This window comes from Euprymna scolopes, chromosome 13 (genome assembly GCF_053919585.1).
Source record: "Euprymna scolopes isolate OS-2025 chromosome 13, ASM5391958v1, whole genome shotgun sequence".
NCBI classification, from domain to species: domain Eukaryota; kingdom Metazoa; phylum Mollusca; class Cephalopoda; order Sepiida; family Sepiolidae; genus Euprymna; species Euprymna scolopes.
This window is the reverse complement of record NC_136494.1, coordinates 118,098,867-118,170,955: the sequence shown is the minus strand read 5'-3', so window position 1 is coordinate 118,170,955 and position 72,089 is coordinate 118,098,867. Positions and strand designations below refer to the sequence as shown.

Here is a 72,089-nt window from a genome sequence, read left to right as displayed (position 1 = left end):
TCAAATTATCGCCCCATTAGCCTCCTCCCACTTTTCGCCAAAATATTTGAGACCTTAATTAACCATGCTCTAGTCCGGCACCTTACAGATGATAAACTTCTGACTGACAAACAATATGGATTTAGACAAGCCCTTCCACAGCTGACATCCTCACTGTAATCTCTGAACGTATATACCATTCACTGGACAAAGCGGGGGAGGGCAGAGCGGTAGCTCTAGATATATCTTAGGCTTTTGACAGGGTATAGCACAAGGGTCTCCTCAGGAAAATTAAATCATACGGTATCACTGGTAGAATACTTAGCATAATTGAATCCTTCTTAGATAAGAGAAAAATCCAGGTTGTCCTCGACGGGCAAACATCTAAACAGTGTGATATAAATGCGGGAGTGCCTCAGGGGTCTATTCTTGGACCTCTATTGTTCCTGATATTTATTAATGACCTCCCCGACAAAACTGCCTCTGAGATGGGTATATATGCTGATGACACTACCCTCTATAACATGCATGACAGGAAAACAAATGAACACATATCTAAAGAAATGGCAAAAACACTTAAGGATGACCTCCAATCTGTAGTGGAATGGGGACATAAATGGATGGTCACATTCAATGCTGCCAAGACTAAACTGGTTTCCTTCAATAACTACAAAAAACCTTCTCTGCCACCAATAGCAATGGCCAGTGACTCCCTGTCTGAGAGTACATCTTTCAAACTGCTTGGCCTAACGTTCACAGGAAACATGAGCTGGAACAATTATATTGAAAACATTGCCAGGGCCGCTGCAAAAAAGGTAGGCTCTCTCTACCGTTCTAGAAAACTACTGACACCTGAAATAATCCTGTATCTCTATAAGGTCACCATTCGCCCATGTATGGAGTATTGTTGTCACACCTGGGCTGGTGCGTCTACTACTAGTCTCTCGCTCCTAGACAAGGTTCAAAAACGAGTCGCCAATCTGATAGGCCCTGAACTGGCATCTAAGTTTCAGCCTCTGTCCCATCGACGAAACGTTGCATCCCTCTGTTGTTCTACAAGTATTTTAATGGTGAATGCTCTAACGAACTGCAGACACATGTGCCCCCACGACGCAGACACCCTCGACAAACCCGACAGGCAGCTAAATCCCACCCCCACACAGTAGAGATCTCTAGATGTAAAAGATCTTTCTACTCCAGTAGTTTCTTCCCCAGAATCGCTAGACTCTGGAATTCCATTCCAGGATCCTGCTTCCCTAACTGTACTGACATGCAGAAGTTCAACGTTAACCGACATCTTTCTGCCCAAATCCCTACATAGTGCCCCAATAGTTGCTGACCCTGATAGTAGCCCTCTACACCAAAGTGACAATGTGCCTTGTTTGGGGTGAAAATGTAATAAAAAAAAACAATAACACTAAAACTGAATAAAGTTAGAAGAGCATAACTTGTTGTTTCGTGCGCATTACATCTTGTTTCTCAGTCAAAACCATCATCCGCACCTTAAATAATGTATTTGTTAAAAAATAATGCATGGATAGCAGGTGCGATAACGTGTCCGCATCAAACGCCAACCAAAGGTGGTAACAACGTTCTTGTGATTCAAGCGATAACGTCACTTACAATGTTTGCCATCGGACAGAGTATCAAAACAAAAACAACGAATGTTGGTCTTTGCAATTTCATATTTTCTTGTGGAAACGCGTTTAACTTGATCGTTGCTGACATCACGCGCTTAAACTATTCTCGTTTGATGCTACATAAATATGAAAAATGCGATGAAGTAAAAAGTAATTCATAACATTGATTAAATACATTATACTTGATATATAATATAGAACATTTCAACTGTTTACATGCAAACGTGTCCAGCGAACGTTGAGGGGTATTAATATGTGGCGTATTTACATGTGCGCGAGATGATAAAACTTTTACGTGAGCCTTTAAGTGTTTCTTTCTTGTCGCTTCTCTCATCCAAAAACATCGAGGTCAAGCAAACATTCTTGTGGCCCTCGAGCTGCATCGAATTGATTCTTGTAGAACTGTGACTATTTCCTCGTTTTTATAATGGTTTTATGGTTACGTCGACGTTACGGTTTGGCGTTTTAAACAACGTTTATTGGTTGTAAAATAGTGAGGCGATACGTTATCTGAGGAAACTATAGTTGGTGTCGAAAGTTAAGAAGAGAGCGTGTTCTAACGAAGTGAAGAAAGAAAGAAGATAGCTTTAAAGGTGTGAGTTCCATATAGAACTGAATAATATGAAATATGCATCAAATGCGCTTGAAACCAAATCACAACGTAATATCAAAAAATAAACAAATATTTTACTTGTTTGAAATTTATAACAAATATATTTCGGAGCTATACTCCATCCTCAGTATGTTATTTTCTTCTTTTTCCCCCTTTTTTTCATTTACTTCTTCCTCGTCATGTTGCTACGTTGGAGAAAGAAAAGAAAAGTCTGTTTGTAAAGAGCCGTGCATTGTATCTGAGCCGTTGTATTTTGAAATGTTGCAACAGTTCGTAGGTAACACGAGTATAACGCCAAGGTTGTAAATTCCATATAGAAACGTTGATTTTATTTGAAGAAAATAAAATACGCACCAAGTGCGCTTGAAACCAAATCACAACGTAATATTAGGAAATAGCTCCGAAATATATCTGCTATAAATTTCAAACAAGTAAAATATTTGTTTATTTTCTAATATTACGTTGTGAATTAGTTTCTGGCGCACTTGATGCGTATTTTATTTTCTTCAAATTAAATCAACGTTTCTATATGGAACTTACACCCTTGACGTTATTCTCGCGTTACCTACGCGCTGTTCGAACATTTCAAAATACAACCGCTCAGAAGATAGCTATTCACACAAATCGTTTTTTGACGTGTGTTCGAATCATATTTCAATTTAAATCACAGCAAACATATTGAGATAGCAAATATCATTAAAGAGCACTGTTTAATAACTGTTTAAACACTTTCTGAAAGCTGCTTTCATACTGCTTTAAAACTGTTTTAATATTCGTATTATTTGAATTCGGTAAATGTAACCTCCAACCTTCGTCAAATGTATGTTGTCGAACTCGGGAATATTTGTCACAAGATGAGAACAGTAGTCCGAAGAATCCAAATATGAATAACCAATCCTCATCTCAAAAATTCAGAATTTTTTAAATATTGTTTAAAAACAGTAACAATTATTTTCAGATAATTTTCTAAATTTAATAAATAATTTAATCCGATTGATTTAATTCTCTTGTCCAGGCTCTAACGTCATGTGTTCACGTACGAGGAGCGTGCAATCAGTAATGCTCCTGGCTCACTTCCTGTTGTCTGATCTAGCTGAAATTTTGCATGTGCTATGATGTATATCTCTACGGGTTATGAGGCAAATTACAGCTCTGAACTAATTGTGGTTTCTGTTTTAGAGTTGTTTGAACTGAGTCAGGTGTGGAATGGAGCCTGTTGAATGTCGAGCAGTGATCCGGTTTTTGTATTTGAAAGGACCCACACCACATGAGACTTTTGATGAAATGAAAGAAACTTATAGTGATAATGCCCCATAATATGACCTTGTAAAACACTGGCATCGTGAATTCAAACATGGCCGAAAGTCTGTGGAAACATCTCCGAGACATGGTCGCTCCCCTTCTGCCATTGATGAAGCATTTGTCCGTCAAGTTGAGGCTGCCATTTTGGAAGATCGGCGCATTACTATTCGCTAAATAGCCCAAGATGTCAAAATTAGTACAGGATCTGTGGAAACTATCATTCATGACCATTTTCATAGGCATAAGGTGCCTGCCAGATGGATTCCCAGGTTGCTAACAACATTCCAGAAGCGAGAACGCGTCAAGTGCTCGAGGATGAATTTGGAGATGGGCCAAGAAGAGTAGTCAAAGTTTTTCAAAAGACTGATTACACAGGATGAAACCTGAGTCCATCACTATGATTCAGAGATCAAAGCCCAGTCAATGCAGTGGAAGCACTTGGACTCACCACCTCCAAAGAAGACACGGTTACAGCCCTCCGCTGGCAAGGTCATGCTCACAGTCTTCTGGGACCAGAACGGAGTAGTGATGACAGATTTCCTGGCAAAAGGTACCACAATTACAGGAGACTATTATGCTTAACTTTGGAGGAAATTAGGGGAAGCTATCAAAATCAAGAGGCGGGGCAAGATCAGCAAGGTACCCTCCTCCTGCAGGACAACACTCCGGTCCACAACTCGCATGTCGCCAGATCAGAAGCACGGGCGTGTGGTTATGAAATCCTCCCCATTCTCCCTACTCTCCTGACCTTGCACCCTCTGAGTTTCACCTCTTCCCAGCCATGAAGTTGTTTTTGAAAGGAAGGCGTTTCCCAGATGATGCAGCCTTGATTTCTGAAGTCACGTTGTGGTTGGAGGACCAACCTGGGGGGGTTCTACAAAAACAGTCTCCAGAGCTGCATCAAATGATGGGAGAACTGCATAACTCTGGGTGCTTCCTATGTAGAGAAAGTCTAATAACTGTGTCAAGTTTCGTTGCTCTACTGCTATGGGAAGTGGGTCAGGGGCATTACTTATTGCACGCCCCTCGTAATTAGACATAGAGAATGAGAAATAATAATGCTGTTCGCATTAAAATCTGAAAATACATTCTTAATTCATGAAAGATAGGATGAACAATTTAAAGAATAAATGAAATAAAATAATCCGACGTAAAGTGATTAAACATAATGTCAAGATATGAAACATTTTATTCGTATGTCAATTTGGTTTTGGGACAAGCAAGTGTCAATGCATATCGGATATCACGAAAGGTGAACTTTGTAAACAAAGTTACGAGTTTCGTGTGTTGATTTTGTTATGTTATTCCGGTCCTATTTGATAACTAAAGAAAAAAAGGAAAGTGTGACAACAATCACGATCAGACTGAGGAATACTCAAGTAAATAAACAGGTGGCCAGTTTGACATTACTACCAGTCTACCTGTAAAAGCGTTATTCGTGTATGTTCGTGTTTTTTTGTATGAAAGCATATTACAGCTGAACATACACCCACACACTCACACACATTACTTAAGTACAAATATATTGATAGAATGCAGTAAAAGCCGATAGATTCAACGTGCTCAATACGTGAGTAGAGCTTCTATGAATAAAATTATATATGCACTAACAGACCACCCAACATGACCCGGTCGTAAAATATACATAAATATTATATTTTAATTCATGCAGATATCTTATTTATTATTATAGTCCAATTGTCTATTAATCATTATCAAATATATAATAATGATTTTAAAACTTAGAAAAAATATGAATCGGACATCATTTGCTAGAATCGAAGCCAAAACATTTAGCAATCTAGGTTTATTCAGTATTTATCTAATTGGAGTCCTTATCGTCTGGACTACTTATATATGGATGTGAAAGGTTAAAATTAAGCGGCTTCCGGCTGTTAATGCTTTATTTTGTGCATTCGCAAAAGTAACAGCACGAGTAAGGTTTTATTCGACTTATCTTGCGAGTTCAAATGTTTGTTTTCAATTTTGATTTATATAACAGTAGATATTATGAAATTGCAATCCCATGTAAAAGGTTTTCTGGGGGGGTAGGTAGAGAGAAAACTGTGGATAAAAAAACTACAATGTAACAGAAATGTGTAAGGAAAAATTCAAGATGGCGCCCGACTCTCTCTTTAACACGGTAAGTTCAGGAAAAGATGTTATAAATGTTGCAGCAATTCAATAATCTTTTTACACCGGTTCTGCACGGATTTCAACAACGGTAAAATATCCTCACACGGCACAAGAAGCAACAGCCACACGATTCCCCAGCCAACTCAATCGTCACTGCCCCACGTCTTTCCCCTCACCCGCTTTTATCGTCGTTCTAGGCCGGCTAAATTTGCATATTCCGAGAATTCGTGTGACTTTGCGAGACATCATACTTTACAAAAGACGGCGGCCGCCATCTTGGTCTTTCTTTTCTATTTTTGGTCGGTAACGCTGAGCTGGTCTTGAGGTAAGTTTTTTCCCCTCATCCGTCTCTCCCACGTACCCACACAACACGCAAACACGCGGGCGCTTATCTCCTGGATGCACGTTACATACAACATGGATAAAACTAGAAAATATGCATCAAACTGACTAAAACAAGCAGGGCGTCTAACCTGTTGCATCCAAAATAATTTCCAATAAGGCACTAACACATCCCACAAATACAGAACACGACATATACAATAAAGCCGCTCCAAATTTGCGTGACATGACACAAGGTAACATCTATACCAGACAATGCCCAAGAAAACGTTACTACTTTCTCCATCTAACACTTCTCAGTGCCATCACTCGCAAAATCCCCCAAACCTTGAAACACATTTACCACAAAAAAATTATAATCTTATACATAACATAAAAAGACTTATAAATTTTAAACAAAAATCTAATCCTCAAACACGTACAAATATTGAGAACACCGGTTATATTGCGCTGTTCATTCAACTTGCAAAAACATACAAAACCAACAACGTCACAACAAGCCTTTCATTACATCAGCTTTAATTACGAGTCGATTTCGAACTACAATATACTCGCCTTTTAAATAAGTAATTAAATTATTCATTAACACCCGTTCAATAATTAAGGTTAATTAATTAGTGAAAATTTAATAGCGTGTAACAAAATTGCGCCTACGGACGGATTCGCCAATAATCAAATTAATCCAAGAATTCTTAAGAATCTAAATCAAATTCAATGAAAATCTATCATATTTTAATGTTAAAATAGATTTTCTCGATATTACACTCTCCTGAAAAATCTTTAAACTACTCTAAATAAACTGAAATTTGTAGAATAGTTATTAATGAATAAGTAAGAAGAGATATCTTACTTTCCACGAAGGTCTCACATCCTGTTTTCACCCAATCTACACGATGCAAGTAAAACTTACTATAGCCCAATTTAAGATCAGTTACGCCAAATAGTCGCTTTCCGAAATTCATAATTATGTATTAATTACATTTGGAATGAACCCTATGCACACAGATATATAAATACATGCACGTACTTAACTTCATATAAATAAATTAGATTAATTTCGTAAGAAACAGGAAGGAAGATCGCTTGATTAATTAAAAGAGTAAAATATGTATTTCTTAAACTAAGCGATTAACATAAATTCCTTAGCTGCGATTTCGGAAATCCTTACGGATTTCCTTTCGGGCAAATTTATTGATGTCAAATTTGACATGAAAAGATCAACATGAAAAGGAAATCCGTATTTCCGAAATCTTAGGTAACGAATTTCTCTCTCTCTCTCTCTCTCTCTCTCTCTCTCTCTCTCTCTCTCTCTCTCTCTCTCTCTCTCGCTATATATATATATATATATATATATATATATATATATATATATATATATATATGCATTCACGTGTAATCACCTTTTTCTTCACCATATTCCCTCTGCTTCACTTTTTTTATCAAGTAAGACCTTTGACTTACTTATAGTTTCATCAAATACTTTTGTATGCAAAATCCGATCCCACATTTTGCTAATTCCTACCCTCTGATGAGAAGGAAAGTATTTCTTCGAAACTCGGCGGATTAAGGACTATCCACTTATCAAGTGTTTCATTTTCAGATTAAATATGTTTTTAACACTTTTTCAAAGTGTTTTTTAACATGTTTTATTAACTGTTCTTATATATATATATATATATATATATATATATATATATATATATATATATATATGAATGAGAATGTGTGTGTGGACACTTCTCAACCAATATACTCAATGAATATTTGATCTACAGACTTGAAATTTGATATATAGGGTATTTAGAATTTAGATTTTGTTGGGAAACTGTTTAATTAGTTTCACTCGAAAAAAAACGGCAAATAAGAAGTCAAAAGGTAAAAATCGGTACGTGGGGATGATCGGATTTTTATCTGTTTGGCAATTGATTTTTACAAATGCGCATGCGTGAATCGTTCCCATGAGATATTACTTATGTTAAGAATGAAAAGTTTTGTAACTACCTTTCCATGATCGTGTCAACTTGGACTAATTGTTATCGTACTTGATTCACTGTCTTAAGGTTTTGGTCTCGATCTCAGCTCATGTGTGTGTGTGTGTGTGTGTGTGTGTGTGTGTGTGTGTGTGTGTGTTTTGCTTACAAGGCGTGAACTGTTAAAAAATCATAGTATTCGCATGCACATGTCTCAGTTTCCTTCCGTTTCATTTTTTATTTTATACATACACACACATATATATATATTACACACACACACACACACACACACACACACATATATATATATATATATATATATATATAACTATTTCATTTATTCACATAAATTTACTATACGAAAGTATAGATTTATGCGTAAACTTTAAGTATTTACTTCAAAAGTGCTCAATACGTAGGTAGAGCTAGTTAGTAATTTATAAAATAAAGCCTAACGAATCCTATAGTTGGATAAGCCTGACGAATCCTATAGTTGGATGAAACGCAGAATATTCAGTGTAGCTTAATCGCCATATATATTTTATAAATTACTATATATATATATATATATATATATATATATATATATATATATATATATATAAAGAATTTAATGTTACGTTTAATACCTGCGGTATTTCTGTAATGAATTCGCCATCAATCTAATATATAAATGGCTATATGTTCGTCTGTCGGTCTGTCTGTCGGTCTGTCTGTTTATCTCCATAGTTCCAAGCTCTTACTCCTTCGAAACTAAAAGTGGCAGAGCGGCACTGGGGGCTTCAAATGATTGGAATTTTTACGGGCCGTTCTATTATGGGTTTTAGCCGAATAAAAATAGTTTTAAGGGGTAAAAATGGGTAAAAAATTTTAAAAGCGTTAAACATTTTGTAAGTTCATCTTAGTTTATTTTTAATTTTCAGTTTTTAATCACTTTATATACGTGTCATGTTGGTACAGTGGTAACGTCACTAGCTTTGAATGTTACAGTTTCGATTCTAACTGATCGCATCTAGATACTTTTTTTTACTTTTGAAATCACGACTCTATAATAATATATACCAACTCTGGACAAATTAAAATATATTTAAGTGTATTTTACGCCCAGGCAAAGTCGGTCCACCCTATTGCTAGTCTAATATATAAAATACTATATATCTGTCTGTCTCCATATTTTCAAACTCTATCTCCTCCGAAACTAAAAGTTGCAGAGCGGCGCTAGGGGCCTCAAATGATTGGATTTTTATGGACCGTTCTTTTATGGGTCTTTAGCCAGTTAAAATAGTTGTTAGGAAGTCAAAAATGGGTTAAAACTTTTTTAAATTGTAATACATTTTATACATTGATTCTAGTTTATTCTTAATCTGTTCAGATGCCCATTACATTCGTACAGTGGTAATATCACTAGCTTTGAATACTGCGGTATTGGTTTCGATTCTAGCTGATGGCCACTGAATATCTTATATTGTACTTTTGAAATAAAGCCTTTTTTCATGAAAGTATTACATTGCTGTTTATGTGGAAAGTGTGTTCATTTTAGAGGCGACGAACTGAAAATTAAAATAAATCACAGAAAAATACTTTTTAATGATACGATTATGTTTTTTATTTCAAAGGTTAATTTTTTTTATCTTTTGATAATTAAATTTCAAGCATATTGACCGGCGGTTCGCGTATATCTGGCGTAATCTAGAGGACCAACTTTTACACTCTACGCATTGTATTTCAGTAATAACCCGTTTAATTTTTGTCTTCCAAGTGGTCAGTTGTGTCTGGTTTATCAGACACGTTTATCAAATTAGGAACGCTGGAGTTAGGAGGCTACCGAAAGTAGTTTGCTGATGACATAACGCTTAATTCATGGCATGCAGGCAAATCGAATACCCACACATCTAAAGCAATGACTGAACTTTAGAAAATGACCTCCAGTGTCTAGTAGTGTAGATGGTTACACTCAATGCTCAAAATACCAAACTCTTTTCTTTTAATAAATATTTAAAAAAAAAACATTTATAAGCACTGGTTGCCATGCTTGATAACATCCTCATCGACAGTAACATGTACAAATTCCTTAGTCTAACATTTGTATGAAACATAAATTGGAATAAATACATAAAAGATACTGCCAATTCTGCTGTGAATAACTAGACAAAAAAAAAACAACTTCTAACACTTACCAGTATCTTATATGCCTATAAAACAACGAATGAATAATGGATATTATTATTGACACATCTGGGTTAATACACCAACATTTAATCTATTTTTCTTGGACAGAGTGCAAGAAAGAGTCTCTAACGTAATAGATTCCATGCTGTCTACCAAGTCCCGACCATTCTCTCATCGCCGCAATATTGCATCCCCGTGTTTGTTTTACAATTTTATTCTTTGAAGTTATGTGCTCCAAAGAACATATTACAGTTGTACACGGACAAATCCAACTAACAGTCAAATTCAACTCTTCAATATAGATGTCTCTCGATGCCGAAGAATGTTCTATTCAAATGGGTTCTCTCTTCGGATCACTATTCTGTGGAATTTCTTCTATGTTTCCTCGTTTCTTATTCTCCAACTATATCAATATGAAAAAAAAGTGAACAAATACGTTGCTGAATTACTCCCCATTTAGGAAGTCTATGAAAGTAGCTATTTACGTCTATGTCACTAGACGCCTTGGATATATATATATATATATATATATATATATATATATATATATATATATATATATATATATATATATATATATATATACTAGCATGGGTGCCCGGCGTTGCCCAGGTGTTTGGAGGTGTATGCCGAGCCAAAAAAAACAGGGCAATTTTTTAAACTTTGACCCTTATTTTGACCCCTTAATATTTATTGTTTTGGGCTCAAATCAAGTTATTAAGTTAGATCCATGTCCAAGGAACCTATATCTAAAATTTCAAGTGTTTAAGCCCAAAATTGTCGGAGAAGTTTGGTAGAGTTTTCAAAGGTCAAATCATTGAACTTTGACCCCTTAACAGCCAAATTTCTGGCCGAAAACCAATCACATCGATTTTCCCAAATCTCAGTACCCTGCATAAAATATTTCGAGTTTGTAGACTAAAAATTGACAGAGTTATTGCGTAAGGAAATGTACACAGACAGACACACAGACACAGAAGACACACAGACACGTTCACTTTTATATATATATATATATATATGTATATATATATACATATATATATATATATATATATATATATATATATATATATATCCAACACCTCTGCCTTGATGGAGGGGTGACTAAACTTGCTGCTATCGTTTCAAATAATCTGAAATAACAGCAAGAGAAGGTTTGATTTCAAATATTTCTCATATGTTATATCTCTCCTCTTTTGGGAAATTGGGTACGAGTCTGCTCTTGCTTTTATTTCAAATCTTTTGAAACCATAGCACCAAGTTTTACTACCCCCCCCCTCCATTAGGGCCAGAGGTTTTGGGAAAATATCAGATAATTTGTAATTCATATGCAAAACTAAGAAAACAAATAACTATAATTGAAACATTGTAAAGGTGCGTATGTTTGTTAATACCCGAAAAAATACTCGCTTTCAACACACTGGAAACCCCATAGAAAACATTTTTTAAGGTAACCCGCAATAAACAAAACCTCTAAAAAAAAAAAAAATAACAGACCCCCACTAAAGAGGTAACCATAAAGTAGGTGCTCATGTTACGTTAAATAAATATAGAAAAGTGATCCTCCACTTTTTGAAACTATAATTTTTTCAGGTCTTGGAAATTACTTGTTTCCTGGAATTAAAAACGTTATTTTCGTTTTCAGCACCCTCGAAACCCTTTAATAATGAACTTTTTTAAAGGTTTTTGGAGGGTGAAAAGATACTGCACCTTTGCCGAAACATTCTATGGTTGTAAAAGTTCCAAAAATAGGCTCTGGATGATAGACTATTCGCTTAATATGCGGCCTTAAAGGGTCATTTTACATAGCCCACTAAACAATTCAGGTCATTATTTTCCCAACACGCCTTCATTTGTTAAATTCTGATCAATAGTCGCTGAGTTTTGGAGCTTATAAAATTGTCAAAAGAAGGTGGTATATATATATATATATATATATATATATATATATATATATATATATATATATATACAACTGGATATATCTATACCTGTAGCTAAATTGAATATTGAAATGCTCCTATTTTGGTTCTATGGGGCGAAGCTATATGAAAAATTTCAGGGTTTTTTAAGATTATAATACTATTCTATGGTTACAATTTTATGACAATTGGTATAAAAGAACCTATTTTCAAACTAATAAAATATGCCCAAATTTGCGTAAATTTGTGTATGTAATGTCCTGGCAGGCTAGCTTCAATTTTGCCTTGGGATGAATTTTGTCCAGGTTTTTTGGTCGGTTGCCTCCCCTGTGGCCTTGCCAGGCCACTAATATATATATATATATATATATATATATATATATATATATATATATATATATATATATATATATATATAAATATATATTAGGGATAAGACGAGGGAGCAACGATGCCAGCACACGTAAGTAACAAATAAAGTAAAACGCAAATCAAATTAACGCTGTCTTCGTTAGTTTAGAACAAATTGCTTTGCAATCTGTTTCTTGATTATTTATTATTTTAAACGTATTTACTGTAATAGAATGAAGCGTATTTAATCTTAACGCACACCCTTGTTTTTGCATGAGCAATTATTTGCGCAGTACAATTAATTTACAGATCTTTCGAAACGTAAAGCCTCATATTTTGTAACTCAAAAAGTTGAAGAGCTTCCAAGACGAGAGTAGTATAACTCAAACAAGCGACGTTGTGTGTTGTTTTGATATATAGCCACCATCATTCTCAATGTGCTTTTGATAACGATGGACGATGTGCATTTTTCACTTTTTACTTTTTTTAATTTGAAAATTTGAAGACCTACAAAAATGGGAGTGCTACATTAAAAAAAAGCGACTTTTTGTGCTCCAGTTTTTATTTTTCTACACAGTCAGCATCATTCGCAATGCACTTTTACCAGGCATTCAATGACGCATTTCTGCTTTTGACGCACGTCCACCATAGTGGTTTCTTTCATAGAGTCTCACACTGTCAGTATCTGCAACACAGAATGAAACTTTCAGATCATAAATACATAAGTCCAGTTATCATAGTAATGCAATTGGTAAACTCCTTTTGATCCATTCGTGCAGAATAAAAAATAGGAAGCATTACATTTGGGACGCCCCTTGTATTTATACGTTTTAACATTCAGGTCTGACTTTTGAATTTCACCCATTAATAAAACGCACATTCCATCGTCTTGTTGACATGTAAATAAAGAACTACAGCAAATGAATCTCTAAACCGAACATGAAATTGCTACGGCGCCACTTTATCAAATATCCTCTTTCCTCACACAGATGTTGTTGAAGAAGTATGATGGGCGTGACTATCAATTTTGAGTAGTCCATATATACTTGCCTCCGCATTGTAGCGTGGCCGTTACAAGTAAAAAAAAAATGAAAGAAAGAAATAAAAATCCGAGTCGGCATTTTTCTTTTTGATAAAACATTTTTATTACATTATTTCCGACACCACTTAGAAAGTCTCTCGCTGCCACAGGTCCATCTTGGCACGCTTTTCTCTTTCTTCGGACCGCATGTCGGTCACAGCCGCCCTATTCTCGTCTTTACATGTACACGTTGATTTTCTCCAACCTCTACTTTCTTTCTGCTCGAGCACGTGGTGTATTTTTTCTCCTTTTTTCTTTCTTCCTCTCGTGCACATTTCCTAATTTTAATATCCGCTTTTTTCGGATACTGCTGCTGATAATTTCTTCGCAGGCCAGCCATCCTTTGCGTCTGATGACCACGCGCTCATATGCACAATATCACACCATGAGGGTAGAATTCGATGCATGTTCGTTTTCTTTTTAATGTGGATAATATCAAATTGTCCAAAATGGTATTTTGGAATCGACTAAACACATACTGTATAAATCTAATCGACGATGCAACACAATACTGCTTGATCCTACCACTTTACGAAATAGTCCCTATTTAGTTATCTCCTCGCAAAGATAAAGTTATACACAAGTTCCGTTTTTAGTGCAGGGGAAATGCAGCTCTCCAAAAAAGGGCACTTTATATTAGGCTAAAAAAAATTAAGTTGCCTTAGTCGAGAAGGATTTCTCGTTCACTGACTGAAGATAAATTGGTAAGCAAAATCCAAAATATACCAGCCTTTCTCTCATGCTCTTATATTGTATCGAATTCTTTTTAAAATTACACTTAAGCTCCATATTCCATGTTCCAGATCGAGAGATACGGTGTGTGATTCATTACAAAGTCCTTATCGTGCCGATACCTTCTCAGATGGAATCCCTTGCTATTAGAGACAGAGTTGCTCAACAACCTATCCAGATTAAATAAGGATATACAAATAATAACAGTATAAACTACATTCTTGAATTAATTATATATTTCTCACGATTCGAGGAAGATAATATAAAATTAAAATGAAGACGCCATTACGACTTTAAATAATGTATATGATCACTAGGGCTAGGACAACAGCATATTCTTTTCGTTGTTTTGAATTATATGCTTTTATATAGAGTGGTGTGGTTCCCGGTTGATTAACTGTGTCTATGTCGGATATATACTCGAGAGTCAAAAAATGAAAAGAATATTCTGTTGTCTTTAATGATCATATTGAGAACTTGAATTCCTACTAGACATTGCCCCCAAATATGTATAGGGAGTTGTCATGACAACTTGACATGAAAATATTTATCCCTGCAAGTAAATCCTGACTTAATATTCAAAATTGCATAGTATTCGCGACCCATATAAGATCTCTTCTGTATTGCTAGCCAACACCGGTTTTTACGAGGAATGGTGCACCTTTTCCAAGTGATGTTACCACGACACAAAACTGGATACTTCACTAGACAAGGGAATTCTCATCCTGGAATCAAGTAATATCAGGAGACCACAAGAAAACTATACTATAACCTATCAAAAAATGGTCAACTGGAAAGAGGAAAATTATGTTCTAACTTCTTTACTAACTGTTTAAGAGGAAAATGATATTTTTTAATGGAATATGTGAACATCTATGTATCTCATATAGAGGTTAAGTGTTAGCCCCTCGAAATGAACCTCTTGATTTCTGAGAACTTCGACTGGAGTAAAATGAAGTAAAAGTGAGAAACTCTTTTAAGATAACATGATTTAGCGGAAGTAGGTAAATTAAACAGAACATCAGATGCGAATTACCTCGTCCGTATGTGTGCTTAGTGTTAGGAGTAAAATGATTCTATATAGTAGGCATGAAATTTAAAATCATGTACAAAAAGAAAAAAACACTAAATTTTCAAATAAAGTGCGGTTCAAACAAAAAATAATCGGTGTGCTATTCAGAAACATCGAGTATTCGAATTAATCGACAGAGGAAACATGAAACTCCGCAGAACGATTCATTTTACGTACATTTACATACAGCGAATAACGAACTGACGACATGTGGAAATACAAGTTCTAACAAACCAAATATTATCATTGGGCCCTTTATTCAAACAATTTTATATAAAAAATGGACAATGCAAAAAGATTTAAAAATACACAAGCAGACGTACTAAAGTAAGAGAGTGTATAAATATACCAGCTAGAAGATGTACGCGTAGATGCCACTTGACAGATCAAAACCATATTTGGGAGCATAAATCCTTATTCATAACATTAAATAGAAAAGTGAAAATAGTCTATGACAAAACACGCAGACGAGCAGATATACAGACGTCAATACCATTAAAACCTGATATTATCATATTAAATAAGCATGAAAGAATTACTCTTATTAACGACTAGCCTGGGTATTTTGAGGTGTGTGTTGAGCAAAAAAAAAAATAAAAATAAAAGTGGTAGTAAGCACGCAGGCTCGAACCCGTACCGTGAAGGAGGAAAGAATGTAAATAAAAACGTGACATCTTTCCTGTTCCGTCCATCGCCAAACCGAAAGTGGCGAAGGCTAGTCAATCCAAATGAGGGGATGACTTTCGAAAATATCGGTGAAAAAGGTGACTCCTCCTTGTAGAAAAGTGCCCAGTGGAGGATGAAGGAATTTATGTTTTTAGTCAATTTTTCGATATTTGTCGTCCGAATGGTCGGGCTTCAAAAGAATACGAGTCGCCTGATGATCCATCGCCTCTGTCCAAAGTTTTAGAAATACTATGATACAAATATTTCAAAAACAATCGGATCACTAAAAAAATAAACACTACGCTGACTGTGGTAAATTTAAACAGATATAGACACATTCCCAGGAAGACTAGGCTGTAGCGAAGTCCCGATATAAGAGCTAGAAATCAAACATCAATACTTTTAAAACACATTGAATATCTATATAATTCGTCAAGAAATGAAATATTAGCTACAAGAAGGAGACCCTTGACCCCTTTGAATTGATTAAAAAAAAACTCGTATATATATATATATATATATATATATATATATATATATATATATATATATATATATATATATATAAGCGGATATTATTAGAATGTCCTCTTTTAATGTGCACGTTTTACGATTAATTTTTTCTTTTAATTTTGTTCGCTCCCAAACAAGGCGTATTGGTATGGCGACGTAATGGGTTATTTATTTATTTTTTTACATAGGCATAACATCTTATCAAGGCTCAGAGACCACTGGAGGATAAGGGTTAAGAGTGTACAGTAGTCAGTTAGACAATAATCGTTAGTAATGGAACTTCGGTAAATTTGTTAACTTGGAACGGCTCCTCAAGAACTTGTTTACGTTGGACTTGAAGACAACCATATTGTAGTCAGCTGGAAAGCAGTAAAATGGAAGACAGGTCCATAGGCGTGCAGTTCAAGAAAGAAGCGTTGTTCATGGAATCTACGTTTATGTTTAGGCACAGATAAAGAATGGGGGGAATTATTGATAGTGTTTTCAGCTAGACGAGTGTTTCTTGTGAAAGTTTGTATTACATATAAATTTCTGCAAGAAAAGAATTCTCAGAGCAAGTGATCCGAGGAATGAATCTATTAGAGTAGAATGTTTACTTGCATCTGCCGAGCTCCGCACCGAAAGATGGGGATTTAGATGCTAGAAAGATTGATCAGAGGTATTTAGATTAAGGACGCACAAATACATTAAGTGAATCGGAGCACAGTCAGTAGAAGTGCTTGTAAACGAAGTATAAGGATGCCACATTGCTGCATTAGGACAGTGGTTAGGAAGTCGAAATTGAAGAAACTCGTTGTTGGAGCACGAAGATGGAAGTAGGACCATTAAAACGAGCGACGTTGTGTTACAGAATTATATTTCTACATAGTCACCACCATTCTCAATGCACTTTTGCCAGCGACGAACGATTACTGTGCATTAGCGAGCAGTAAAAATCCATGCATTTTAGCGTTTTACACGAACGAAACTTTTATTTGAAACTAAGTGACAGGCAGACTCTCTGGTGATAATATTTGGACGCATCTAAAATAAGATACGTCCGATCAATCTAAGCGTTTAGTGCTGAATCTGCTATTTTAAACTGGAGTGTGACAGATGTATCGACCGACGGACATAGTCGCTCATAGATTGGGCGCGTGTAAAAAAACAAAACTGAAGAGAGAAAATATGAGAACCAATTACTAGCAAGAATCACGTTGAAAACAAAAAGGAAGCCATTAAAATGGCGCGCATTTATCATTCGAGTCATTATCCTGACAGAATACGCGTCTGTGTGCATTTGATGGCGGATGGATGCGAAAAGGGGTGTTTTGTTTTTAGAGTGGAATAAATAGAGCAAAGACAAAGGGAAGGATGAAAGGTAGGACAAAAGGACAGAACAGGCATTTACAGATAAAGGTACGAAGAAAAGAAAAAAGGCATCATTTTAACTGTGTCGAATGCAGGCCAGCCCAAAGGGTCACAACAATGTATGGTACTGGTAGGTAAATTTCATATAGTCTTTTGCTATGGTAGTCAATCAACTTAATTGAATTGAAAAAATAGTATAACATAGAACAAAATTAGCAAGTTACACCACCAGCTGATAGAAACAAATTTAACACCACACAGCATATGACGCCACTAAAAGCTATGCCTTTTCTAATGTGGTCTAGAACTCGTCGACATCCACCTCCATAACAGTCACGAGGGGAAAACAAATGAACACATATCTAAGGAACTGGCAAAAACACTATAAGAATACCTCCAATCTCTAGTGGAATGGGGACAAAAATGGATGCTCACATTCAATGCTGCCAAGACTAAGCTTGTTTCCTTCAATAATTACAAGAAACCTTTTCAATCACTAATAGCTATGACTAAAGATATATTACCTGAAAGTGCTTCTTTTAACCTCTTCGGCCTAATGTTCACAGTGAAAATGAGTTGGAACAGATACTTTGAGGGCATTGCCAAGGCTGTTGCCAAGTGGGATCGCTCTACCGTGCTAGAAAGCTAATTACGCCTGAAAGTTTTCTGTATCTCTAAGGGGCCACCATTTGCCCATGTATAGAGTATTGTTGTCATATTTGGGCTGGGCATCTGCCACTAGTCTCTCGCTCTTGGACAAGGTCCAAAAGAGAGTCGCCAACCTAATAGGTCCTAAACTATCATCAAAGCTTCAACTTCTGTCCCATCGACGTAATGTTACATCCCTCTGCCTGTTCATAAAGTATTTTCATGGTAAATTCTCCGACGAATTACAAGCCTTTGTACGCCTTAGAGGTAAATACCCCCGACAAACCCGACAAGCAGCAAAATCTCACCCCTACACAGTAGAGATCCTTAGATGTAAGAAAACCTTCTACTCTAATGGTTTCTTTCCCAGAACTGCCAGACTTTGGAACTCCTTCCCGGGTTCCTGCTTTTCTAACTATACTGACATGCATGAGTTCAAGTGTAATGTGAACGGACATCTCGCTGCTCAACTCCCAACATAGTATCTCTGCAACTTATGTCCCCGATATTAGCCCCAACATCAAAGTGGCACTGTGCTTTGTTTGGGGTGAAAATGGAATTTAAAAAAAAAACACTGGCATCAATTTCTACTCTGTATTTTTGCCTAAATGTAAGCGCAAATTCCATGAACAATGTTTATTACCAGAACAGCCCGCCTGTAGAACGCTTTACCGCGGGTCTGATTTCCTGTTAACAGTAGCATAGCCGTATTCAAATCCAATATAAAATATTATTGATGAGCATTCCATTTAATGATTAAAGTCAATTTCCACCACTACCAATCATTATACTACTATGTTAATGAATGTAAAAATGTTATTAGGATGTATACAGTATTATTTTAATCTGCATAATGAGAAACATGGCAGAGTGTGTCGGTTGCATTAACCATGCAAGTTGTTCAAATTGGTGTTTTTTTAATACTGATAGGTACATGACTAAAAATGCAGCAAAGACTTAATTTTGCGGACTTGTTATTTGCGATACGAAGTGAAGTGGCCTTGTCTGTCTGTGTGAGGAACGGTTTCTAGAAAAACCCTCTGTCGATATTTTATCTATAGGCATGAAACTTTCCTTCAATAACTACAAGAAACCTTCTCTATCACCAACAGCAATGGCCCAAGACTCTTTGCCTGAAAGTACATCTTTTAAACTCCTCTTTTCACAGGAAACATGAGTTGGAAAAATTACATTGAGAGCATTGTTAGGACCGCTGCGAAAAAGGTAGGTTCTCTCTACCGTGCTAGAAAGCTACTAACGCCCGAAAGTATCATGTACCTCTATAAGGCCACCATTCACCCATGTATGGAGTATTGTTGTGATATTTGGGCTGGTGCATCTGCTACTAGTCTCTCACTTCCAGACAAGGCTCAAAAGAGAGTCGCCAACCTAATAGGTCTTGAACTGTAATCTAAACGTCAGCCTCTGTCCCATCGATGAAATGTTGCATCCTTCTGCCTGTCCTAGAAGTACTTTAACGGTGAATGCTCCGACGAACTGCAAGCCCCATATATCAAAGTGGCAATGTGCCTTGTTTGGGGTGAAAATGTAATTAAAAAAAAACATCGAGGATGTAGTCCTATGGAACATTTTTGGAACGATTTTGCATTAAGCTGCTAAAAACAGATGTTAGAAAACATAAATTGAAAAAAATATTGGAACTTGGCAGGGTCACGTGCTGTTCTATGTACGTGCAAATATACATCTTTAACGGTTTTTTTCGCCTTTTAATATGCGTATTGATGTAGCTCAGAGATTAACGAATAGGATTGGGTAGCTATATATTTTGGTTTTGATTCTAGGTTAAGGTACCCAAGTCATGTTCATTTTTACCTTTGCAATCACTACTATATCGCACAATGTCATCAATGTCGATTTAAAACTATACAAAATACTACAAGAAAACCAATAAATGTTTCCGTTACATTTATTAGGTGGGTTTCTAAAAGTATTTATTACATTTTTTTAACTCACTATCGAGACGTCAAAAGTACATCTTTCAAACTCCTTGGCTGAACGTTAACAGGAAACATGAGTTGGAACAATTACATTGAAAGCATTGCCAGGGCCGCTGCAAAAAAGGTAGGCTCTCTCTACCGTGCTAGAAAACTACTGACACCTGAAAGTATCCTGCACCTCTATAAGACCACCATTCGCCCATGTATGGAGTATTGCTGTCATATTTGGGCTGGTGCATCTGCTACTAGTCTCTCGCTCCTACAAAGGTTCAAATGAGAGTCGCCAATCTGATAGGCCCTGAACTGGCATCTAAGCCTAAGCCTCTGTCCCATCGACGAAATGTTGCATCCCTCTGCCTGTTCTACAAGTATTTTAATGGAGAATGCTCTGCGAACTGCAAGCACTTGTGCCCCCACGACATAAACATCCTCGACAAATCCGACAGAAAGCTAAATCTCACCCCCACACAGTAGAGATCCCTAGATGTAAAAGATCTTTCTATTCCATTAGTTTCTTCCCCAGAACCGGTAGACTTCGGAATTCCATTCCGGGTCCCTGCTTCCCCAACTGTACTGACGTGCAGAAGTTCAAGTGTAAAGTTAACAGACACCTTGCTGCCCAAATGCCTACATAGTACCCCAGTAGATGTTACCCCTGATAGTAGCCCCCTACACTAAAGTGGCAATATTCCTTGTTTGGGGTGAAAATGTAATAAAAATTTTTTTTTAAAGATATGAGATACCACGCGGCTATTTGTTCTTATGCTCAAGTATCATTCGAAAGTATTTGTTTTCCAGGACCAAATAAACACTTTAAATTAAATAAAACCACTAAAAGGTGAAAGAATAACGTATCTTGACTTTGATTACATTTATTTGTTATATATTCGTTTCTGACCACTTTTTCGAATTTCTGTGGATTGTAGAAAAATACCTTTTATTTGACTTTAATTTCTTTTTTTATTTTTGTTAACTTATCGTTCGTTTTTCAGTTAAACAAATTTATCGTCTTCTTTTTGTTTTGAAAATTCATTGTTGGATTTGATTTTTAAAAAAATATCGTTCGTTTTGATTTAAAAAAAGTATTGTTGTTTGTTTTGAATTTTTAAAAATATTGCTCTTCATTTTGATTTTTAAATATTGTTGTTCGTTTTGATTCAAAAATATTGTTGTTTGTTTTGATTAGAAAAATAGCTATTGTTATTCGCATTAATTAAAAAATATTTATCGTTTCATTTTGTTAAACAAATATACAATATGAATAAACAATTCATAAACAATCGTTTAATAATTGTTTATTACCTAATTTCATATTTCCCTTTTTTTTAACATTTGATTGTTTTCTGCTTCAAACATACGGAATTTAACATTTATGTTTTTTATTTATATTGAATAAAGTTCAGTTTTACTATATATCGAATTTTGTTCCTTTTTTCTTTTTAAACGCTATTTATAAGTAAATGAAAAACGTATTTTAGTCTTTAAAATCCATGAAGCAAGGAAATGTTTAATTACTTTTTCACGCATAAACTCACAATTTTACGTTTTGTATTCATTTTTTTAAGTTAATGTTGAACGTGTTTCAGTACAAATCATCGTGTTCCTTTTTTTTATTATTTTAATGCATTTTTTAAGTTTTCTAACACTTGTTACAAACATTTATGATTCATTATCGACAGTCTGACTATTTGACAGATTTTATTTTGCCAGGACTTCAGCTATTATTTCATTTTTCAGCTCATGGACCTTAATGACATATATCACGAAGGTCACAGTATTGAACGGCACCCATGTAAACGGGTGTATACGTTCCGTGTTTGTTTGTGACGTGTCCTAAATGTGTTACAAAATGTATATTAGTGGTTCTTCACTTTCTGAACCAGTTTTATGTTTCGTGATCGTTTAATGTTCATATGCTTGCGTCTGTGGGTCATATGTGTATCTTCGATTTACCTTTATCTTCTCTGCTCACTTAACCTGGTCCATCTTGACTTCATCTTGTTCTTGGAGGGGGCTGGTACCTTTTGGACGAAACTCCAAGACGGTGATTGGTTTGCACATTAGTTTTTATTTCACTGTCCATGATGAAAATGGAAAGTGGGTTTCATTGCTTGTGGTTTAACAGTTTACATTGAGAGAAACGTCACTCCCCCCCAAGATGGTAGGAGAGACAACCGTAAAGCTCAACCGCTTTGCTTCAATTCGAAGTTCCAGCTCCTCTGATCTCCAGCTAACCTTATCACGTGACTTACACGTAGATCCGATCAGTTGACCAGATCTTCCATTAAACTTGTCTATGATCTAGGTCTGTCATATTTTGACAGTTTTTATGAAAACATCATCATTTCCATCTCTTGTCTAACTTTCCAGTTAGATAGATAGATAGATCGAGATAGACAGATAGATAGATGGATAAATGGATAATTTATTCTGTTCTACCTATTTTATAACAGTATGACGCACGGTTGAAACGTGACAAAATGTTAAACGTGTATCTCACTTGGCTTTGTGGAAGTATCCATTGCAGAACATTATGATTGGGGGGAATCTGGTATCGATGTGAGACTTCACATATCCAAACACGTACATATACATCTATAACTTGTTAACGATTTGAAAAAAAAACTCAAATGCATAAAACTCTCTCGTTTAAGTCTTTATACATGCTTACAACATCGGCTATTGCACGCCACGCATTTCATAAACAGAAGTTAACAACTATATGTGAAATTCCCAGTTACATTGACACGAGAAATACACGCACAGACATAAAAGAATAGATGAGTTTCTACAATGCAGTTTTACCGAGAGCTTTTTAATTCTGACCCTCACCGACTTCATTGCTACGCCATCTTGCTGGCCGCACTGAAGAGGAAATAAATTGTTCAGGTGTTGGTGTGAAAAAAACATTTTATACATATATATATATATATATATACATATATATATATATATATATATATATATATATATATATATATATATATATATATGACTGTTTGTTAAATACGGAAGGGAATTAGTCGAATTCTTCAAATCATGACTTGTTCGTTTTGCGTTTTCGCTTTTTCCTTCCAACATTTTTTTTTCTATATGTGGTAATTAGTTTTCTGTTCCGAACTGAAAATTACTTTCTTCGCTTATGTTTTATGGGAACTTTTTTATGTAGGCTTAGATTTTTAAACGGAAAACTAAAAACCAAAAACACAAAACAAAAACAAACGCTGTTTATTATTAGCATGTCTCATTATTTGTTTATATATTTTTGCCACAAACTTGATTTAATGCACGCAGGTAAAGAATACGAATCCACTTTGTAGTTAAGGGTGTTAAGGTAACTAAATTATTTTATTTACAGATCTTGGCGCCAAAGTTTATTTAATGTACGTATCTTGAACATAATTAAGTACATAAATAAGTAAGATCTATTAAAAAATGTATTATGACAGATGTAACGAAAGAAATGTACTATCATTGTTAACACTTTCGTATGGCCATTAGATTCTTATTTTTTACTCCTTTTTATTTTAAATACAGTATATTTCCACTTGAAACGTAATGGATCGTGTCTTACAGGGGACTGTGGGGAGTTGAGCAGCGAGATATCTGTTCATATTACATTTAAACTTCTGCAAGTTAGTACAGTAAGGGAAGCAGGAAACAGATAGAAAATTACAATTCCAGTAGTCCAAGAGAAACAACTATTAGAGAAGTAGGCGTTTCGGCATGAAGAGTCCTCAACAGTTAAGGGGTGGGATTTTGTTGCTTGTTGGGTTAGTCGCGGTTATGTAAATTGATGAGACACTAGTGGTATGAGTTCATCAGAGCAATTTTCATTAAAGAACTTGTAAGACAGACAGAGGGGTGCGACATTATGGCAATCAGGCAGATATTGGAGCTTAGTCGACAATGCGAGACCTATTAGATTTGAGACTCTTTTCTTGGGACGCTGTCTAATAGTGAGAGATTAGAGGTAGATGCACCAGCTCAGATGAAGTAACAATACTCCATTCTTATGTAGGTTAGATTTTTAACAGAAAAATATTCTTTAAAAAGTAAACGCTGTTTATTATTAGCATGTCTAATTGAACTTTTTCTGCATATATTTTTTTCATAAACTTGATTCATGTACGGATGAAACTTATTTTTTATGTTAGCTAGGTTCGCCACTTACAAAGGCTCCGAGAATACGGGTTAATGAGTATCGGGCGACTGATGAAACAATGTCGTAATTATTAATGTTCATTGTTTATTGAAAATAACGACCCAACAGAGATTTATTTACATTAGACTTTAAAATGGCCATGATATATTCAGCTTTGAAGCAGCTCCGCATTATTGTGTTCCACAGACGGGCAGTTCTAGGAAATAAACTTTTCTAATTGACATTAAGTTTTAGGCACATAGATAATACAGTTTATGTAAATAGATGAGTTTCTGCTGCGAATGTTCTACGAGGAGGGCATAGACGGAAACTCAGTTGAGCATCTGCCATAGTCGCTAGATTTACTTCCTCATAGTAAAGATACCGAAAGAAAAACAAATATTATTGCTAACGTCTTCCTTTTATGGCACTTGTCTTTGATTATAATATTACACAATTGTGTTAGTATAGTATAGTGGTTATGAATTTATATAGTTTCCACAAGTGTATAATGAACATGATGGTGTATCCCTGACAGAACTACTAAATTAACGATAGAAATAAATTGAAAAAGAAAGAAACACCTCTCCATAATACATAGTAAGGGGGCCTACGACAGTAAGCATCGATAAGTTAGCTTGATTTTGACGTTAGTCACTCTTTAGCATGTGAGGATTTAGCCCCCATTACGTGAGCACCCTCGACAAACCCGACAGGCTGCTAAATCCCACCCCCACACTGTAGAGATCCTTAGATGTAAAATATCTTTTTACTCCAATAGTTTCTTCCCCAGAACCGCTAGACTCTGGAATTCCATTCCAGGTCCCTGCTTCCCCAACAGTACTGACGTTCAGAAGTTCAAGTGTAACGTGAACCGACATCTTGCTGCCCAAATCCCTACATAGTACCCCAGTAGTTGTTGCCCCGGATAGTAGCCCCCTACACCAAAGTGGCAATTTGCCTTGTTTGGGGTGAAAAATGTAATAAAATAATAATAATGTAATGGACAATTTGCAAGTTTTCTAGATCTTTTTTCTAACAACATGCCCTTAACTGTGTCCATCCTCGGCTCTGTCTCCGCTAGGATCTTCTGATCACTCGGTTGTCTCAATATAGATAAAGACAAAGTATGACAAACCCCCAAATATCCCTCTCGATCGAATAGTGTTTCAATACTCGATTCCTGACTTGGACGGTTTCCGAACATTCATATCGGAACTTCCCCAGACAAACGTTTGAAGAGACCTTCTCTTTGTAAACAAAAGGAAAGTCTCTTAGGTTTGAACGTGATAAGCCCCTGAGGGAGTCTATCATTGTGCATATATATATATATATATATATATATATATATATATATATATATATATATATATATCATACGTAGCTTTATTTTAGTGATATAGTGTCTCCTCGTTTTTTCTCCTTGCGAATACACTTTATTTTAAACGTATATTTTCGCTCGTAGGATTCTCTCGCTTATATAAATAAAAAAAAAATCCCACGGTCTTTCTCTAGAAAGGTCAGGGCGAAACCGGTCAGCTGGCCTCCCATTTTTCCATGCTTTTGATAATGAATTTAAAGAAGCTCTGCTTATAGAATTTTCGTTGAATTTTAGGCACATATAGAGAATGAGGGAAATTGTTGACGGTTGTTGTAGCTAGACGAGTGTTTCTTAAGAACGCTTTACATGAGTGAACCATAGATTAGAGTTCAGTCGATCACCTATTATTAAGGTATAAAAATAGAGTAGAGACTGACTCGCTACGTCTTATCTGTGAGACAGAAATAGGGAGAGAAAATAATGGGATGGGAAAAGGTACGACGGGCCAGAAAAGTAATAATTCATAAAGTCCGTGCAAATTTTATTTTAATTAAAAATTGAAAATTCTTAAATTTATAGACCACCAAAATCTATTTAAAAGTAGACGCAAAATAGTAAACGATTGTATACAGAGAATACACTTTAATCAATTATAATAATACTTAACAAATAAAATAGAATAAATAAATAAAATAAATAAAAAAAAACATTTGAAAAAGAAAAGCTACCACAAGTACGCACGTGTAAAAAACCAATTCAATTAATTCGAGGCTTCCACAATAATAAAAACACAAACAAAAGAAGACAAAGTAAAATATGTAAATGTGAAACAATATAATAATAAAAAGAGAATTTAATTACGCACTGAAAAAATTGTCTAATAGACACAGTCCACGTGTGTCAAAGTTTTCTTTGTACAGAGGTTTATCAGGAAAGCCTATCATTAGGGTACCTCTTCTTACCAGAAAACTATTATATATACATATATATATATATATATATATATATATATATATATATATATATATATATATATATAACAATGATTATATATATAAAAAACAATGATTATATATATATATATAACAATGATTATATAATGATCAACGCTCTGATCCCCAGCTGGCATCAATTGTGATGGATGGCTCTCGTCTGGGTGAGGCCCCGTGTTTTGACAAGCTTCTGGGTTTGACCTTTGCTCCTTGTCTGGGATGGAACACGTACATCGAGTCTGTTGCCAAGGTCGCTGGAGGGATGGTGGGATCCTTCTACCGCTCCAGAAGATATCTCACTACTGATGCAATTCTCTATCTATATAAAAGCCAAGTACGCCCAAGGATGGAATACTGTTGCCATATCTGGGCAGGAGCTGCCAAAAACAGCCTATCATGCCTTGACAGAGTACAAAATAGACTTCGTGGTTTAGTGGGGGATGCCCTTTTCTCTACCCTGCAACCCCTCTCCCACAGAAGAGACGTTGCAAGCCTATCCTTGTTTTATCGTTATTTTCATGGCAGGTGCTCGTCTGAACTCCAATCCCTGGTCCCCCCTCGCCAATCTTTCACGAAAAACACCCGTCTAGCTGAATCCACTGTCAAAAATTTCCCCCACTCTATATCTGTGCCTAAATCAAAACGCGGATTTCATGAACAAAGCTTCTTTCTTAGAACTGCACGCCTGTGGAACTCTGTTCCGTCTGCCTGCTTCCCTCCGGACTACAACTTGGATGTCTTCAAGTCTAATGTTAACAAATTCCTAATGAACCGCCCCCTTAAGTAAACACTTCATCAAATCTCCTCACTAACGTAATGTACTTGCAATAACCCTTATCCCTGAGTGGCTTCCGGGCCTTGATAAGTGGTGATCTCTGTGTAAAAAAAAAATATATATATATATATATATATATATATATATATATATATATATATATATAACTATGATATCATTTTTCTGAACAATATATATATATGTATATATAACCATGATATCATTTTTCTGGTCAATAATTTTGGTAATTTTCGTTAAAATGACGTAAAATTTTCCATAGATTGTATAGAACCTGCCAGAGAGATAGATCGGGCGTTGTGGTGATGAAGACAACTTGCTGCTGAAATGGCAACCACGATCACCTAACCTGATACCTTGTAATTTTTTCCTCTGGGCATATGGGAATAGACTCGTCTATGTCTCCTCTCTTCCTGCTAACGTTTAAAAGTTCATGCAGAGAACCACTACCACCCCCAAAGACATGCTGCAACATGTCATGTTTTTACGAGTGCTAAAATCATACTCGTCTCTGTTCGGGTACAAAGAAAGTCGGGGTATGAGGCTTGTGGCTCAATACTAACATTGCTAAAATTCATCTCCTTTGACCGGGATATATTATCTGGCTTTTGGTTATCCCAAACAAGGAATATCGCCACTGAAGCGTAAGAGCCTGCTATAATACGATCCGGATTGATATCACTGGTCAACGCAATATTTTTGGCAGGCAAAGTAAGACTGGTTTCTGGGGTTTTCAAGGGCGCTGAATCCGAATCTGACATTAGTTTTTTCAAATTGGCTCTAGTTTTTGAGATATCACAGGGGGGTCGTTTGTCTGAAATCACCCATTCGCGACCATAGCTAAACGTACAAAAAACGGCTAAATAGTGCATAAATGTCAGATATTGATTTTTATGATAATCTTAAACCACAAAGACAGTGTAAAATCTCAATCTAACAAGTTAAGTTAGATATAACATCATTTCATTCATCCTATAACTGAACACTTTTCATAGATTTCGAGGATATACAAAAAATTTGCTAAAAATTTGCTGAATTTTAATTCTCCAAGTGAAAAAAAACATTTACATAATCAGTTATATATCATAAATTAATGCAAAGCATTATACACTAGATTCTTAGTTACAATGAACACACAAAACAATATTTTATTCACAAAACTAAAATTGACGTTAATACGATTTTCGCTTGTGAGCAACTTTTGGGCAGTCTCTCAAAAGGTTCTAGCAATAGTCTGCCATCATGTGCTCATCCCATTTGCCTTGATACCTCTCTTCCATTGTTTTGATGTCTTGATGGAATCTCTCTCCCTGCTCCTCACTGTAATCACCAAGATTACCAGGAAATCTGTCGAGGTGGCTAAACAAGAAATGAACTTTAATGCTCATATTTGCCCCTAGTTTTCCGTATGCAGTAAGCATCTTACGGACCAATTGCTTGTAATTGTCAGCTTTGTGATTTCCCAAAAAGTTTGTCACTACATCTGTGAAGGACACCCAAGCATTTAACTCAACCGTGTTCATATGATTAGTGAAGTCAGAATCCCTCATGAGCGTTCGAATCTGAGGTCCATCGAAGATGCCACCTTTAGCTTTTTCGATGGAAAGACCTGGAAATTGCCTGCATATGTACTTGAAGCAATCCCCATCCTTGTTCAACGCCTTAACAAACTGCTTCATGAGCCCTAGTTTTATGTGCAATGGAGGGAAGATGATTCTATTCCTGGGTACCAAAGGCTCATTGATGACGTTGGCTGTGCCGACTTCGAGACTTTCTCGTTCTGGCCAGTTCTCCCTTCTCCAGTGCTGGATTCTTGCTCTGCTATCCCACAAACAAAGAAAGCAGGGATACTTTGTGTACCCACTTTGCTGACCAAGCAGAAAATTCACCATTTTCAAGTCCACACAAATCAGCCATTTATGAGTGTTGTAATTCAGCTTTTCAAGAACAAATTTGATAGCATCATACTCTTCTTTCATCTTGGTAGAATAGCCAATTGGTACAGGAGCAAACTTATTGCCATTGTGCAAAAGTACAATTTTTAGACTTGCTTTCGAGCTATCTATGAAGAGACGCCAATCTGCTGGGTCATATGATGGGATCCCCATGCAGTTAAGAAGTGCAGAAACGTCATTACAAAAGACCAGGTCGTCTTCTTTAGAAAAGAAACGAAGCAAGCTGCCTTCCCTTGTCCTATAGTATGTTACTTTTGTGCCAGAATCAAGAATGTTTTTCTCTTGGAGTCGTGATGCAAGAACTTCAGACTGCTCCTTCGACAAACAAAGGTCTCGCACTAGGTCATTAAGTTCAGATTGATTGAAAAGCTGAGGGCCATTTGAGGGTTCTTCATAGTCACTACAGCTATCATCACTTGATATTGAAAGATCAGCTGGAATCTCTTCGATTTCATCGATTTCAGGCAAACTGGTGAAAACAGGCACAGGTAGATCCTCAGAGTGCGCAACAGGACGGATAGCAGAATCTAGGCTCGGATACTGCCAATTTGCTTTCTTGTGCTTGTTAAACCCCGTCATGTCATTAAGACAGAAATAGCAGTCATCAAAATGATTGTTGGGCTCTCTCCACACCATTGGTACAGCAAACTTCAACTTCAGCTTACCGTTGGTCCAACCGCGGAGACTTTCTACACAGGTTTTGCACACCATATGTGGGGCCCAAGACTTGTCTTGGTCACCAAGTATCATATCGAAGTATGCTTTGTACGCCCTCTTGACAAAGTCTGTAATATTCCTCTTTTGTTGTGCCATCATATACTGTCCACAGATGTAACAAAAGACATCCGGTTCATATCTGCAACATCTTCTAGAAGAACTCATTTTCTCTCTGGAACTCATTTCAGCTGTGGAATTAAAAAGAAAATTCTTAATTACTGTTTAATTTATACTGCAACTATATTTATGGAACATGTTATTAAGTAATTACAGTATATAATTATATAAAAATTCTCCCTATACAAATAATTATATAAAAATTCTCCCTGAAATACTTCAATATATACATAATCATTATAATGATTCAATAATATCAGAAAATTATTATTTACTGCTTCTATATTGAAGTATTTCAGGGAGAATTTGAGCAGTTTAGGCTTATTTGGGGCTATCAGTATCTTCTAAACTAGAGCCAATCTGGTAAAACCAATGTTATATTCGTAATCAGCGACCTTCAAAACCCCAGAAAACACTCCTAGATGGTCTGCCAAAGAAAAAAAATAATAATTTGTTGACCAGTGTATTCTGTATTAGCTTTTGTGGGAAGTTGGGCTACAAAATGTGTGTCATGGATTCAACATCCTCTCGAATTTAAATGGTCCTCTATGCTAATCTTTTGTTAATATATGAAATTGAATTTGCAACAGTAAATAGAGTTTTGCTATTAAATCTCTTCAAGAATTTATTTCCGAAAATTGTAACAGGTGTCCGATGTAACTTATTTATGTTTTTTCTATCTATGCTGTTTATTTATATAAACAGTGACAATGGGAATCTAAATCTGAAATTTGGACGACAGTTCAGATCTAAGAGAAGATTATTTCCTCGATCTTCTAGAAGCATACGCTCTATACCGAATTTAATTAGCGTTAAAAAATCAACAATAAATCGACATAATTTTTAAAAAAGCGATAAAATAGCATGTAATTTCAACTAGGGCGTTGTGGCGTAACGGATGCGCACTTGATCATAGTACCTATAGTTACAATTTCGAGCTCTAGTACAGTCAGCTTTGTTGATGAATCGTGATACGGCGAAACACGTGTCCGTAGCTAACTGTTTTATAAGTAAAATAAATAATTTATTTATTTGTTTACGTCCGAAAAATATGGACGATCGTTCGGACCCTAGGGAAGACTACTTCCTCGATCTCGTATGAGAAGACTCTCTAATTTAATTATTGTTAAAATCCAACACCAAAAAAGATCGACATATAATATACACGGTAAATGATAATTAGTCGTATTAGCACGAACCTCCCGTAAATGCATTAGATTCAAAATTAAGGGTGAAAATTGTGAGTGACAAAAAAGTCAACAACAAACCACAAAAAAAAAATAATAAAATAAATTAAAAAATACAAAAAGGAACACAACGCAACAAACACATTCGTTAAGTAACAATCATTTTTAAGTGACAATATTCTGAAGTCGTAAGTCTCAATGCTCATTGCAAGTAACCCTTGCTAAGAATAAAATAAAAATACATGTTCTCATCTTGAGAATAAGGTCGGACGTTACATCGACCGAAACGTTGTGAAAATAACACTCAAGATTAGAACAGTAGTTCAATGAATCCAAATAATACGAAAAGTTATGTTTGAAATTCTGTATAGATTCATAAGTTTGATTTAACGATTAGCAAGCTAGGCAATATGCACCTGAAGAATAACGGAATTACATCGGCTGAAACGTTGGAAAAGAATAAAATCCACGATAAAAATAATAGATTGAATAATCTAAGTTATACAAAATGAACACAACAGAATATAACTTCAACCTGTCATTTGGTGTAAGCATGAGATGTGTCACTATTTTTTAAACATGGTTAGTGTTTAGGAGGAGAGAAGTAGCCAACTAGATTATAGGGTTTACAGGGTTCCATAATTAATCAACTTTAATTTTCATAGATTTATGCTTGAAGAAATCGTATAGTTCTTTTTTTTATTTTATAACTTCAAAATACATAATATTTTACTTCTCCTATATTAGTTACCAAATACTTGTAATTTTAGACTACATTACTCTTTAACTCAACGGTATTAATGACATTTCTTCAAGGGTCTTATTGAACTTTGATACGCTTTATAACGTTCATCAACGTACAGAGCACCTGAGTAACTATAACTTAATATTAACATTTATGTAACTTGTAGGTAAATTAAACAATTTTTTATGTAAAAATCAGGAAAGTAATATGATTATTATTTTTAACAAATGGGCTCTTTTAGTTTATCTAACAGTCGGCCATTGCACATGTTGTCCATAAAGCAGGGAAATAAATTAAACTCCCGTTTATACAAACGCGTTTTATTATTTTACTTATTTTACTTAAGTAAATGTCAACATCTGGACATGTTTACAGAGTTCCGTTTTCTTTCCTACGCCTATTTACTGTGTGTGAATTATTATTAACTAGCAAAGAAACCATGCGATGTGACTGTAAAACTTCAAAGCCAAATAGCAAAATCCATAACATCATATGTTTCTCAATTTTTTAGATGAAGATTGATTATTCGTATTATTTGGATTTCTATGGACTACTGTTCTCATCTTAACTGTTATTTTCACACATTTTTGGTTGCTTTGACCTATGTCCTTTTTCAGGTATAACTTATCAGACACGGAAATCTTTCTTTCTAAGTCGGGAATCTACACTGAGTTTCAATCGGAACAGAGGTAGCATGCTCTCGTTTCCTCAGAACTGGATATATGTACTAAGTAATTTGCAATTGTATGATGAGTGTCAATTATAGTGAATATTGAAACTTCAACATCCACAAGAGTGTAAGTTACGACTGAATTTCACGGCGTGGCGTATTGAATAAAGTACTTAGTAAAATGATGTAACCCTGTGGATTAAATAAATGTTCCGGTCGAAATTCTGTGCAGATTTCCGATTTCGACAGAAGAATTCCCGAGGTCGACAGAAAGATCCTCGAGTTCGTCAAGTTACACCTAAAGACGGTCGAAAGTTACATCCAACAAACTTTGTGAATCTAATACTCCAGAAGAGAACAGTTCTACGAAGAATCCAAATAAAACGAACTATCACATATTTTGATGTAACGCAAATATTAAATAGATTGATTATATCTTATGGCAGATTGGCGCACTTGGAAATATGATACTGACCTACAAAACAGAAACATGAACTTTTAAGTCACAAAGAGCGGGAGTAAAGTAAAATATGTATATAAATCAGTAATTGAAAATATTTAGAGAGAAATATTAGAATTGGTCTTTTGCTCTTCTAGAACTAGGCAGTTTTAATCTGCGCTTTTTTTCTATTCCGTTTTAGCCCTATTAAAGAGGGTCGAATATAGAGGAGAATCAATGGAAAATAGTATATTGAGTGGTTTTATCAATGAAAAATAGTATATTGTGTGGTTTTATCAATGAAAAATAGTATATTGTGTGGTTTTATCAATGAAAAATAGTATATTGTGTGGTTTTATCAATGAAAAATAGTATATTGTGTGGTTTTATCAATGAAAACTAGTATATTGTGTGGTTTTATCAATGAAAAAGTAGTATACTGTGTGGTTTTATCAATGAAAAGAAATAGTATGTGTGGTTTCACCACTATTCAACCACCATCGGATTAGGTTGATCCTACCTTGTTATTAACAAACGCTACAACAACTGTATTGTTTCTCTGATAACTTGAACATTGACTCTGTGTTACAAGATTTCAAAAACTTTTAACAATAATTTTTGAATTGTTAATTTATGTTGCGATAGTCATCAACTTAACCTCTTTAATGATAAATTTAAATATCGATTTAGGCCATAACGTTTTACTAAAATACCTAAATAGACATTTCTGAATACATTTACAATACACTGGATAAGTCAGGTAAAGCTAGCGAGAGAACAATTAATATATTAATTCGTGTGTTATTAGTCGACAATACTTAAGTAAGATCCTTCTCAACTGAAAGAGATACCCCGAACGTCATCGAAAATCGTACATCCAAATAAGACCACATTAATATCGATGTGCCCAAAGTTGTCAGTACTCGAGCAATTATTATTCCTGATTTTCATAAACGACCTCTTTGATGCAATCGCGTGCGTGGGGTGTATATTTAGTGATGACACCACTCTCTATTCTGGATATTCTGGCATATAAAGCACACACACACACACACACACACACACACACACACACACATATATATATATATATATATATATATATATATATATATATTTACATGGGAGTCACCACTTATCAAGGCCCGAAGGCCACTCAGGGATAAGGGTTATTGCGTGTACAGTAATCAATGAGATAGTATTGTAGTAATCATTAGTATTAGGGGTTTTGATAGAGTGTCTTACTTAAGGGGACGGTTTGTCAGGAATTTGTTTATGTTGGACTTGAAGACGTCCAAGTTGTAGTCAGGTGGGAAACAGGCAAGCGGCAGAGAGTTCCACTGCTGTGCAGTTCTAAGAAAGAAGCTTTGTTCATGGAATCTACGTTTCGATTAAGGCACAGATAAAGATATATATATATATATATATATATATATATATATATATATATATATATATATCCAGAGCAATTGCTGAATATTTAGAAAATGACTTCCAGTCTTTAGAAGAATGGGGCGATAAATTGATGGTTACATTTAATGCCAAAAAAATACGTATTTCATCAAGCGGAAATAGAATCATGTCGCCGTTTCCATGGCGACAATTTTATCGTTCCACCTGGTAGTAGAATAGGGCGATATATAAATGGTTACATTAAATGCTACTGAGGAAAAACTCTTTTCCTTAACACGTGTAAAAATCTTTCCAACGATCGATTGCCAAGGATGATAGAATTCTACCTCAGAGTTCGACGTTCACACTTCGCAGTAAAACATTAACAGATAACATGAATCGAAATAAATGCATATAATACATTGCCAAGGCTGCTGCAAAGGAATGTATGCTATTACTGCCGTGCTAAAAATCTTCTTTAACCTGCCAGTATTCTATATCTCTAGAAAGCCACCATTCGCCCTCGCATGGAGTATTGTTTTTTTTTTATCTGGGCTGGTGGACCATTCGGTTGTCTCGCGCTTTTATAGAGAATGCAAAAAAAAAACAATTTCTAACCTAATTGCAATAATAGTTCCCACAATATCTGCCAAATGCAATCGCCACAATGTAGTTGTTTTACATACATTGCCATGACATGTGCTCCGACGAACTTAATTATTATTTTGCTAAGAGAGAAATCCTATGTGTTTTAGGCGATTACGTGTCGTTTTACGACTTTGCTACTAAGAGTTAGTGGCAAAACATGTAAACTGCCCCCCTCCACAAAAAAAAATAGAATGATCCGAAAATGAGGAATGATTTTTTTTTTGCAACTTGAATTTATATCAGAAATTGTCCCTTCCACTGTGAATCATTCATTTTTTTTTACTTCACTTTTTCAGGGTTTTCACACGTAATCGCCTTAAAAAGTATAATCTTATTATTTCGTTTGGGGAGGCGGAGATATAGTGAGAGGAGTTACTCTACAGATTTATCATTATTTTTGGTAAGAAAATAATGTTGGTTTTTCCTAATTTCTAAACAATCCGTATTGATTCGCGCGAACCTAATTCCATTGGTTGGCATTCGACGCCCACCCAACAACAAAGCAAATATTGAATATGATTACTAATCTCGTGGCAAGGAAGTTTTTAAAAGTGGCGTGATCAGCACATATCTTTCTTACTTATTAGATAAATGCCACCCGTGCATATAACCAGACATACAGAATCTTCACAGTGGGCACAGGTTCCAATCTAATTGACAAAACTACAGGAGTAGATTTTCAAATATGTGAGATTCACCCTTGAGCAGAAAGTAATTACTATAACAACCCTGGTTTATACGTGGGGTCGAAATTTGACATCAGAAACCGAACGCAAGTACGGTCTTTATTTTACCCTCAGAGCGCACCTGCACATTTCAGTGACGTCATCTTAACATATTCGCACCTCTTTGCTTTCCTGATAATTCCTAGCAGAATACGAATTTTTTTTTCCTGGCTAAATTAATCTCAGACGAGCGATTTTATGGAATCTCCCATTGCTCTATAAATATCAAGATGAGGCTGCACGAAAAGACGCACGCAATGACGTCATTAATACCATCTCTTAAAGCATTCACTGAAAAGGAAAATTTTATTTTATGGGAAGAATTCAAGAAAGGGCGTGATATATATATATTAAAAAAAACGAAAAAAAATTACTGCATATCTTAATTAAATTATTTTTTCCTGCCAGGATATGAAAACCAGAACGGATATCCATAAGATACGTTAATTCGTAAGGTACGTCCAATTAATCTGCGATTTCAATGTTATTTTAAAGTTAAGCTTGAGAGAAAGACAAACCGAAAGATCTAGGCGAAGTTGTTTGGACGTATTTAAATTTAACTGTTACGATTTAAGTGGGTCATTTAGCAACAAAGAAGCCACATTAATCTTAAGCTGGACAAACCAACAACAGAGCTCTAACTATAAACATGTCCGATACATTCTAATACACATCTGAAGAACGCTGATCAGAGCACACTTCATTACTCTAGCAAGTTCCAAATTGAATTCGAATGATCTTTTCTTTTCATTACAGAATCTTTTCTCACAGAAGAAGTGTTGTTAGTCTATCTTTAGTTTATCATTCTTTTGTTGCTGGTCTTTCTCTAATTTATTATTATGTATTTGCTAGTCTCTCTCTAATTTATTATCATGTCGTTGCTAGTCTCTCTCTAATTTATTATCATGTCGTTGCTAGTCTCTCTCAATTTATTAATTATATCGTTGCTGGTCTCTCTCAAATTTATTATTATGTCGTTGCTGGTCTTTCTCTAATTAATTATTATGTTGTTGCTGGTCTTTCTCTAATTTATTATTATGGCTTTGCTAGTCTCTCTCTAATTTATTAATTATGTCGTTGCTGGTTTCTCTCTAATTTATAATTATGTCGTTGCTGGTCTTTCTCTAATTTATTATTATGTCTTTGCTAGTCTCTCCCTAATTTATTAATCATGTCGTTACTGGTCTCTCTCTAATTTATAATTATGTTGGTCTTTCTCTAATTTATGATTATGTCGTTACTGGTCTTTCTCTAATTTATTATTATGTATTTGCTAGTCACCCTATCATTTATTATTATGTCGTTGCTGGTCTCTCTGAAATTTATTATTATGTCGTTGCTGGCCTTTCTCTGATTAATTATTATGTCTTTGCTAGTCTCTCTCTAATTTATTATTATGTCGTTGCTGGTCTTTCTCAAATTTATTATTATGTCGTAGTTAGTCTTTCTCTAATTTATTATTATGTATTTGCTAGTCACCCTATAATTTATTATTATGTCGTTGCTGGTCTCACTCTAATTTATGATTATGTATTTACTAGTCTCTCTCTAATTTATTATTATGTATTTGCTAGTCACCCTATCATTTATTATTATGTCGTTGCTGGTCTCTCTGAAATTTATTATTATGTCGTTGCTGGCCTTTCTCTGATTAATTATTATGTCTTTGCTAGTCTCTCTCTAATTTATTATTATGTCGTTGCTGGTCTTTCTCAAATTTATTATTATGTCGTAGTTAGTCTTTCTCTAATTTATTATTATGTATTTGCTAGTCACCCTATAATTTATTATTATGTCGTTGCTGGTCTCACTCTAATTTATGATTATGTATTTACTAGTCTCTCTCTAATTTATTATTATGTCGTTGCTGGTCTCTCTATAATTTATTATTATGTCGTTGCTGGTCTCTCTATAATTTATTATTATGTCGTTGCTGGTCTCACTCTAATTTATGATTATGTATTTACTAGTCTCTCTCTAATTTATTATTATGTCGTTGCTGGTCTCTCTATAATTTATTATTATGTCATTGCTGGTCTCTCTCTCTCTAATTTATTATTATCTCGTTGCTGGTCTTTTTCTAATTTATTATTATGTATTTGCTAGTCACTCTCTAATTTATTATTATGTATTTGCTAGTCTCTCTCTAATTTATTATTATGTCGTTGCTGGTCTCTCTCTAATTTATTGTTATCTCGTTGCTGGTCTTTCTCTAATTTGTTATTATGTCGTTGGTGGTCTTTCTCTAATTTATTATTGTGTCGTTGCTGGTCTCTCTCTAATCTATCATCTATTTTAATAATACATTTCATTTTATCTGTCATCATTCAGTGAAAGTGAAATCCTTCAAGATTGAGGAAATATTTATCTCGTTTTAATCCAGTGTGTAATTTTTCTTCCACAATAAAAAGGCCTGGCCCCGCATTTCGCGCTTATAAGGACACAAGTAAATATCGAGACATATTGCCGACCTAAGCCTCTTACAGAGATGCGAAGTCGCGTCTAAAAACGAAAGCTGTTAATTGCTTTAATAAATGAAAAGGTTTTCTGACCAAACCGGAAGTTTGTGATCCACTTTTAATTACATGATAATTAGAAATGATCTGACGGTGGGTCTCGTTATGAGAAAATAAATCAGCTAAGCCGTGAATCAGGTGAGAGGAAAATGTAAAGCGAAACTTGCCTCGATTACTTGCGATGAATGTTAGTAGAAGTGTTTGCTAAATACTATCTTCATCTCTTTACTAGAAAGGATGTTCTTAAGATACATCCATTCAATCTATGCATTTAGTAGTGAAAGAATTGGCAGACCACATTTAATGTTTTATTTTTCAAACTTAAAAACCGATAAAAATTCTATTTCAAACATAACTGGTATCTTAGTATATCTGTATAAAGGCAACTGAGAGAAACGTGTTTGTGCTCAATATCTTTATATCACACGCCTATTAGCTGTCGCCAAGATTTTGCAAACTTCTGTATAACAGGCTAGGCTTATTGTCCGAAAACTATTCCTAAATCTTAGCACGGCCTTAGATCTAGCAGATAATGATCGACATGATATTTACTGTATATCTAAGTGAAGAGAAAGGCAGTTGGTGCGATTATACCAAGTCTTCGTTAACTTAATGAAGGCTTCCAATAACGTTATTCGTGAATGGTTTTTGGTTGGCTCTTAGTAAATTAAGGTGTATAGAACTTTTTATGAGCGTGTTCAGGGAGGTGCGTGCGGGCATGAAGGCTCGGGTGACCTTAACGGACACTTGTATAAGATTCACACAAATCTATATATCTATAAAAGTGAGAATGTGTGTGAGGATACTTATCAACCTCTATACTCAACGAATACTTGATCCTCAGATTTAAAATTTTGTATATAAGGTATCCAAATAGGTAATAATTTCAGGACGATCCTAGCCAAAAAGGTAAAGCTCAATATATAAAAATAGAGAAAAATATAAGTGCCATGATTAAAGTTAAATTCTGTAGATTAAAATATATATGTAAATATTCAGTAGATTATCTAAATTAATCTAAATATTGAATTCTATAAATTAAAATATATAAAAAAATATATTCAAGTTAAGAATTTATTGTTTGAAACCATTTTCTATGCCTTTTAAGCACCATTTAAATAACTTTTAAATAACATGTTCAATATATGTGCTGAAAAGCAAAATATTTGTTTATTAATGACTGAACATTTAATTGCATTTCATTTCCTCTGATGAGCCATTATTGAAAATCCTTGCATTAAGGAAATAAATATAATTCTTCTCCATATATTCCTTGTTTCAAGCAATAAATTCTTAACTTGAATATATTTTTATATATATTTTAATCTACAGAATTTTACATTAATCATTGCACTTGGATTTTTAATTTTTTAAGTATGAAAACAGTCTGTGAACTTTTGATAGCAATAAGGATATCAGCTTAAAGTTGATTCCAAATCTGCAGTTACTTCTGCTCTTTGATTAAAGGTTTAACTGTGATGCCGCGGCATACATGAAGACAAGTTTGCTTTATATATAAAGATAGATATTATTAAGCTTTCTAATGAAAAATCGATTATTGCGCTTTCTTTTGACTTATGAAGGGATAATACCTGGGTGTGTCTCATTATAACAGAACAGATAATACAGCAAACCATCTCCAAAATAAAATAAGAACATTGTCACTGGGGTGATGGTATTATATCTAATACCCATAAAATGATATAGCCTGGGATGAAGTCTAATTACGAACAAACACATACTACTCTACCGCCTTCTCTCAACTGAGGAGGTTATGCTTGGGAGGATTGTCTAATGATACAAAACAATTGCTACACTACCCCTACTACATTGAGTATTGGAGGATTGTATATACTTCTGAAATGGTAAATTAAATCGAATTGGGCATTAAAAGGACTACTGTAGTAGGGGTAAAAATACGGCGTTCAAAAAGTAATGCCTCCTATTTTTTATTCCACGTGAATAATTATGATTGTTAAGATGATTAAACTTATGCACTAATGACCTAAAACATTCAGGCCATGAATGGTTAAATTCAGTCACGATGACAATCATAATTATTATTATCATAATAATTATGTATTTATAACCTAAAAATTTCATCACTTTGTTGCAGATATTGACGGTGCGAGACTTTAACAAAGCAATTCCTACCACTGATATGCGTTAGAAGCAGAAATTCGCCATTGAATTCCTAGCAAAAATGCATTAAAAATGGTGGTGACTATGCAGAAAAATTCTGAAACACAAAAAATCTATCGTTTTAATGGTACAACTTTCGTCTTCGTGACTCCTCAACTTTTTTAAATTAAAAGATAGGGGGATTTACGTTTAGAATGATAATCGTATGACAAAGCGCGCCACTGACGCCCATACACAGCCATCGTCCATCGCTGGCAAAGGCATTGAGAATAGTGGTGACTATGTAGAAAAATACATTTTAGAGCGCTAAATGTCACCTGTTTTAATATCACTCCCTTTCTTCGTAGCTCCTCATCTTTTTCAAATAAAAAATAGGAGGCTTTAAAAAAAATCGGAGGCCTGCAATATAAATGCTGGAGTCCCTCAGGGGTCAATCCTGGGCCCAACTCTCTTCCTGATCTACATCAATGACCTCCCTAAACACATACTTAAATCATTCGTTGACATCTATGCTGATGACACGACCATCTACGGCAGCACATCAAAGGCTGTAAATGACAAAGTTCTCTCTGATTCTCTCTCCTCTGATCTCGAGCGCGTGGTTCAGTGGGGGAAAATGTGGCTGGTTACCTTTAATGCATCCAAAACCAAACTCCTATCCTTACATCATCAATGCTCTGATCCCCAGCTGGCATCAATTGTGATGGATGGCTCTCATCTGGGTGAGGCCCCGTGTTTTGACAAGCTTCTGGGTTTGACCTTTACTCCTGATCTGAAATGGAACACGTACATCAAGTCTGTTGCCAAGGTCGCTGGAAAGATGGTGGGATCCTTCTACCGCTCCAGAAGATATCTCACTACTGATGCAATTCTCTATCTATATAAAAGCCAAGTACGTCCAAGGATGGAATACTGTTGCCATATCTGGACAGGAGCTGCTAAAAACAGCCTATCCTGCCTTGACAGAGTACAAAATAGACTTCGTGGCTTAGTGGGGGATGCCCTTTTCTCTACCCTGCAACCTCTCTCCCACAGAAGAGACGTTGCGAGCCTATCCTTGTTTTATCGTTATTTCCATGGCAGGTGCTCATCTGAACTCCAATCTCTGTCCCCCCTCGCCAATGTTTCACGAAAAACACCCGTCTAGCTGAATCCACTGTGAAAAATTTCCCACACTCTATATCTGTGCCTAAATCAAAACGTGGATTCCATGAACAGAGCTTCTTTCTTAGAACTGCACGCCTGTGGAACTCTGTTCTGTCTGCTTGCTTCCCACCGGACTACAACTTGGATGTGTTCAAGTCCAACGTAAACAAATTCCTGATGAACCGCCCCCTTAAGTAAACACTTCATCAAATCTCCACACTAACGTAATGTACTTGCAATAACCCTTATCCCCGAGTGGCTTCCGGGCCTTGATAAGTGGTGATCACTGTGTAAAAAAAAAAAAAACTTCTGAAACGATCCTCGTAGCTTATCAACAACACGCTGACTGCTTTCAGAAACCTGAGCTGCAATAGATGCACTACCTATTTTTACATATGGACAAGTTTCCTGAAAACCTGGGTTCAATGAGAGACGATTAGGGAAGAGATTCTATCAGGACCGTAAAGAGATAGATGCTAGATATCAAGGTCACCGGGACGCAGTCATGATGACTGACTAATGTTGGAAACTAAAGAGTGACGTCCTTGCCGCTGAGCATTTCAGTTTCAAGAAACGAAAGTTCAAGCACTGAAATTTTAACAATGGCAGAGCAACATGCAATTTACGTGTATTTACCTTTATCAATTTCCACCATTCAGTTTTTAGTAATCGATGTCTCTATCAGGTAATCAATATATGTTGTTGTCAAAACATTTTTAAAATTTTTCTTCCTTTGAAGATGGGTATGGGGCAGCAAAACCAGCTGCCAACATTGCCCCGCTTTTCATTGAAACCAACCGAGAGCTCTTTTTAGTATCCTCGCTGTTCCCTTAAGTGCAATTATCTGGATCTCTTTTGCACTTGGTTCACCAGGAATATTAGTTAGGTAGGACTTCAGGTTCTTCTTCATAAGCCCTGTGGCACCTATAATAACTGGTATGATTGATATCTCCTTAAGATTACAGTTTCTTTTCATATCATACATAAGACCTTGATATTTGGTCTGTTTCTCTCTTTCAGCTCTGTTCAGACCGTCATCATTAGGAACACTCACTTCAATCAAGGTTGCAACTCTCTCTAACTTATTCCATATAACTATGTCAGGTTTCACAGCAGCATTTTCAAGGTAGGTGGCTGTAGGGATTACATGGTCGTAATGTATGGTATATAAGTCATTTCCAACTGTTCTTTCAGGTTGATGTTCCCAGGACTTGCTGCTACACTGGATGTTTAATTTTTTGCAGATGGTCCAGTGGAAGTACTTGCATACTCCATCATGTCTCGCTGTATAGTAGCCGTCCCCTAGAAGAACTTTGCAACTTGATATCAGATGACCAACACTTTCCAATTCTGTATGGCAGAACCTGCATTTATTGTCATTACTGATCCCTGCCATCTTCTTGAATGCATTGGTCATCAATCCCTGGTCTTGAGCAGCCATTATGACCCATTCCTGATCGTGGTGGAGGGCTCCCCTTTTGAGCCAGTCCAAGGAACCTTCTTTATCTATGTATTCCTAAGAGAGTTCCCCCCCCAAAATACTTTGCACACTGATGTTGCTCCCATTCTTTAAGGGTCATCTGTTGAAAGGTCTCGGTATATTTCTGCCGGCTCTTTCTTGCTATTTCTGTGGCACACTTGTTTGGTGTGTCGTCCTCATCTGAGAGACAGCCCTGACCAAAATGCTTGGCCAGCTGGGTGACTGATGTTCTGCTGGCTCTTGTCTCTTGAAGTTCGTATACTATTGAGAGGGTGTCATTCTGGGAGCTTCTCAGATACTGACCGGTGCTCACAATAGTTGCCCTATGTTGATGATTGATCCCTGAGAGTCCCAGACCTCCTTCTCCCCTGGGCAAATACATTTTTTATATTTAACATATTTAGGATGACATGTGTTGACAAAAATCAGCTGATAATTTCACAAATATGTAATCTATTTTGTCACAAGATCTGATTCGTTTTCTAATCAACAAAGCATAAAAACATCATGATTCACCAGTGCAAGAATACCCTAAAGCAGTTATAGAAATGGAAATAACATTCAAAAAGTAAAAAATGGTCACCCAATGTAATAGATTGGCAGGTTATTTTTATTCGTTGGTAATTGCAAAATTTTATGCTTTTATGCTTTTTCGTTGTGTATTTGAATTGACAAATATTCACATAATTGAGAGGTCGGTGATGCAATTTCATTTAAAATGAGTGTATTTGCTGATAACAGTACGCTCTATTCTCGTCGAGTACACCAAACGAAAAGAAAAATACTCAAGGACAATGACCGATGCTGAGAAAATTACCTGGCGACAAAATTCCAATGCTACTAAGTTAAAGCTTTGTTCCTTTAACAATTATAAGAAACCACCTCCGATTGCTATAACGAATAGTATCCTTCCTGAAGAGTGAATCATTCAAACCGGTCGGCATTATATTCACAGAGCACTGTAATTGGAACAAATACATAGATGGTTTTGTCGTTTCCAGGAGGGTAGACTCCCTTTACCATGCTAGAAATTTATCTCACCTGTCAGTATACTATATTGTTACAAAGCCATCATTCGCGCATACATAGAGTATTCTACCGACATCTAGCGTGGAACATTAACTATTAACCTCCGACGTTTACATGAGCAAAAAAGACCCTTTAATCTGATAGGTGCCACACTACTTAGAAAGCTCCACCCCTGTCCCATCGCAACAATGTTTAATTTCTGTGTTTTTTTACAAGTACTTCCATGGTATGTTCTCTGATCAATTCATGACACTGATGTATTGATCTCATGTAAATGTTAGATATTAACCGGACAACGCCGGGTAACCTGATTGATTATTACTATTATTAGAAAAATAAAACAAATAAGTTTTGGAAAATGTGAAGTTATAGCTTGAAATGTTTAGTCAAACATTCAAGCAGAAATGTAATAAACAAAGTCGATTTAGGAATTTGAAAGTACATTTGGAATTTTCTTATAAATAATTTACAATGTAAAGTTGTTTCCCGTCTGTTGTGTTACGTTTGTTTTTTGTTTGTTTTTTGTGTGTATGTAAAATCTGCATTTCCCCTATTTACGAAGTTTGCCCTACATCACACAAAGCAATGTTATTTATGAATTCAGTTGCCACTGCACTGCTTGATATATGAGTCAAACCTCCATTAACTTGCAGACCCGCATCAACCACCATATACCGGCAGAAATAAGACTGGGCAAGTCACGTTGTTTTCGCTCCTATTCTGCCTCGGAATCTGCCATTGACCAACATCTAATTGGAAATCCAGGTTGTACCAATGGATATAAATTGGACAGTTTTAGAATATTGCACCAGGCTGACTCTAAAAATCATTTAAAAATTTTGGAGTGAGTCTCGATTTTTTCAAGCAAGCCTTCTTTCTATCGACAGAAAGAATTTGTTTAATCATTGGAATTGCTCGGAGCTATATTTTAATCGTTCACATACCCTTCCATCTCAATTGTACTTATATTTTATATTATTGTATATATATTTTGCATGAATTCCCATTCGTTTTTTTACTAGTATATCCTCGAATATTTGCTCTTTGGTGCTCTTGATATACCAACGATTTGTATGTTTAGGTACACAGAAACTAATGAATGATTCATACTCTATTCACAAAATGGCAATATAGTAACCCTTGTATTGTGCGCCCGTTAGTAGAGCAGTCTTATTGAGAGTTACTTCAACATTCTAGTCCTTTGACTATCAGGCGAAGAACATCATTTCAGGTAAAATGTGTATCTCCTCAAACTATATCAGTGATGTGTTAATAATAATAAAAAAAAAGATAATTACTCAAAAAATCGTCTTCAATTACATTATAGTAGAACGCATTTTCTTTCCGGTTTTGTCAGAAATCTCTATCATGGAAAATGAGAATTAAGAGCAATGTAGGAGAAGCTAGTCAGTTGGTTATTGGAAATGCATCCATAAAAAGTGTTTTCTGTTTTTCCATTAGTTTAGTTTAATTATTAAGATAAATTCGCCTTGTAGAGAAAAATATGTATTATACTTAGTATACGTACTTTTTCATCATGTTAAGGAATTTGCCGATACGTTCGGCTCTTATAGGACGAAAATGCAGATATAGGGGGGGGCATAACCCTATTCTTCTTTTATATATTACTTCGCTTTCTTCTACTTATTTCTGTTTAAAATTCAAGGCATAAAATATGGCATTATATATATATATATATATATATATATATATATATATATATATATATATAATGCCATATTTTATGCCTTATATATATATAATGCCATTTTTATATATTATTATTAACAGTAAGAGGGTCTATTTATTTATAATAAGGTTTAAGAGAACATCATCCACATTTTTTTCACGAACCTTGAAAAATGCAATCATTAACAAAATAATTTCGAAAATCTTTTGAAATTACACAGGTAAAACTGCTAAATGTAAATAAATATATATTTTTTAATTTCGTAATACTTAAATAATTTTAATGTATTTACCAACTTATTTTTTTCGGAAAAACGAGAAAAACCATATAAATCAGCCAAAATTGTGACCCAAAATTGAATATATTTATTTCCAGATTCCAGTATATTTTAACTAAATAAAAAAAATATGATATGAATCTCCCCAAAATAAAATTCTGATAGGATCATGTTAGGGGGAATATGCGATTATTTTTGTATTTTATTTTATTTCAAATTATATTTAGTTAAGCTTTCTACATAAAGCTTTAAAAATTAACGAAATTGATTAATTATTTGATTTTTGAGAGAATTTTGAATATCACGCTGTTTTCATTGTTTACCTCAATATATTTAGACATAATATTCAGTTCCACTTTTCCGGTTTTTAGCTTTTGGGAAATCTTTTGAAAATTCACAGATATTACGGGGAGTAAAAAAAGATGAGATGTTTTAGAATCTTTCTTCATAGGAATCCATTTTATTTTAACAGTTTTTACTGTTATTATTTGCTATTGGGATCGAAAATTCCGCCTTTAATAATGTCATATCTATACACACACACACACACACACATTTAGATTTAGAACTTCTAAATTGCCAAAAACAATATATATATATATATATATATGTGTGTGTGTATATATATATACATGTGTGTGTGTGTGTGTGGGTGTCTTTACTGGTAGCCAAATTGAATATGGGAATGGTCATATGTTTGGTTCTATGCGACGAAACTACATAAAAAGTTTCAGGCTTTTTGAAGATTATAATACTATTCTATGGTTAAAATTTTATGACAATTAGTAAAAAAAAAAACAAATAAAATATGAACAAATTTGTCTACATTTGTATATATAGTGTCTTGCAGGCCAGCTTCAGTATTGCTGCTTCGGTTGTCTCCCTTGTGACCTTATAAGCCCATTAATATATATATGCAACGAAATCAAACATACCCACACGTATATGGATGTATACAGCCAACTCGCAGATTTTTTGTCATGTATAAGCTATCCTATTATTTAAGAATAAACTAGTGTTTTCATTAGAGTTTTCTCTAAATAGTTTCTTCTCTCGAACAGCTTAACTTTGGAATTCTCTTTCTGCTACTAGCTTCTCTGGCTGTACTGGTATGCAGAAGTTTAAATGTAACGAACACCAACATCTTGTAAACCTTTCTAGACATGGTCCGAAATAGTAGCCCTTACGTCCAAGTGGCGATGTGTTAGTTGTGTACGTGAGTAAGAAAAAGATTAGGTATTTATTATTATGGAGACAATTCTGTATCGATTAATATATTGAACCTAATATATAGCAGTGAAATCAAAACTAAAAACTAAATATGAGTTGGGGATCCGTCCGCTAGAATCGAAACACACATATACAATTCTCTACGGTTATCACGTAACCACGCCCATACGCACATACATATTATACATATATACATATATATATATATATATATATATATATATATATATATATATATATATATATATATATATATATATATATAGACCCCACAATTTTATGATAACATCCCTATTTAAGTTGAAACATACTTATCAAAGTATGCTTTTAAAAAGACACGTAATCAGGTGAGCGGGATTTTTTCCTTTTGACACGATAACAAGTAACGTTCTTATTTTTTATTATTTATATATTATCGAAAGAGTACCACGTGCAAGTGGAGAAGGAAAAAACAGAATTATGCAAAATTTGTGTCGAGAATTGTCTAAATTCCGACTTTTTTGGCTTTCACTTTAATAAGAACGTGAATCTATGAGGTGAATTTATTCGACACAATATGATTCAACTCAAAAAATAAATAAAAGTTAACGTGAATTAAGATTAAAGTTAAGGTATTATTGTGGACCCTCACCCCTTTTAAAAAACCTTGTTAAACTTTGTGATATATTTAGATTCTATAGAGTTCAGGCGCGAACGAACACCCAAATAATTTTATTATACCATATTTTTTCAAACTGAAACATAATTATCAAAGTATACTTATGCAAAGAGATATGCAAAGTCTTTGTTAAAGTTTGTGTCGTATTTCCATGGAGTACAGGCGCGAACGCAGACCCCACAATTTTATGATAACATCCCTATTTAAGTTGAAACATACTTATCAAAGTATTCTTATGTACATCTATATATAAAACTCTTGTAAACGTTTTTTTTTTTTCATTTTTTATTTCCATACTTTGGGGGCCAGGCGCGAACGTCGACCCCACAATTTTTATGAACCACCGTTCTGCCAGATCAAACATACCCATTCCTGATCCTCGATACATCTTCTATCATTATATGTAATCAGTTTTTTTAAAATAGTCAACCATATAGGAACCTATTCGTGATCAGACACACACACTCACACACAGAGACGTACAGCTTTATATATATATATATTATATTATATATATATATATTCGCTTGTCATCCTGTTTTAAAATATGGAATCGACCGATTATTGAAGACAAGTTATAATCAAGCAAGCACGCATGGACGGTCCACAGTGTTTCTAATTATATAGATGAAAATGTAATTATATCAATATAAATATAAACACATATATACAATTATATGACAAATATACTTAAATCCACAGATATTGATAAGTGTTCGACTCTATCATAAGCTGTTATTTTACTGATCCCTATATAGCGCCAGTATTCTAAGATAATTCTTTTTTATCACTTTTCCAAATCAACAGTTATAATACCATTTTATAAATACAACAAGCGCGCTCACTTTTTAAATTTATTATATTTATTACACCATTGTTTTATTTAGCTTATACTCCTATAATATGATGTATAGTTTTAAGTGAATTTATCGTAGAAGGTTATTTTATTAAACTGTACTTATCTGACAATGTTTCATTTACCCTAAGATTTCTCTTATTTATTAATTTATTAGTTTACTTCTGGGATATTTGAGCAGAGAGGGGATTCGGGGACTTTAAATTAATTCTATTGAATGGGTTAAAAAAAATTTGCCATAGCTTATTCAGTGCAAATCTTTAAAATTTCTCAACTTATTCCTATATTTAATAATGTTTCCCGAGCTTTAAATTTAATTATGTCAAGTTTTTCAGTCAGGCATGAATAACAGGATAAATTAAATGAACTTCATGCTTTAGCTTTTCTGAGAAGTGTTCATTCAACTTTACGAGTTTTATTTTCTTTGATTAATTTACATATATGTTGCATTACTGGAAATTATTTAAGGAAAATAATATTAGGAAAAATCCAAGTATTAAATTTGAGTTTATAAAAACTTTTATGAGCATAAAATAGTACTAATTGTATTTTAAATATAGGACGGATCGAAATGAGATGTATTAGTAAGTACTAATAAATACTCAGAAAGGAATATTGTGCTACATAGTTCAATACAAATAATAAAATCACATTGTAAGAAACAATCTTTAATTTACTTCTTCAGTCTAGCACTTCTTAACAGAAACTGGTCTCCTTTCTTATGCTTATGGATGTCATGGTGTTTCCTTATTTCTCTTGAAAAATAATGCTAATTTAGAGGCGACGGGATGTGACAGACGATGACAGTAGCTAAGTTGTAAACGACGCGAACGACCAACCAGGATATGTCAAGTTCAAATCCAGTTCGTTCCAAAGAAAAAACTCCATTTTAGGATATTGCAATCTTTATGTCGCCTTTCTTATAAGTATCCAATATCTTTCTAGAAAAGAAATCTAACTAGAAAGATATAGGCGAAATGAACACCAACAATAATCTGATTACTAGGAAATGAATGAAGGATTCTTAGTAGCGTCAACAGCTAAATGGCATTTATGTATATTATTTTTTTTTTATTGTTTCCATTTAACTGTGTATCCAAGATGCAATTGATTGCATAATTACCAGTGTACTGCTTACCCCACTTGATCGTGTCTATTTTTATATTCTTTTTGAGCTAGTTTGTTGCATTCACTTATGTGGTTTATTGTTTCGCCTCTTTGTCCGCAGAATCTGCATTTTCTGTTTTCTTGTGTCTTCTCGATTCTTGCTTTGATGTGGTTGGTTCTAACTGACTTATCTTGTGCAGATGTTATTCAGTTTCCCTGTTTAGGTTTCTTTTTTATAGCCTTTTCCATGTGTTTTCGTTAGTCTCTTCTTTTGTAATACTTATGAATCGCACATGTAGTTGTTTCTCTTCCAATAGTTCTTTCCTCGTCTTATTCCTCGTCTCTTTTTCTATTTTGTTTGTTTCTTCTGTGTCTTTTGTTGCAATAATTATTTTTTAGATGTTCTGAATTATGTTTTTTATCATTTCTTTTTGTGTGTTATTTACACAGTCTCCTATACAAGCCAACCTTCTTCCTCCGTCTCTCCCTTTCAGTCAGTCAGTTTCATCATTTTGGTGTAGTAAATTGTGCATCGTCATCAGTTTTCTGGACTCCTGATTGCGATTCCTTAGTTCTTCTTTGGCGTTGCTTATAAACGGTCAAGAGAATTTTATTAGTGACACTGCCACCTTTTATTAGGTTTCTACTACATAGTTTAGTTTCGAGGAATTTCCTAGTTCTTCTGAAGTATTCCTTTCTAATTTTATCTTTCATTTCCGTTGTGTTGATGGTATCTGCTTCAGAATTCCGAAGTATTAGTAACTATCATGTTCACCTAGTACCCTTATCCCTGTTTGATTGAGTAGAACCATAGCTTATGTTGCTTATAGTTCCCGCCTCATGGAGAGCGGTGCGCAATTTTTCATACCGAATTACATGCTTATATCCTAAAGATTCTTGTTGGTTTATTAGTGTTTCTAGTTCTGTCTTTCGTTTTACGAAAAGTTTCAGGTCATCCATGTATAACACGATCAGTCGGTCACTGAGGTGTGACTGGCTTTACATGTTATACTAAATGTCTGTGGCGTGGGGTTTTTCAGAGTCAATCTTTCGTCTGAAGGCAACATTTATAATAGGTGATACCGTAATCAATTTAAAACCTGGCAGGGTCGAAATTATTTCCATGCTAGAAAATAATATATCCTGGTCACGACACGATCAGCCGGTCACCGAGGTGTGACTGGCTTCACATGTTATACTAAATGTCTTAGAAGTGGTCTCGGGAAGACGTAAAGATAGCCAGTCATTAAGGTCTGTGTAAGAAGAAAAGCATACCTGAGACGTTGGATGTGCTGTGTGGCTCCTTCTTCTCCCAAGATGAATTCTTCACCCTGGTGGCGTTCTGGTTGGAATTTTCTTTCTTCATCCTCCGGACCGCTTCGTTGTTTCAATGAAGGCATTTATGGCAGACACAAAAAACGACACGCGACACAATTGTAATATATATGAAACATAACTAACTATTTTATTTTACATTATGGATACAATATATATTATAAAACTTTTACAATTTACATATCTTCAAAACTAAACTAACTAGCCTTACTAGTGTTGAGGAAGCCCCCCCCCCCATTTACGGAGAAACAGAATTATGCGCGCTCACCTCATGATGGTCCGTGCAGAAAGAAACAGAGTTATAAAGGGAATTATGGGAATGCATTTCTTTGTATCTCTACGCTCATGGCCAAATCACCACTCAGCCATGCTGTAGAGTGTGTTAGAAATCGTGGCACAGAGAAATAGTGCCACACCCCTCCCTATGCAATCCGAAATTTATTAGTATTCATAAATTTCAGATGTCCCTAATTTTTCCGTGGATGGTGCGTCAACCGGCCGTCAGCGATCAATGTCCCCATGTTATTCATTCCGTCAGAAACTCAGTGAAGCAATTTATTTTTTTTCCGCCAAGCCTCTTGTAGACTGGTATACTGCTTCAAATACCAGAGAGGGTAATCATCCTCGCTCTCCATCGAGGCAGTGAAGAAAAATGATGGAAGAATTCCAACCTCTTAGCATAATATAACTTACATCCTCAGGTCCTCATGATTTCAGTTACTGGATTTACGTTCTCTTCAGCAACCAGTATAATATATTTTAACAAAGCCGGAGTTTACGTGAGTTCATCAGGCCGACCTATATGTATTTCAATTTATAATGTATTTTAACCAAGCCGGAGTTTACGTGAGTTCATCACGCCGACATATACGTATTTCAAGTTATTATTTCAGTAACTGGATTTACACTCTCTTCAGAAACCGGTATAATGTATTTTAAATAAGTCGGGGTTACGTGTCCTCATCATGCCGACCTATATGGATTTAGTTAAACCTCGGTCTTCAGAGGTTCTAATCCAATTTATCATATAACTATAGCTAGAAAGGAATTACGAGAATGCATTTCTTTGTATCTCTACGCTCACGGCCAAATCACCACTCGGCCATGCTGAAGAGTCTGTTAGAAATCGTGGCACTGAGAAATAGTGTCATACATGTACGTTAGTGGTTCATTCTTTCTTCTGTGTTAGTGAACTTGTACCCGGCTTGGCATTTTCTTACTATATTGTTCAGGAGCATCATGGCTATAATGAAGAGTAATTGTGATAGAGAATCACCTTGGAAGATTCATCTTTGTATTTTTATTTCAGTTCTGTATTGTCAGTTACAGTCTCCATGTTCTCATTGTATTTTCTATCATATTGATTATCTTACTTGGTTCTTTGTACATTCTCGGACATTCTATTATCCATGTTTGCACAATTTTATCGTATGCTTCATGCCATGGCTAAGTTCTTTTTTCTTCTTTTAAGCTCCTTCAAGAGCCTTTGGTCGATGTATAATAGGTTATGTATTTCTCTTTATTACTACTACTACTATTATTATTATTATTATTATTAGTAGTAGTAGTAGTAGTAGTGGTAGTAGTAGTAGTGGTAGTGGTAGTAGTAGTAGTATATCTGTTATCACATTTGGAGTCTGAATGTTGTTATTGCCAATTTAATGCTGATAGGCGGATCATAACAAATGACCATAGGCTTCTTTTCTCAGTCTTCCAGCACTTGCCGTAAGAATTTGGTGGTCCTCAGCAAGACAGTCTTCTGATCTTCTTCAATATTGCAATGGATCTAAATTTCTCGTTCAATCTGTCAAATCATTTTGTCACACTTCCAAGGGCTCCCATCACGATATGTACAACGTCTACCTTCTTTAACTTCCACAATATGTTTATCTCCCTTTTCAAGTCTTGGTACTTCTTGATCTTCTTTTCTTTTTCCTCCACATTCACATAAGCTGGTGCTGCTATATTATTATCATTATTATTATTATTATTAGTAGTAGTAGTAGTAGTAGTAGTATTTGTTGTTGTAGTATTAGTACAAATAGTAGTAGACTTTGTGTTCAAGACAATAATCATTGTTTTATGCGCTTTAATTTCAGAACCACTTGAAGTATTTAATACAGGTGATTCCATCAGAAATCTGCTTATTATAATTTATTGTGGCCAAGCCGAAGATCACAGGCGACTGTAAAACACCGCAATATTAGAGGGAGATGATTTCTGCCGGATAAAAAGTTGAGCAAAACTTAGATGTAGATCAATTATTCTTGATTAATTTAAAGTCTATGAGATGTGAACTTAAGGGTGCTTTAATGGAAATCGTTCGAGACAAGATATGAATCCACTTGATGTAAGGAGTTGAAAAAAGAAAGATTACAACTTCAAGATAAACCACTAGTCAACCATAAGCGTTAGACAGATTGATTTACTATTAGAAAACAGCAATTATTTCGCCTTTTCGCTCATGCCATGTGAGGACTAAAACACAAAATAAAGGAAGCGAGATTAACGAGGCTGCCGAAACTAAACCAAAAGTCTGCTGTCTATTCTCATAATTTGTTTTACTCCTTTTCACTCGAAACAAAACATCTATTTGGGGTCATGTCCCGCAAGGAGACTGTGGGGAGTTGAGCAGCAAGATATATGTTCACAGTACATTTAAAGGTCTGCAAGTTAGTACAGTCAGGGAAGCAGAAAACAGGGAAGGAATTCCAAAGTCTAGCAGTGCGCAAGAAGAACCTATTAGAGTATAAGGCGTCCCGGTATCTAGAGACGTCAACTGCTTATGAGCGGTATCTTGCTAGTTGTAGGGTTAGTTAGGAGTTTGCAGGTCACAAATGCTATGAGTTCATTGGAGCACATTCTATTAAAGTACTTGTAAAACAGCTATAGTGGTGTAAAATTACCATGTTGGCACAGAGGTTGGAGCTCGGTCGATAGTGCGGGATCTATTAGATTTGAGACTCTTTCTTGGACTCTGTCTAAGAGTGAGAGACGTGGTAAATGCATCAGTCCAGATGTGACAATGCTCCATGTATGGGCGAATTGTAACCTTGTAAGGATATAGGATACTCTCTGGTGTAAGTACGTTTTATCACAGTAGAGGGAGCCCACCTTTTTTGCAGCAGCTTTGACCTCAATCTATCTTTTAATTCCTGTTACCTGTAGTAGTAAATCCGAGAAGTTTGAACGATTGCGAGAGAGATGCAGAAGCAAATGTTAGCACGAAGAACAATAATAGTTAGTATTCATGAGAGATGTGGAACGGTGCAGAATTATATGTTATATGTGTTTTCTATGACTAAAATAAAACCAGGTATATTTAGGTTCGTCCATTCAATTTACTTTATAAGAGATGGAATTCTATTTCAACTTTTTGTTCAACAAACTAACACGAAGCGAAACTCAATGATAGACAAAACATTATATATTTCGGTGCATAAGATGACCCTTAAAGTTAAAAAAAAATCATCTTTAAAAAAACAATTATTTCATAATATATCGGGTGTTGCAATCTGTAGCCTAGGCTAAACAAACATGGTTTCGTAATTAAGCAGTCGTCTTATACAACAGATATTTGATAAATTTCTTAAAATTTGCTCCAATTTTGTACCTATGAGAATTTTCAATTGGTTGACTTGCCGAGCGTAGGTCGGCGGGGAAGAAAAGTGTGCTGGTAGCTGTGACCAACACGGCCGGTGGTCCGTTAATCAAAGAACATGAGTGCCTATTCCTTACAATAGACATTTCAGTCACGCGTGAATCTCGTTGACTGAGAGTTGGAGTAGATAAAAAGGGTTGGCCGCTCTACTGTTGTTGTAGTAGCTGTTGTCTTTCAGACAAGCTACACTTCGACCATCGTTACTGATTTGTTACTTTTACAAGGAAAGACTGCTTGTAAGCAACGTCGACATTTCGTCGCAAGACTTAACCCGTCTTTTCCTCCCCCCCCCCCCTACTCGTCGGTATGCTAATTCCGACACATAGCAACGAAATGACTTTATTTCTATTTAAATGACTGTCTTTTTTTTATCCGCGTCAGTAACGCGCATGGTTTTATAAAACAGTAATGGCCGTCATCTAATTAAACAAAGTGTAACTGATTTTTTTTTTTTTTTTACATAGGCGTCACCACTTATCAAGGCCGATAGGCCACTCGAGGATAAGGGTTAAAGAGTGTAGAGTAATCAAAAAGACAATATAGTAATCGATAGTAATGGAAGTTCGGTAAATTTGTTAACTTAAGTGAGACGGCTAATCAGAAACTTGTTCACGTTGGGCTTGAAGACAACCATATTATAGACAGCTGGAAAGCAGGAAAACGGAAGACAATTCCACAGGCATGCAGTTCTAAGAAAGAAGCTTTGATCATGGAATCTATGTTTAGGTTTAGGCACAGATAAAGAGTGGGGAAAATTATTGATAATGTTTTCAGCTAGTCTAGTGCTTCTTGTGAAAGTTTGGCGAGGGGGGACCATAGATTGAAGCTCAGTCGAACACTTTCCATGAAAATAACGATAAAGCAGAGACAAACTCGCAACATCTCTTCTGTGAGATAGAGGTTGCAGCGAAGAGAAGAGGACATCTCCCACCAGGTGACGAAGTCTATTTTGAACCCTATCAAGGCAGGACAAGTCTTTTCTAGCAGCTCCTGCCCATATGTGGCAACAGTACTCCATCCTTGGACGTATCTGGCTCTTATATAGATAGAGAATTGCATCAGCAGTGAGATATCTACTGGATCGATATAAGGATCCGCCCATTTTTCCAGCGGCCTTGGCAACAGATTTGATGTACGTATTCCATTTAAGATCAGGAGTAAAGGTCAAGCCCAGAAGCCTGTCAAAACTTGAGGCCTCCCCAAGACGAGAGCCATTCATTTTAATTGATGCCAGATGGGGATCAGAACGTTGATGATGTAAAGATAGAAACTTGGTTTTAGATGCATTAAAAGTAACCGGCCACTCCTTTCTCCATTGTACAACGTGATCAACATCAGAGGAGAGAGAATCGGAGAGAACTTGGTCGTTTACTGTCTTAGATGTGCTACCATAGATGGTAGTGTCGTCAGCAAAAATGTCTACGAATGATGTAAGGATGTGATTTGGAAGATCATTAATGTAGATCAGGAAAAGAGTTGGGCCCAGAATGGACCCCTGAGGGACTCCAGCATTTATACTGTGAGCTTCTGATTTTTGCCCATCAACTACTACTCTTATGAACCTATCAGAGAGAAATGATTTAATAATTGAGAAGACATTTCCAGCTATACCATAGCTGGAGATCTTGTGAAGTAAACCTTTATGCCATACCCTATCAAAGGCCTTTGATATGTCAAGAGCAATTGCCCTAGAAAGGTTGCCTCTGTCGAGAAATTCGCTAATCCTATGAGATATAACTGCAAGCACATCTGCTGTAGATCTAGCAGAACGGAAACCATATTGAGTGTCACTAAGAAGGTTATTTTTGCTGAGATGGTTGATTACTCCTCTATTTAACACAGATTCCAGCAACTCACTCATGACGCACAGGAGATCTATTGGCCTGTACTGAGAGGGGGATGAACGATCACCTGAATTCTTAAATACAGGGCATACTTATGAGATTTTCCAGGGTGATGGGAAGCTATTCTCCTTAAGACAACGTTTAAACAGTTTTGTAAGTATGAGTGCTAGTTCAGGTTGAAGTTTTTTGAGTACTATAATTGGAATACCGTCAGGGCCGGTTGCTTTACTGGAATCAAGGTTTTTGATTAGCTTGGCAACATCACATACAGATATTTGTATATCACATAGTGTTTTCTGATACAGGAGGAAATATTGGGGATTGGCGGTCTTGGTCGCAAAGGGTAGAATTGGCTGCAAAGTTCTTGGAAAAGAGTTTGACTTTGTCTGATGCTGACGAGATTAACTCAGGTCCATTGATGATAGTTGGAATAGAGCACACACTTCTGTTCAGGATTCTATTTGCAATTTGCCAAAACTGGTGGGAACCAAGCCGCTGCTCAGCTACTTTGGACTTGACGGACTGAGCATACAACTCTCTGTCGTTCTTTATTACTTTCTTACAATGGTTGCTGGCAGTCCTGAAAGCGGCTTTAGTTTCCATACATCTATTACGTTGGAAGCAGTGGAAAAAGTGATTTCTGCGCAATAGCAGCAGGACATTCTGGAGAAAACCATGGCTGGCTGTTAGGTTTCTGCTGGAACTTTTTCGAGGGTATGAAATTGTCTATACCTACAATTAACCATTCTGTCAGGTCTGATACTATAGACGACACATCCTTTTTAAACATGGAACGCAGAGGAAGATCCGATATAATTGTACGGAAACTATCCCAGTCAGCCTTAGTGTATCGATATGCTGTACGATGGAGAGGTACGTCTGAGGACTTATTACATTTCATTTTCATCTTAATTGATACAACTGAGTGGTCGGAATATCCAAGAGGAGACTAAACGGAAACTGAACATAGTTCAGGGCAAGTTGTGAAAAAAAGGTCTAGGAGACTTGCATACTTGCCGTCATTGTCGGGCACACGGGTGGGTTCTTGAACAATCTGAGGTCATAAGCAATGGAGAAATCATGACAGAATCTCCCCTCATCGTCGGTCTTGTTTGAGTGGGTCAACCATTCCACATTGTGAACATTGAAGTCTCCACATATGTGAATGTTAGCTGAAGGATATGCTGATAGAACTTGGTCAATTTTCTCAGATATGCTTTTAAAGATAGTAACTCCGCTGTTGTGGGGGCGATAGAGAGTAAATATAAATGCCGTAGTGTGAGCTAGTGCTACTCGGAAGCACATATAGGGTAAGTTAGGATCTTCTCTGGAGATGTCCCTACCACATGGAAAGCTATCATTTATATAGGCACATATTCCATGCCCATGGCGATCTTGGGGGTCAGATTTGGAAGTTAGGTTAGAGTATCCTTTAATTACGAACTCATTTAGGGAAATAGCCTGTCCAATTCCAGTTTCGCTTAAAAATAAAAGATCTGGTTTAGTCTCCTGTAATTGGGCTTCAACCTCTGGAAGGTTAGAACGTAAACCCCTGATGTTAGAGAAGGAGACATGGTAGTGGGGGTCTACGTTGGAAGTTTCAGATCCGGGTTTAATCGTGTATTTTTTATTGAAACTTGTCATGATGGAATTTAGGAGCTTGTGGACTAGGTCGTCAGACTTGCTTAAAGCAGGACAGAGAGGGGAAACAAAGAGAGAAAAGTAACGATTTTTTTGTAGCACATGATAAGGTAAAGCCGTCACAACTACCCACTAGTATGGCATCGAAAGGCCCCACCAGAGACTACTGCCTGGTCCAGAATCCATTCACCAAATAGCAATACAGCCGCCCCAATACTTTGCACCTGCTGATAGGACAGCCTCCTTAGTGGTTAATCCAAGGTTCGGGTCCCTGACTATCAGGCGGATAACGTCAGCCCAGATAAAACGTTTACCTCCAGCACCCTTACTAGTGACATGGCTACAAGGATAGACATAGAACAGAAAATTTCCGCCATCTTTATCGACTGTTCACGCAAAATACTGCCAACCTAGAATACAGCTTTTTCTCCCTTTGTCAGAAAAATCACTCATTAAAAAAATGAGGACTGAGTGACAAATAAAGAGAAGCGAGAGTAACGGGAGCTGCTGACAACGCTTCCACAAAACGTTCTCTACTCTCCTTTAAAAAAAAATCTATTAAGTATTGTACTTAATAAAAGTCCAACTGACGTGTTTTTTAAAGGGAACGTATGGTGATAGATTCACCTCTCATGAATTAACAATGAATACAATTTCCTAATCTGTTCATGCAATCAACATGGTAGATATAATAAACATTTATGACGAGAAAACGCTATCATTAAATAAAACAATCAGGAGATAAAAATATAAATTAAGTACTGAAATAGAATGTAGTTATTTATATTAGAAATTAAACATAAAATTAAAATACACTTATCTCGAACACGCATTTGTCTCCAGAGTGCAAACTGATTTGAAAATACTGTTAGCTTTAATATCAGCGTCTCAAAAGACTTATTTATTTATTTTTTTTAATTAACCGTTAAAACAAAAAACGTGATCGCTTTCTGAATTTTTGCGAGTGACGTTTAAGAAATTGCGATATAAGAGAACAGCGAGGGGGTCGGGTCTTCTGAAATTCAACTAGTGCCGTTATAAGTAAATTCAACATAAAATGAAAAAAAAAACAGAAATTGAGGGGGGGGTCTGAAAGAAATATAAAATGGTTGAGTATGCTATCCTTAAGATCAACTTGGTAGATATAATAAACATTTATGACGAGAAAACGCTATCATTAAATAAAACAATCAGGAGATAAAAATATAAATTAAGTACTGAAATAGAATGTAGTTATTAATATTAGAAATTAAACATAAAAATTAAAATACACTTATCTCGAACACGCATTCGTCTCCTGAGTGCAAACTGGTTTTAGAAGACTTTTAGCTTTAATATCAGCGTCCCAAAAGACTTATTTATTTATTTATTTATTTATTTTAATTAACCGTTAAAACAAAAACGTGATCGCTTTCTGAATTTTTGCGAGTGACGTTTAAGAAATTGCGATATAAGAGAACAGCGAGGGGGTCGGATCTTCTGAAATTCAACTAGTGCCGTTATAAGTAAATTCAACATAAAATGAAAAAAACAGAAATTGAGGGGGGGGTCTGAAACATGTAAACGAAATTGATTTCTCCTCTTTGGAGTTGGATTATTCTAGTGTTCAACGGAATTTATAAAATGGATGATTCAGTCTCAATGGAGAACCGGAAGCTGAAACAAGAACTTCTTCAAAGAAAAATACTAACTACCCTGGAAGGGTTAGAAAAGGAAGAGAAGAGTTCTGAAGAAGTGCTTTCTCTATTTAACCGAGAAATAGAGGACTGGTTGGAAGAGCTTGAGGGTGTCTCCTTTGGCATGGAGGAACACTTGGCTGCAAGAGGAGAAGCAGAAGCATTGGAAATCTTAAGTCTAGCTTCGTTCCGCTTTAAATATGGAGCGAGACAGCGTTTAAGTTCTCTGCGGAAAGCTGACCAGAGTGAACACCCAGCAGTTACCTCGATGGAAGATGTTGACTCAACCTCTAGTCATGGCAACCCGGTTACTCCAGAAAATGAGAGATCGCCACCCTTCAAACCAACAGCCCACTCTCCATTTTCTGTGGAGCCATTTAAAATAAAGTTGAAGGGACCACGCTTTGATGGGAAGGACTTCGACACCAACAAGAGGAGCTTCAAGGACTTCTTGACAAAGTTCGAAAATTGTGCCAGGTCCATAGCATCAAACACGGAAAGACTATATTTTTTGAGGTGCTCCTTGGAAGGTAGGGCCCTCGAACTTATAAATCATCTCTCCCCCTCTGAAGATAATTATGCTATGGCCCTTAAGCTATTAAAGGACCAATATTTGGACGAGGAGGAGATAAGAGGTGAAATAATTAAGGAAATATTAGATTTCCAGTTAGATAATCCCAAAAACCTGGAAGGATTAAAAAAAAATTATGATAAAAACCCAGGCGGATATATGGGAGCTAAGAGCCTCGTATAGTTGTGACTTATATGACGATAAGTCAGTTGGAGCAATAATAATAGCACAAGGGTTATTTGCGAAATTCCCGCCTGAAGTAAAGGGAGAACTCTTACGAATCTCTGGGACTATCTACCCGGCATTGTCCACACTATTGAAGGAAACACCAAGAATAGTGAAACAAATGCTAGTTGTCAGACAGCCGACCAAGGTACTGATGTCTAAACATAGGCTGCAACCTAAGATTAAGCCAGAGGAGACGATCGAAACCTCGTCTCTTAAAACTTTTAATACCGAATTGAGATCTGAGGTAAGATTCGACTTTTGCAAAAGAAATAAACATTTGCCTGAGGACTGTGGCAACTATACGACCCATGAAGCCAGGATAACCCGGTGTAGAGAGCTACGTCTTTGTTTTCGGTGCCTAAAGAGATCTCACTTGGGGAATATGTGTCCATTAAAGACATCAAGAAAAATTTGTTGCCATAGTTGCAACTCTAAAGGACACATGACTGCTATGTGCTCAACTGTTACGAGTAGTATGCAGGTTGATACCTGCCTACATACAAAAGACGATAATGCTTTCCTTTCTCCCATAATTGAAATAATAGTGCAAAGAGGAGATAAAAAAGTGATGGTAAACTGCCTGTTAGACACTGGCAGTCAAAGAACTTATTTGGACTTTTTAATTTTAAAGAAGCGAAATTGCCTCTCCTTCGAAAAGGATAAAATAATGGAAGTAAAGACCTTTTTAGGAACGAGTCCTAAAACCTTTAAGGAAATCTCGTTGGGATTGAATTTGATGCCCGGCAAAACACATACTCTTCAGATTCTTCCAACCCAGTTGAACTTGTCTTGCAGCCTTGAAGGACTTACTCAGATTCTTGGAAATTTAAAGAATCGCAGACTGGCTGCAAAATTTAATGCAAAGGAGGATTTGGTTACTGTAGATGTGTTACTAGGACTCGACGCAATCCAGTACCTGGAACCTTTAAAGATAGTCCCTTGCATGTATGGAGCAGTATTCGAGACCAAAAAAGGACTAATCCCCTTTGGAAACAGGTGTTCTTTTCTATATAAACACCACATTAAAAACCAAAAAAGAACACAGATTAATTATGCAGAGGTGTTGGTGAAAACCACCACTTCCATCTTCCAGAATCAACTACGTGGTTCACCCAGAGGAATCCTACCCAGACCCTCTAAAAAACTGGTTTGAAGAGAGTAGTGTCCAACGAGAGTTGGAAAACATGTTCAACCTTGAATCTATTGGATTACCCATTGACGAGAAATTCTCCACCTTGAATGAAGAGAAGGTTAAGCAGTTTAGAGATTCCATTACATTCAAGGATGGTCTCTATCATGTACAACTTCAGTGGTATGAAGATAAATTAAAATCGGTACCTTCTAATTACAATGCTGCTATTCGGGTGCTAGAAAAGGTTAATAAGGATCTGGAGAAGAAAAACTTGTATAATCAGTATCTGCAAGTTTTTCAACAACAAGAAGACGAGGGTATTATTGAAGAAATAATTGTGCCTCCTGAACAATTTAAAGACTGTATATGGATTCCCCATAGGCCAGTGCTAAAACTAACAGACCAGACTACTACCAAGGTGAGACCAGTATTTAATTGTTCTTATAAACATAAGGGCTCAGTATCATTGAACGAAGCAGCATATCCTGGAGTGAACCTGATGAGCGACATGTAAAAATTGATGATCCGATTCCGAACAAACCGATATGTCTTGTTGGCTGACATCAGAAAAGCCTTTCTGATGATTCGTCTGGCATTGGAAAAGGATCGTAATCGGTATTGCTTTTTTCTGAAGAAAGGTGAAAAATTACATTGCTTCAGGTACAAAACCCTTATTTTTGGCTTCAATGCAAGCCCCTTTATTTTAAATTACGTATTAAAGTTTCATGCAGAGAAATTCCCTTTGGATGAATGTTCAGAAGCACTGAACTCCAGTTTTTATGTTGACAACCTAGTGAAAATTGCGAATAATGCAGAAGATCTATCTGATTTGTATACCTCTGCGAGAGAGCGTCTGCAGAAGGGAACTTTTAATTTACAGTCTTGCAATTCCAACTGTGTAACACTCCAAAAAAGATGGAACGTTATCAGGATTCGACTCTGGTTGCGAAAAGGTGCTGGGGTATCAATATTACCCTGTTCAAGATTCTATAAGAGTTTCCCCACCATCATGCGACTTGGAGGCATCAACTAAGGGGAAAATATTATCGGAGACCTCAAAGGTATTTGATCCTTTGTCTCTGTATCTACCTGTGACAGTGCAAGGTCGTTTATTGATGAGAGAAATATGGAGACAAAAACTGAATTGGGATGATATGGTTCCTCAAGGTATGAGTTCAGTTTGGAGAACGTTGGCAAAAGATTTATCAGCGTTATACTCTGTGTGTTCCCCCAGAAGTGTTATAGATGAAGGGAAGGATACTAACTTATTCTTTTTCTGTGATGCGTCTAAAGCCGCATATGGGTTTGCGGTATATGCCGTACAGGATGGAAATTCATCCTTGGTATTTGCCAAAGCGAAAATGGCTTCTTTGCAGGGAAAATCCCTCCCAACGTTGGACCTTCTAGCAGTATTTTTAGCACTGAAATGCTTCCCTTTTATAAAAGAGTCCCTACAGGAAATTCCTATAAAAGGCGTCTATGTAATCACAGATGCGCAGGTAGTTCTGTCCTGGATTTTGGCTGACTTCGTCCAAACAAAAAATGTATTTGTACGAAACAGATTGCAGGACATAGCTCAAATGTCTGAGAAAGTTAAATCTGATTTTAACATAAAGATAAACTTTCAGTACACTTCAACAGATGAAAACCCGGCCGATTACATCACCAGAGGTTTGACTATCAAGAAATTTAAGGAAAAGTTTTCTCTTTGGTATGAGGGACTGAAATGGATAAGGCAAGGAGAATCCTCCTGGTGCCATCGTGAGTTGGGTTGTCTTTCTAAAGTTCAAATGGAGCGGATTGTCGCTTCAGTAAATTATGCCGCAGAGAATGAAGTGGCTACATCAGAAGACAAATTGGGAAAATTCTCCAGTTTAAGTAAGTTGGTCAGTGTAACTTCACTGATATTCAAGTTCATCAACAAGTTAAAAAAGAGGGAAATCGATCCTGAGTTACAAGCAAATGCCTACCGGATTAAGACAATGCAAAACCATTCCTTTCTAAGGGAGTTGGACTTTTTGTTGGACCCTGGAGGAAATAGCATGCCTAAACTGGTGAAGAATTTGAATCTCTTTTTGGACCACAATGGCATTATACGATCGATGGGAATAATAGGAAAATCGGAATATCACTCATATGAGGTCCAAAATCCTATTTTATTGTGAAAAGAGCATCATCTAACAAGATTGATTATTCAAGAATATCACCAAAGAAGCCAACACTTAGGCTTGGCCACAACATTGAATGAAATACGATTGGCATGTTACTGGATACCACAAGCCAGACAGGCTGTTAAAAATGTGGTTAGTACTTGTGTGAAATGTAAACGCTATAATGCGGTTCCCTTTTCAATACCAAATTCGACCAACTTACCAGCCCCTCAGGTGAATTTTGTCAGGCCCTATCTACATACTGGCGTGAATTTTACCAGCCATATCTATGTTAAAGGACAAGAAAAAGACTATAAAATGTGCATTCTTCTATTTACATGTATGAGTATTAGGGCTGTACATTTGGAACTGGTTCCGGATATGACTGTGAAATCATTTATTCAAGAATTCATTAGGTTCACGAATGTGAATGGAATCTCTACACACCTCTATTCGGATAATGCTCGCACATTTAACGCTGCTGCCAGAATCATAAACCGGGGCATGATAGCGGACGAATTCAAGGAAAGATTTAGCCCATATGACTTAAAACATTGCACAATTCCACTGTTTTCACCTTGGTACGGTGGTAGTTGGGAGAGGTCTACCAAGACCATAAAATCTTGCTTATATAAAGCAATAGGAAGAGGTAAAGTAGACTATTTTGGTCTACTAACAATTTTGTCTGATGTGCAAAGGGCAGTAAATAGCCACCCCCTTACATATAGGAGCTCTGAGGATGCTGATATGAATGTCTTAACCCCTAACTCTCTCATGAATGCGAATGTTGGTCAGGGAATAATAATGCGGTTGGAAAACCAGGACCTGGAAACGATCGATCCTATTAGTCGAAGTTACTTCATTGAAACCCTGCGTTCCCAGGAAGAAAGCCTGACTTAATTTAGGAAAGTTTGGAATGAGGACTATTTGTTGAGTCTCAGAGAAAGAGCAATGAGCTTGGCTGATTGTTCTTTTGAAAATACAGTAAAACCAGGAGATATAATGCTCATAAAAAGCCTTCTGAAAACAAGGCCTTTTTGGTCCCTAGGTGAAGTTCTACAACTAATCCAAGGAAGTGATAAATTGGTGCGCATAATGAAGGTGAGGAAAGGAAATGGAGCTATAGACACATACTCTAGCAAGCATCTCTTTCCTCTGGAAATCTCTCAACAGCCTGGAGAATCTGACCCGATAGGCATGGAACCATCGAGTTCACAGGATATAAGCCAGGATCCTCAACAGAGAGAGAGTACTATAATTTGGATCTGTCCCAGCTGTAACAAACCTGAGGATACCAGACCTTTGATGGCCTGCGATAGATGTAATGACTGGTTACACTTCAGCTGTGTCGGTCTAACTGAAGCACCACCAGAAGATGAACAATGGTTCTGTCCGACTTGCAACCCTCAAGGAGTTGTAACTGGTAAACCCAGTTTTTCAGAAGTCTAAACAAACTGTTTTATTCTCTTAAATTTTTTTTCCTTTGTAGGGAATGTATGAGAATTTTTAAATTGGTTGACTTACCGAGGGTAGGTCGGTGGGGAAGAAAAGAGTGCTGGTAGCTGTAACCAACACGGCCGGTGGTCCGTTAATCAAAGAACCTGAGTGCCTATTCCTTACAAGTTAAATAGACATTTCAGTCACGCGTGAATCTCGTTGACTGAGAGTTGGAGTAGATAAAAAGGGGGTGGCCGCTCTACTGTTGTTGTAGTAGTTGTTGTCTTTCAGACAAATTACACTTCGACCATCGTTACTCATTTGTTACTTTTACTAGGAAAGATTGCTTGTAAGCAACGTCGACATTTCGTTGCAAGACTTAAACCGTCTTTTCTCCCCCCCCCCACTCGTCGGTATGCTAATTCCGACATACCTCATCTCATCTAACGGTCGCATTATACGCCGAAATATACGGTATCTTTTCAAGGAAGATTCGGTTGACAGAATGTCGAGCTTAATGTACAGTGCTGCATCATTGACCGTAATATAGCTGTCTATAGGCTGAGTGGTGTTTAGTGATTACCACGATAGACAGATGTTTTTTTGGGGACTAAACCACATCTTATACACAATAATAATTAACGCTATAATGTTGTCAACGATTAATCATTCTAGACTTCGACATTTTACATTTTCGTCGAAAAAAATTTTTTAAACAATATCTTGTCTGCTTCTCCAATTATCTCCTTCTCCGAAGGCAGTTGCTTGGTGTCGAGATTGGACACGATATTTCTTCGGTTAATATTCTTTTCCCGGGCAACGCCGAGACACCGGCATCTAGTAATAAAAATTATAATTTATAAATTCAATCAGTAAATGATCGCAGAGAGTCGATTATAACATAGAACTGTGTGTATTTGATATGGCACAGTGTTACAATTTCAAAGGGGATCTTGAACAGATTTGGCAAGGAGATCCTTATACACCTTAGATAATAGCCAGTAATGAATGAACGCTTATTTTCATCCGAATACATTGGTTTCTTCATCAATACATAAATTAATACATGCATATATGTAATTCATGAAAGATATGACTTTCATATCGCTTCGAGCAATATTAGAAGTGAATATAATAGAGCCAAAGAATGAGTGGCTGTGGCTAAGTGGTTAACGACATGTCCTTAAAACCCGAAATTGAATCCAGTTTGTTCAAGAGAAATATTCCATAAACGCTTGTGTCTCCTGGCAAGGAGGTAAATGTAAAACAGTCTTCGTTTTTATTAATTAAAAAACCTAATTCGTTTATGGGTTCTTTAGATGTCTACGTAGAATACTGTGTTTTTAAACGATGTACTCAAAAGAGATGAGTAGATGTACAGTCGATAATAATGTGTGTGTACGTGCATACTAGTGTTTTTATGGATGCATGTAGGTGTATAAATAGACATACAAATATAGGCGCAATTATACATATGTCAACACGTGCGAAGGCATAAAATAATTTTCTCTGAATTATTTTTACATACCATTTAACAAGTGATATTAAAGTTATTGCTTGCTTATAAATAAATAAATATATATATATATGTGTGTGTGTGTATGTATGTGTATATATAAGAACATGTTTACGTAAGCTAGTAAATATATGTATATACATATTTTAATCTAACACCTGTAGCTCTTCTTACTCAACGCGTATTTTGCTCTTTCTTAAAACCATAAGAACCAATATCTATTTATCTCCCTCTGTATCTCTCTTTATATATGTATACACACATATACATGTGTGTATATATTTGCACAATTATTAAATCGTTATTACGTTAATATATTCTTTTTCTTGATGAGAGCAGAGTGCTTAATAAGACATAACTCTAAAGCTAATTAAAGTAGACAGTAGATTACATTTCCCAAGTAACAGGCAGGTTAACGCTTTCAGGGCTTACTATCATTTGCACTTGCACTAACATGTAAACATGCGCTCTGTCATATGCACAAACACACACATACACACACACATATATATACTAGTGACCTTGTCTGTATGTTCGTCTGTATGTTTTTCTGTGTGATAAACGCTTTGTCAATTCATAATATAGAGACTTAGATTTTTAAATATAATAGGACAAATGTAATTTGTTTTTATAGACGTGAAAAATAGCCGCTAAGGGTTCAAACATGATAAAATTAGAACTTGGCAGGCACAAATTGACATAAACTGCTTCTATACGCATGGGGAAATATACATTTTTCCGTTAATGTTAGTAAATTTTTTATAGTTTTTACATGAATATTTTGGTGGTTTAGACGTCAACGAGAAAGACTGGAAACGTTTAATGTTTTGATTTTAATTTAAAGTGATGTCAACGTAGTAATATTTTTCTTTACGTTTGAAATCACAACAATATACAAATATTATAACAATCAAAATATATACAATTATTATAAGAATCAATATATATACAAATAGTATAATAATCAATGCATATATATACAAATATTATAATAATATATATACAAATATTATAAGAATCAATATATATACAAATATTATGAAAATCAATATACAAACAAATATTATAAGAATCAATATATATACAAATATTATAAAAACTAATATATATATATACAAATATTATTAAAATCAATATATATATATACAAATATTATAATAATTAATATATATAAAAATATTATAAGAATCAATATATATATACAAACATTATGAAAATCAATATATATATACAAATACTATAATCTATATATATAAAAATGTAACTCTTGGTTCTTTCCAATTAATAGTCTAAAAAACCACTGGACGGATGGCTTCCACGTTTTGGTATAATATGTTTACTATATCCATGTGTGTTTTTATATATTTCTTTTTAATTATAACATTATACTTAATTTTACTATGATAAATAGGTGGTTTTCTTTGTACCGATAGGCCATTTTTTATTTAGGGACAATTATTTATTACCGCTTCCTGTCACGTGACCAGTGTTTCCAATTTAGCGGTTTTCCTGCTTGATCTGGAGATTTCGTTTGCAATCTAGCGGGGAATTCTAGAAAATCTGGAGATATTTCGCACCCACACACCCGCAATTTTAGATTAAAAAATAAAGAAAAACGCTTGAAAATACTTTAAAGCATAAAATAAACTCATTCATGTAAGTAAAAAAAATTAGCATTTATTGCCTTTGGTAACAATTATTTATTGATTATTTGTTTTGTTTTTGACCTTTTTTCGGCTAACTATTCTTAAATCTCGCTATAAGATCGATTTTTCCAAGTACATTTTAGGTGGGGGGGCATTCCAACCTCCGAAGTTTAGTTTAAAATACGATCTAAGCAATCCGGCTTAATTTAGAAGTATTTAGTCGAAAATTGTAAAAAGCAAGAAACAACAGCAAAAAAAACAAACAAAAAAACTTATACCAATACAGTAGAATTTAATTATCCACCAACCTAAATACTTTTAACATGCTAAAACAAAGTTTTTTTTTGTTTTTTTTTTATTTTTCTAATTTCAAAATATGTTGCACCATTATTGTGATGTTTAATTTGCAGTATATTTCAATTTAACTTTTATTATAAAAAGTTTGAGTTTATGATTCGTTTCTTGCAAAAATTTTTTTTTTTTTAAATACCCTCTCTGAAAAAAAACAGGTAAAACTAGCTCATAATATATGTAAGCCTTCTGGGGAGCTAACCGCTTCAATATAATTCCAGAAACATATAGTGAGAAAACACGGAATATTTCATATATTGAATATAGTATATTTATAATTGATATGGAGTTTTTTTTGGGGGGGGGTGAATTAGCGATTTTTGAAAATTTCAGATGATAAAAGTTAAAAATCTAGCGATTTTCTGAACATTTCTTTCTTCTGACCTCGCGGGTTTTTTTAAATGTCAGAAAAGGATATTTTTGTCTCACAGGCATAAGCTACACAGAATATTCCGTGTTTACAATATCGGTAAATTTTCAATGGGTTTAATCACATGTTTATTGATAATGTAGCCATGTGATTTAAATTTGATTTAAATTAACCACATGTGGTCGTTTTGCTATCAAATATTCATCGAAAAATGGGAGGGACAGACAATGAATGCCGACTCTCAAAGTGTATAAACATTTTGACCCTTCCTTTTACTTAAAAATTCACCAAAAATCAGGAAATTAACCAATTTTAATGAAAATTTCAGTATTTATCAAATAATGATCGCAGAATATAATGAACTAATTATTTTTACTTAACTCTTAGTGAAAATGTTTTATTTTGTTTAAACAAAAAAATACCTTTACTAAAGTTATGGTTTTCAGTAGTAAATAAAAAACGCAAGAATTTATTATTTTTTTTATATAAATAAAGCATCATAATTTGTAACAATAAAACATAATTTTTATAGGAACATTCCGAAAAAAGCCCCTAAAGTCCGTATTAATGAATTCGATATAACTCGAAGAAAAATAAATTTCTAACATACTATCAGGAAATTTAAGGTTCCTATTTCAGTCACCTAAATTATTTAGGGTGAAATGAGTTTAGGAATTTATAGCCAAACCTAAATATATTTTTTTTTTGCTTAAAAAAATAGCATTAATACAGTAAGTTATGTAAAATTTGCATAGAATGCTCTGCTTTACGGTTGTTGTAAAAATGGAACGGAAATTTGAATTTCGTTCCCTTTTAAATTCGGTACATTTTTACATTACGTCCAACTCATCGTTCACATTTGACCGTCAACGTTTATAGTTTTTCGGGTATGCTGGCAAGGTTAGGGGTGTCTATTCCGAAAGCCGTTCTAACATGGGTAGATTGGTAGGTGTGTCAGAAATTTCGTGAAAAATAGTGAATAATTCCACCCTGTCTTTCCAAGCTTATAACTCCTCGAAAAATGTAACTCAAGGCCTAATTTTTTTTCAATTAAAGGAGCAAGGACCAAGGTTTCATTAAAAGAAGAAAAAAACAAACAACGTGGGTTTTTTTAAGGTTTTAAACTTCGGACTTTACAGGTAAATTTTAAAATCACTACTTTTTTGTTTTAAATTGGAATATATTATTTATTGACCTTTTCTCTTCAATTTGTGATATATAACACTTTGGTGAGTAAATTAATTATTTACTTTTTAATAGACATTTCAAAATGGGAGGCGTGAATTAATCTACCCCCTGTCTTTCCAAGCTTATAACTACTCGAAAAATGTAATTCACGCCCTAATTTTTTTTCAATTAAAGGAGCAAGGACCAACGTTTCATCAAAAAAAAAAAGAAAAAACAACGTGGTTTAAAAAAAAATTTGAACTTTACAGAAAAAAAATTAAGAAAGATTAAAACGGAGTGAAATTTAAGTTTCCGTTCCATTTTTACAACAACTGTAAAACAGCGCATACTTAGCAAGTTTTATCGTAATTTATAAGCATAATGTTGAAACACTAAATCAATATTTTATTTATTTTTCTGCATAATTAATGATGGTAGTATTTTTCTGTTTATTTTCATAACATCTGTTAAAAAAAAATAATAATTTGTACATTCTCATGAAAAAAAAATCAAACTTTTCTCTACATTCACATAACTATTTGCAGTGTTCATGTAAAGCATTCATCTGTTCTTTTTATAATAAAAATTCCGTTTTCAAAGAGAAACGTTTACTGCCAAATTTCTTTTTAAAAAAAGTGCAAGTTTTCCTGAAAAAAAAAATTTTCACCTAACAATTTATGATAGAAAATTAATCTTTTTTTGGGGAAAATAACTTTTATTGATTAAAAAAATTGCAAAAATAATAAAAGTAAATAAACGAACAAAACGCAATTTTTCTTGAGGAATGTGTTCCATTTTAACAAACTGAGCCACAGCAACGCGTGGCCGGGTAGAGCTAGAAATATATATATATATATATATATATATATATATATATATATATATATATATATATATACAAATATTATAAGAATCAATATATATACAAATATTATAAG

General features: G+C 35.3%; 2 protein-coding genes across 2 annotated transcripts; both read left to right on the top strand.

Moving 5' to 3' along the window:
- Window positions 1-62,566: 62,566 nt before the first annotated feature.
- On the top strand, window positions 62,567-63,028 carry LOC145292326 (uncharacterized). Its single transcript, XM_080138653.1, has one exon. The coding sequence runs from the start codon at window positions 62,567-62,569 to the stop codon at window positions 63,026-63,028; it is 462 nt and encodes a 153-aa protein (XP_079994779.1).
- A 640-nt stretch (window positions 63,029-63,668) lies between these two features.
- LOC145292324 (uncharacterized) lies at window positions 63,669-64,679 on the top strand. The gene has a single exon (XM_080138652.1). It carries the CDS (start codon window positions 63,669-63,671, stop codon window positions 64,677-64,679), a length of 1,011 nt encoding a protein of 336 aa, XP_079994778.1.
- Window positions 64,680-72,089: the final 7,410 nt, after the last annotated feature.

Bases quoted from the DNA above. Each gene is read 5' to 3' on its own strand.
- LOC145292326 (XM_080138653.1), top strand. From the start codon at position 62,567: ATGTTCAACCTTGAATCTATTGGATTACCCATTGACGAGAAATTCTCC.
- LOC145292324 (XM_080138652.1), top strand. From the start codon at position 63,669: ATGGTTCCTCAAGGTATGAGTTCAGTTTGGAGAACGTTGGCAAAAGAT.